The 72,089-nt window shown below is 42.3% G+C and overlaps 1 protein-coding gene across 1 annotated transcript; it reads left to right on the forward strand.

Annotated features, from left to right (window-relative positions):
* Positions 1-4,747: 4,747 nt before the first annotated feature.
* LOC126234533 (brachyurin-like) lies at positions 4,748-53,506 on the forward strand. The gene is made up of 7 exons (XM_049943229.1): positions 4,748-4,795; positions 10,761-10,866; positions 25,346-25,511; positions 41,201-41,373; positions 48,077-48,175; positions 48,310-48,449; positions 53,260-53,506. Exons 1-7 carry the CDS (start codon positions 4,748-4,750, stop codon positions 53,431-53,433), a joined length of 906 nt encoding a protein of 301 aa, XP_049799186.1. The 3' UTR covers positions 53,434-53,506.
* Positions 53,507-72,089: the final 18,583 nt, after the last annotated feature.

Below are 72,089 nucleotides of genomic sequence, written 5' to 3' on the forward strand. Positions count from 1 at the left end.
ATATCAGTTCTTGGGATTAACTTAAAACAGATTGATTCCAAAAGACGACTTCAGTTTACACAGAATGTTCGGAAATTACCGTTACAGACTTCTAGGACTTGTAGAGGGATGTGAGTACATAACATTTTAAATAGGAATCCACGTCCGGAAACGTACTGTTTCTGTCCTAGGACAGTTTCAATTCAGATGTTTAACTCAACCACTTCTGCTTAAGAAGTTGAATTAGGTGTGACGCAGTACAGTTATTAGGTAACAATTCCACATAAACATAACGAAATATCCATTTATCACATAAGCAGATTTGTTTGTATTAACGCTTAATCATTACGTGTTTACATTATTCCTATACAAAAAAGAGTATGTACAGAACAGTGGTGGCGCATTACAACACTGTACCTACGTAGTGTGTTCTGGTACACACTCTGCACCCTACATATGGTTCTTCAGTTTCTAGGGCAAAGGCCAGAACTTGTCCCAGCAGATCAACGTCTCTCTCTGCATGAGTCTCGTAAATTAAACTTTGCATACGACCCCATGTCACCCTGTCTACCACACTGCATACCAGGACAAGCAACTCTGAGACTTTTCTCTTTCCGTCAGCAGTTGTATTGAAACCGGCGTAGAATACAAACGGTACGTTTCACGACATGGGTTCCAATTCAAAGTATTGTGTACTCACTCCCATCTAAAGTCCAAAAAGTTTGTAACGGGAATTTCAGAAGACACTGAATATAACGTGCACTACTGGCCATTAATTGCTACACCAAGAAGAAATGCAAATGATAAACGGGTATTCATTGGACAAATATATTATACTAGAACTGACATGTGATTACATTTTCATGCAATTTGGGTGCATAAATCCTGAGAAACCAGTACCCAGAACAACCACCTCTGGCCGTAATAACGGCCTTGAAACGCCTGGGCATTGAGTCAAACAGAGCTTGGATGGCGTGTACAGGTACAGCTGCCCGCGCAGCTTCAACACGATACCACAGTTCATCAAGAGTAGTGACTGGCGTATTGTGACAGCCAGTTGCTCGGCCACCATTGACCAGACGTTTCCAGTTGGTGACAGATCTGGAGAACGTGCTGGCCAGGGCAGCAGACGAACATTTTCTGTATCCAGAAAGGCCCGTACAGGACCTGCAACATGCGGTCGTGCATTATCCTACTGAAATGTAGGGTTTCGCGGGGATCGATGAAGGGTAGAGCCACAGGTCGTAACACATCTTAAATGTAACGTCCACTGTTCAAAGTGCCCTCAATGCGAACAAGAGGTGACCGAGACGTGTAACCAATGGCGCCCCATACCCCCACGCCGGGTGATACGCCAGAATGGGAATGACGAATACACGCTTCCAATGTGCGTTCACCGCGATGTTGCCAAACACGGATGCGACCATCATGATGCTGTAATCAGAACCTGGATTCATCCGAAAAATTGACGTTTTGCCATTCGTACACCCAGGTTCGTCGTTGAGTACACCATCGCAGGCGCTCCTGTCTGTGATTCAACGTCAAGGGTAACCGCAGCCATGGTCTCCGAGCTGATAGTCCATGCTGCTGCAAACGTCGTCGAACTGTTTGTGCAGATGGCTGTTGTCTTGCAAACGTCCCCAGGGATCGAGACGTGGCTGCACCATCCGTTCCAGCCATGCGGATAAGATGTCTGTCATCTCGACTGCTAGTGATACGAGGCCGTTGGGATCCAGCACGGCGTTCCGTATTACCCTACTGAACGCACCGATTCCATATTCTGCTAACAGTCATTGGATCTCGACCAACGTGAGCAGCAATGTCGCGATACGATAAATCGCAATCGCGATAGGCTACAATCCGACCTTTATCAATGTCGGAAAAGTGATGGTACGCATTTCGTCTCCTTACACGAGGCATCACAACAACGTTTCACCAGGCAACGGTGGTCAACTGCCGTTTGTGTATGAGAAATCGGTTGGAAACTTTCCTCATGTCAACACGTTGTAGGTGTCGCCACGGGCGCCAACCTTGTGTGAATGCTCTGAAAAGCTAATCATTTGCATATCACAGCATCTTCTTCCTGTCGGTAAAATTTCGCGTATGTAGCACGTCATCTTCGTGGTGTAGCAATTTTAATGGCCAGTAGTGTATGTACAGTGAAGGCAATTCGTATAAAGTATTGTGAATAGCTTCAGTTTTCCATCTAATTATTCATACGTATTGAGATACCTAAGTTTATTTTTTGAGACGTTAAAAACCTGTTCATATAGAGTAGTACTGCTTTAAATCAACAATTCTTTAAGCCGATACCGAGATGGTAAGCGTAGCTCCTTTTTACTTCTTATCAGTAATAACAACATTTAATATGTCGAAGTTTTAACTGATATATATTTATTCACAGTTTAGTAATATACAACGTAACGGTGAGCAGTTGGGCAGTAACTACACCGTCCACTTGCGCTAATAATATTACTAGTTTTTATTAACACTCGTGATATGATCTGTCTCTACGGCATAATTTTAAATATTAGAGCAATCCTAACGATTGCGAAGTTTATTTTACTTACAGTTATTCCTAATAGGCGCAATAACCGCAGATCTTCCTTGCTTTGTCGTATTTTGCTAAGCAAAGATCAGACATACTGCCGAGTCAGATATATGATTTTAGTCTCCTCTCTGTTTTTTATCAATTACAAACACATATGTTTCCTTACTTCTTTCCGTATTATTGAATAACCATCGAATATTTCTTTTCTATTGCCTTCACTGATTAACTACTTTAAGTTTTTATCTCTTTTTATGAAATAGAGTTTAACTGTTTATACCATCGACTTCTCAATCAAGTAACTCCTCAATTGGCCTCACAATGGCTGAATATGCGCTGCTGGCCAACAGCGCTCGGCAGATTAGGACGGTTACCCATCCAAGTAGTAACCAGGTTCAAAAATGGTTCAAATGGCTCTGAGCACTATGCGACTTAAATTCTGAGGTCATCAGTCGCCTAGAACTTAGAACTAATTAAACCTGACTAATCTAAGGACATCACACACATCCATGCCCGAGGCAGGATTCGATCCTGCGACCGTAGCGGTCACGCGGTTCCAGACTGAAGCGCCTAGAACCGCACGGCCACACCGGCCGGTAGTAACCAGGTCCTACAGCGCATAAGTTCGGTGAGCCGAAGGGAACTGCCGTTATCACTGTGGCAAGCTCGTTGGGTAGTTTTAAGACAGCTTTTCTTTTTCATTTGGGCGGGGGGGGGGGGGGGGGGAGGCGACCTTAAGATTAATTAATGTCAAATTCTATTTTCCTTCATAATCAGAAGTCGGAAACGCTGTTTTCAATGTTCAGTAATCAAAGTTTTATTTGCTTTTTACTTTCTTACAGCAGGTTATCGTCAGCTACGGACGAGTGGCAGCGAAGCTAATTCCCAAATAACAAAGGTAGTGAATCACAAAAAAATACAAACAAAAACCTACACACCACCGCCAATTGAGTCCCTGAATTTAAACAAATAAACAAAATTCTGCCTCTTTAAGTGTTGGCTTAAGCTTCCCAGTAGCCTTACTTAAATGAATAGTCACTCGTCACAATAACTCTGCAAGTAATGATACTTCTGCACAAGGCCCGCACTAATGGTTGCGATAGAGTGCAGCTGTTAAATTATTCAGGTAAAGATCTTTGTTGTTCAAGGATTTCGTGGAAGTTGAAAGCCTGGAAAGAGTAACGGTCAATGCAAAATTTACATAGATAATAATGGGATGAATTATGGTATTTTATGCATAGATGAAGGCCGGGGGATGGTCTCCACGTTTTGCTGGTAAGTAGTATCAGTCGATATTATTTTGAATGGTTAGGATGCGGGATTCCAAGTTAGTTTTTTATCGGGTGTTAGGCTGAGTGTTTAGTATTTTAACGCGGTGAATTTTGTGGTTTTAGATTACTAGATAGTGATTGGTGACTCCATGTTGTCTTGTGCACTACGACCAGATAACAGGTACACTTGAAAAAAGAGACAGCATTGGTCGTATATTTTTTACTATAGCAAAATCGATTTTCTGTCACTGAGTGACCATCTTCAGTGCTATATTGTATAACTTAAATTGGAATGCACTGTTGTCACTAAGCTTACGGCAATCACATAGATTCTATGTGATTGCCGTAAGCTTAGTAACAACAGTGCATTCCAATTTAAGTTATACAATATAGCACTGAAGATGGTCACTCAGTGACAGAAAATCGATTTTGCAATAGTAAAAAATATACGACCAATGCTGTCTCTTTTTTCAAGTATTACTAGATAGTTCTCTGAAATACAATGCATGCGTGGTTTTTCGTACAGTTATTGCCTGGATTTACATAGGATTGATCGTGAAGTACCATTTGTTCCGTCAGGTGAAGAAGTTGTTGACATTGAGTTGAAAGACTCTTTGGGATGAATGCCGAATGAAATGGACGTCAAGGAATGTAGTGTTCCCAGTATACTGAAGTAGGTACACAGGATGGGATATCACTTGTTTACTGACAAAGGTTATATGATCACTATCGTGAAGTCCTACACTGATGAGTAAGAGAATCATCCCTTATCAGGATTCACCTATGGCCAGCTGACTGACACGTGTCTATTTCGGCGTAGATACGATACTGATCTTCAGTACTTGAAGCTTCGTAAACACTTCACGTCTGTTCCCAAGATCTTCTATCTAAGTGATTTGGGGAGACCATATATATGTCCACGGGTGTGGGGCAGTGTGTCCATCCCAAAATGAAAGTCCTGCTCGTGTGTCTGATGTTCGTAGCGGCAGCCGTCCAGGTGAGATCGCCTGTAGAAGTACAGATTCCACTGTACGCTAAAAGCGCTTATTACTTCTCTAAAAAATGTTCAAACAAACGCACACATATGATGGTAGTACTCATAGTCTGTTCTACTCTTAACTGTTTTGCGCTTCCTTCTCAGCCCCAGTTAAACTGCAAGCGATCGGGTGCATGTGGTTTCTCGCATTTATTTACACTATAGATAATATTACATCAATCATTACATCAGAAAAATTTCTTTCAAAATTTCTCATGTAGTAAAAGCATCGATTTTCCTCTCAAGTTCGATGTTTCTTGCCAGCACAATAGTTAGTTTAGAGGTTTAACACTTAACTATGACCGAGCGAGGTGGCGCAGTGGTTAGACACTGGACTCGCATTCGGGAGGACGACGGTTCAATCCCGCGTCCGGCCATCCTGATTTAGGTTTTCCGTGATTTCCCTAAATCGCTCCAGGCAAATGCCGGGATGGTTCCTTTCAAAGGGCACGGCCGACTTCCTTCCCTAATCCGATGAGACCGATGACCTCGCTGTCTGGTCTCCTTCCCCAACACAACCAACCAACTTAACTATGGACTAGTAGCATGGTCAGTCTTTCCTTAGGCTCTGTCTTTGCCAACAATTGTACCGTGAAAACCGTTAGAAATGGTAAACGACTCATATTTCATTTTATACACTCCAACATAAAAAACGCACCACGAAGGGACTGTCGGAATGGGACGGAAATCGATATATGTATAGACAAACAAACCACTACAATTTCATCGAGCGAGGTGGCGCAGTGGTTAGCACACTGGTCTCGCATTCGGGAGGACGACGGTTCAATCCCGTCTCCGGCCATCCTGATTTAGGTTTTCCGTGATTTCCCTAAATCGCTTCAGGCAAATGCCGGGATGGTTCCTTTGAAAGGGCACGGCCGATTTCCTTCCCCATCCTTCCCTCCCCCGAGCCTGCGCTCCGTCTCTAATGACCTCGTTGTCGACGGGACGTTAAACACTAATCTCCTCCTCCTCCACTACAATTTCGGAGAAGTTGAATGATTTGTTCAAGAGAGAGCTCCAGAAATTGAGCAAGTCAATAACGCATTGGTCCACCTTTGACCCTAGTGCAAACAGTTATTCGGCTTGGGACTGATTCAGTAATTGGTAGAGTTGTCGGATGTCCTCCTGAAGTATATCGTGCCAAATTCTGTCCAACTCGTGCGTAAGATTATCAAAATCCAGAGCTCGTTGCCCGTAATGCTCCAGACATTGAAGAATAATCTGGACAATTCGAGCCGCGCGGTATTAGGCGAGCGGTCTAAGGCGCTGCAGTCATGGACTGTGCGACTGGTCCCGGCGCCTTAGGATAATGTAGGTTAAGTAGAGTGTAAGCTTAGGGACTGATGACCTTAGCAGTTAAGTCCCATAAGATTTCACACACATTTGAACATTTTTTTGGACAATTCGAGCTAATGATTCGGCCACTCATCGAACGTTAATGGGACGTAATAGACAGGTCATTTCGTGCACAAAATCCTGCATCGGCAACACTTTCGCAGCTATGGACGGTTATAGAGGCAGCATGGCTCAATATTTCTACAGTGTACATGCAATGACTTGTCGAATCCATGTCACGTCGAGTTGCTGCACTACACCGGGCACGTTATTAGGAGGTATCCAAATACTTTTGTCACCTCGCTTTGTAGATCTGAACTATGATTCTGAACTCTGTTGCACCCCGGGTTGTTTAAAATAATTCTGACTTTTTCATCCATATTTCTTTGAGATCATGCCACTTGCAGTCGTAACGTTTGCAATATACTGAGTTTCCGGGCGTCGACCTAAAGTCGATCTCTGTATGTTAACACTTCGTGGTTAGAGGCGGTGACCTGCCTAGTTTATGTCAGGTTACGAAACAAGGCTTTTGTTGTGTATTTAAGGTGTAAAACTAAATAGGAGCTATAGTGGTACGGTATCAATGAACATCAGTATTGCTATGCTATCTGAATATCAATGGATGATGTTGAGCTGCGGTAGTCTACGACTAGCATTTCCGTGCGATAAGTGTTACTTCAATTCATGTACGTTTTCCACAGGTTTGTTTCCTACGTAAAATCTTTGAAATTACCACGGGTAACAGAAAGCTGAATTAATGGTTCACGGTAATGAAAGGGCAGAAAAATTTCTGGTTCTGCGATAGGACTCAGATAGTTATAAACACACCTTCGGCAGATCCCACGAAAATGTGGTCTACTTGAAAAGACTGGGACGAACGGTGACATCACTTCCTTGGGTTAAGAAGCCAGATGCTAGATTACAAAGCCGAAGGAAGAGTGAATCTCATTTCGGGTCACAAATTAGTAGATATGTAGAGTAAATTGATATTATATTGCGTAGTTAGAACATTGAAGCAGTAGATGTGTAATAGAGACATATTAAGAATTAGGCTGCTCCGAAATTCCTTAATGCTATGAACAATGGACTGAACAAAACAATTTAGCAGAGAAATGCAGTATGTAAATAATCAAGGGCTGGAAGACGAAAATAATTGCATTCGCGTCCGAAGCGAATAACCGTTCATAAAAGATTAAGTATCCACCTCAATAGTCGAGGTCGCTGACGCACGCCGTTGCTGAGGCAATCGACTCAGAATTATCCGGTTCGAAATTCGTGTTGCGGGAGAAATTTTTGTCGCCAGCAAGGGGAGGAGCGGTGGTGTCGTAAAGTTCCTCATCGCCAGGCTTTGTTTCACGCCAACGTCCTGCATTAAGTTCCAAACCTCTCCGCACTGTCTCATGGACTGAAGGCATCTTACACTGTATGATGGTGATCCACTCTTCAGGTGGAAACGCTAAGCCCAGCGATCCATTTAGTGCTAGTCGAGAATAGTTGCCTATGTCAGGACTGCCCAACCCGCAAAAAGCAGGCCTCATGCGGCCGAAAGGAAATATCAGTGCGGTCCAAGAAGTGAGCATCTAGCCTGGAACCGATAAAAGAAAAAAAGAAAACTAAAACGAGATCGATGAAATTACTTTTAGGTAAAGTTAGGAAAACTGATTATTTTCAACCTGAAACTAACGCCACACGATGCTGTTCTCTCACTGGTCCACCCAATTCTTAATGCTGCCGCCCATGCTATACTTCAACCCCCGGAGTCTCGTTTTTATAACCGGCCAATCCGTCAGACGCTCTGGTCTGTTATCTTACTGATACTTCAGTTGCAACTGCGAAACTAGAGATTCAGACACTCGTAATGAATTAATTTATGGAAATACAAGGGAACAATTCTGGTAAAGAAATTTTTTCACAGTAGTTCTGATCACGACAAGTCGTGTAAGTTAAAAATCTTCCTGTGGATTGCAATTACTGCGAATGTTTGCTATCTAACAGTAGACCTAGCGTAATTCTGTAATTACCGTAAGTTAAATGTGACATACTTCTAGGATTTGTAATTACTTATGTATAAAATTATTAACGAACTCTCATATATAAATAGTGAAATTAATTGCATCTTCCTTTTCTTTTTCTTTAGAATTAAGAATCATAAAGTAACATTCTTTTCCCCCGTACTCTAATGTGGATCAGGTAAGCTAAAGGGTTGCACACCCCTTGGCTGTTTATTGGCAGAGGTTTCACCTTCTCCCTTGTCTGATCATCATACAACTCAGACGTGATATACGCAGATTGCGTCATCTGTATTCAACAGACACACTTAAAACTTTCTTAAGCTGCGTGGAAAGTGATCATTGTGCGTAGAAGGGAAAAAGTTTCCGTTTTGGCGGCTGAATAATCACAAATAAATCCAAACGATTAATGCCAGTTTGGATCAAAAATAAATCGACGGAACTGAAAAGCAATAACAGCAGGAAAATATGACGCCGAGTAAAATAAGATCAAAAGTAAAAATGTTTTTTGACTGGAAACATCTTTTTAACGCTATTAAATATAATAATCACAACTGAAGTTGAAGGCGTTTGAGTGAGAAGGTCAGAACTGTTCTCCTATTCAAGTATGATGAAGATTAGTTCAGCATCTTAATTTGTCAGGAACTCCATTATGTCCGCTGCACGCCACTTCATCGTACTTATGGAAACTTTACAAGGGAAGCTGTGACTTCACCTCGTATGTTTTTGAGACATTACTTTATATCAGGCAGCGCTCGTCTCATCTTTGGTTTGTTTCGTTTCATGTACATCGACGGAAGAAGTGGCGTCAAATGGGAAGTTAGTTAGTCTCGTGTTGTAATGATGTGGAATGAGTCCGTTTACAGGCAAGTATACGTGGTTAGTGTTAACATTAATGAACACATTATTATTTTAGTCCTGCTCATGCAACAACACTTACACTACTGGCCATTAAAATCGCTACATCATGAAGATGACGTGCTACAGACGCGAAATTTAACCGACAGGAAGAAGATGCTGTGATGTGCAAATGATTAGCTTTTCAGAGCATTCACGCAAGGTTGGAGCCGGTGGCGACACCTACAACGTGCTGACATGAGGAAACTTTCCAACCGATTTCTCATACACAAACACCAGTTGACGGCCGTTGCCTGCTGAAACGTTGTTGTAATGCCTCGTGTAAGGAGGAGAAATGCGCACCATCACGTTTCCGACTTTGATAAAGGTCGGATTGTAGACTATCGCGATTGCGATTTATCGTATCGTGACATTGCTGCTCGCGTTGATCGAGACCCAATGACTGTTAGCAGAATATGGAATCGGTGGGTTCAGGAGGGTAATACGGAACGCCGTGCTGGATCCCAACGGCCTCGTATCACTAGCAGCCGAGATGTCAGGCATCTTATCCGCATGGCTGTAACGGATCGTGCAGCCACGTCTCGATCCCTGTGTCAACAGATGGGGACGTTTGCAAGACAACAACCATCTGCACAAACAGTTCGACGACGTTTGCAGCAGCATGGACTATCAGCTCGGAGGCCATGGCTGCGGTTACCCTTGACGTTGAATCACAGACACGAGCGCCTGCGATGGTGTACTCAACGACGAATCTGGGTACACGAATGGCAAAACTTCATTTTTTCGGATGAATCCAGTTTCTGTTTACAGCATCATGAAGGTCACAGCCGTGTTTGACGACATCGCGGTGAACGCACATTGGAAGCGTGTATTCGTCATCGCCATACTGGCGTATCACCCGGCGTGATGATACGGGGTGCCATTGGTTACACGTCTCGGTCACCTCTTGTTCGCATTGACGGCACTTTGAACAGTGGACGTTACATTTAAGATGTGTTACGACCTGTGGCTCTACCCTTCATTCAATCCCTGCGAAACCCTTCATTTCAGCGGGATAATGCACGACCGCATGTTGCAGGTCCTGTACGGGCCTTTCTGGATACAGAAAATGCTCGACTGCTGCCCTGGCCAGCACATTCTTCACATCTCTCATCAATTGAAAACGTCTGGTCAATGGTGGCCGAGCAACTGGCTCGTCACAATACGCCAGTCACTACTCTTGATGAACTGTGGTATCGTGTTGAAGCTGCGCGGGCAGCTGTACCTGTACACGCCATCCAAGCTCTGTTTGACTCAATGCCCAGGCGTATCAAGGCCGTTATTACGGCCAGAGGTGGTTGTTCTGGGTACTGATTTCTCAGGATCTATGCACCCAAATTGCGTGAAAATGTAATCACACGTCAGTTCCAGTATAATATACTTGTCCCATGAATACCCGTTTATCATCTTCATTTCTTCTTGCTGTAGCAATTTTAAAGGCCAGTAGTGTAGAACATATAAACGATTCTTGTATTGTAATGATGTGGAATGAGTCAGTTTACAGGACATGTATACATGATTAGTGTTAACATTAATGAACACATTATTATTTTAGTCCGGCTCATGCAACTAGACTTAATTTTTTAGCACGAGGCGGCCGAACAACACTAGACTGGAACTGGCGGCCATTAATGCTACACGGTCCATTGAGTTTTGTGTGTGTGGATGTGTGTGTTGTACAGGCAGTGCCAGCCCGCGGCCTGCCGCGACTGCCGGAGAGGCGCTCTGACGTAAGGGCGCTGAAGCCAAAGGGCGCGCTGCTCCAGCCAAGACAGCACAGCGAGAAAGGTTAGTTGCAGCTCTTTACCGCTTATCTTAGAACCTTTGTACAGTTTCCGTGAAAATCGATAGCAAATCTGCACGTCCACGGTACAGAAATGTTCTGGTTAGCAGCATTGCTGGCTGTGTAAAGCTATTCGTTATCGATGACGCAGTTGTTTACAGGGATTGTTTACAGGGGCGTTGTCGGTCATTAGAATCACTAAATCTTCATTTTCATCTAATCTGTACTCCAGAAGCCACCTTATAGGGTACAGCAGAGATTGCGTCTAGTGCCACTACCATTCCACCCTCCATTCTCGAATGATGCGAGGGAAGAACGACTGTTGTTAAACTTCCGTATCACCTCCAATTTCGCGGATTTTCTGGTCGTGGTCCTTTGCAAGATGTACTTGGGACAAACTAATATGTGGCCACACACGTCATGGAACGAAAGCTCTTGGAAAGTCATTACCAACTGTCTCCCTGATGCACAACATCTCTGTTGTAGTGTCTGCCATTAGAGTTGGTTGCGCTCTCGCGCTTACTAAACGATCTCGTGACGAAACGCGTCGCTCTTCTTTGGATCTCTCTTTTATTAAGACCTCTTCTGTTAATATAAACTGTGAGGGTCCCTTACTGAGGACCAACGCTCTTAAATCGGTGTAACGAGCGTTTTGTAAACCCCTTCTTCTGTAGATTCCTCCAATGTGCTATTCTTACTACTACACAAATCCGGATTGTTATTCCCAGATACATTACGGTTGTTGCTACTTCCGTGGCCGGCCGGAGTGGCCGAGCGTTTCTAGGCGCTACAGTCTGGAACCGCGCTACCGCTACGGTCGCAGGTTCGAATCCTGCCTCGGGCATGGATGTGTGTGATGTCCTTAGGTTAGTTAGGTTTAGGTAGTTCTAAGTTCTAGGGGACTGATGACCTCAGAAGTTAAGTCCCATAGTGCTCAGAGCCCTTTGAACCATTTTACTACTTCCGGTGTTTTATCGACAATAGTGCAACTGAACATTAATCTATCGTTTCCTCGACTTATGCGCTATTTGTTAGATTTATTCCCGTTCGGGATCAATTCCAGTCTCTGCACCAATTACTGATCCTATGAATGTCTTCCTGCATTTCGCCAGTCTTGTAACTTTGTAACTTCCCTACAGGCAACAGCATCGTCCTCTAAAAGCCTCACGGACCTTTCGATCTTATTCACTTGACATTTCACACACAGGGTGTACCAAAAAACTACCGACAAGCTTTAGGGACAGGTTCCCTACAGTAAAACAACAAAAAATTTGCGATCTGAAATGCATACCTTAAGGGCTATGAGCATTTGTTCATCATCCATACTATGAAACAGATCTCTTCTACTGCAAGGACTTTACTTTCCACATTATTAGAGGAGGTAGTATGAAGCAAACGAAGAAAAAAAAGTCCAGTAAACGTTGGTCTAAAATGCATGCTTTTAAGAGTTCTGAGCACTTGTTCATCTTCGCTAGTGTGATACAGTGGTGTGTGTACTGCAAGACCTTCGGTACACATACCATCAGATTATTTGACTTGTCGCTCTAACGAAGTAGGCGAGTGTCAGCAATATGTCTCGTGGTCTTATTGTGGCGTGTTTATCTTCTGCCGTTAGATCAGACGATAGAAATGCCACTTGCACGTTTAGAGTAGCAGATTGACGGTGACCAACTTTAAACAGAACTTGATTAATTTTCACACACATTTATTAAAATAATAAAAAAACATAGACGTTACGTAACTTGATTCTGGATGCTGTTTACAATTGACAATCTGAAGTTCCTTTGGTCTTGGTACGTTAATCTTATTCTCACATATCTCTGATACTTGACAAAGTGTCTATACATGTCTCTTCATGGCTATGTACAGGAATATGATAATCTTATTAGGCGCAGACTGAAACTTGACTGCAGACTAATGCAGACTGATGCAGATTGACTAATCGGAGGTCTGTACACTCGTTATAATACCTCGAGCGTTCATGTATCACTGCGCGAGTGTGATCCGCGAAGAGAAAAGGTTCTACGTTAGCAGCAATATCATTGGCTGCGTTACACATTAATACGCGGATCGGCGGAAGCAGAATTTGGTCCGTTTTTATGGCAGCGCCATCTCGTAGAGCGGAGACGGACGAGCGCTGCGCCTGCGCTGTTGTGCTTAGCGGGGCGCGCTCTAGTGGGAAAGTTGTGTACTACGCGGAACTATGTACACAACAGATACACATCTCTTCTTCTCAACAAGTGCTCCCAGCTCTTAAGGTGTGCACTTTAGAGGTCATGTTCACTTGCCTTTTTTTCTCGTTTTCGTGTCCCTAAAGCTTGGGACATCCTGTATATATCATAAACAGTAAAGGTGTAATAACAGTTCGTTGGGGTAACCCCTCAATTAACTTTATATACCCCCTTTTCATCTCCTGAAGAACAACATGCTGAGTTCTGTCGACAAGGAAGTCCTGAATCCAATTACAAACTTGGTATAACATTCTATAAGGTCGTACTTTTTTCATTAAACGAAGGTGCGACATTATATCGAAATCCACCTTCATGTCAAAGAGCTCTGCATCAACTTACGTATCATTGTCTACGGTGCTATGAATCTCATGGACGAACAGGGGGAGGTACGCTTCGAAAGATCTCTGATAGCTGAAACCATCAATCGACAGAGAAGATTTTTATTTCACAGAAACGTCATAATGGATAAATATAAAAAATGTTCCATCATTCCATAACTGATGTCAGTGTTTATGCGAATCCGTCTGACCGACTTATCAGAAAACGAAGGTGATTTGCCTGTTTTTAAATCGCTTCGTAACGTTCACTGATACTAGGAATGTTTAAATCGCGACCTTTAATACAACAAGTGCTCCCTGCCGCCGTTGGATACGCAGCTGCTAGCAGCAAGTCGTATACTCTTAGCTCACTTATTTGTTACATAGTTTAATTCTTAATTTCTTTGCGTGTTTTTGCGTACTTGCATAGTTTAATTCATAAATTTCGGGCGTATTATAATATTTGAGGGTTGTAGCATCGCGTTTTAGTACCTGAATAGTGTAAAATCGCGTAGTCTCCTTCTGCCGCCGAGCAGTGTGTCAGCAGTGCGCAAGTAGCATCATTACTACATTTACTAGGCAATCTTGTATTTTAATATCCTTTTAAATTTTGTGTCGAACTGTTCGTGCTCTCTGTAGATTAGTTCAGACGTTCTTTGCACAACAGTATTTAGCATGGATAGGGACTGTGACTGCTGTGTTCAGATGCGGGCTGAGTTGGCATCCCTTCACTCCCAGCTTCAGGCAGTGTTGGCTTCGGTCACACAGCTTGAGGCAGTTGCCAATGGGCATCACTGTGGGGGTCCGGACGGGGGATTGTCGGGGACGGCCAGCTCGTCCCACACAGCCCCCGATCGGACTCCGGTTGTGGCTGCCCGGGATACTGCCCACATTGAGGCTGACCCCTCACCCGTGGTAGAGTGGGAGGTCGTCTAGAGGTGTGAAATGGGGCGAAAGACATTCCGGAGGGCTGAACGGAAGGCCTCTCCAGTTTGTCTGACGAACCGATTTCAGGCTCTGTCTCAGGCTTATACTGATCTTCGGCCTGACATGGCTGCTTGTCCTGTTCCAGAGGTTGCCCCTCAGTAGGCAAGATCTGGGTGGTCGCAGAGGGTGGGCTTACTGGTAGTTGGGAGCTCCAACGTTGCACCCATCTGCAGGTGGTCGCTCATGTCGGCACCAATGATGTGTGTCGCTACGGATGCGAGGAAATCCTCTCTGGCTTCCAGCGGCTATCTGATTTGGTGAAGACTGCCTGTCTCGTTAGTGGGATGAAAGCTGAGCTCACCATCTGCAGCATCGACGACAGGACTGACTGCGGACCTTTGGTACAGAGCCAAGTGGAGGGTCTGAATTAGAGGCTGAGACAGTTCTGCGACCGTGTGGGCTGCAGATTCCTCGACTTGCGCCATAGGGTGGTGGGGTTTCGGGTTCCACTGGATAGGTCAGGAGTCCATTACACACAGCAGGCGGCTACACGGGCAGCAGGGGTTGTGTGGTTTTTTAGGTTAGATGGCCTCAGGCAAGTACAGAAAGGGCAACAGCCTCAAAGGGTGCAGGGCAAAGTATGGACATGCGGGGACCAAGCAAAAACGGTATTGTAATTGTAGTGGACTGTTAAGGCAGCCAGTCCACAGTGAAGTAGCCGAAAGGGCACGCGTCAACTCACGCCGTCTGGCGTTAAGTCTGGAACAGGATTCGTAATGAATGTGATAAAGAAAAGAACGTAGCTACTAGAACACTTAACTTTTATATTGTCCTTTGGTATACAGCATTCTGGATGATACAAGTGAGACTCTATCTTGAGGTACATGCAATGGTACAAATGGCGCCTTGCTAGGTCGTAGCCATTAACTTAGCTGAAGGCTATTCTGTCTCTCGGCAAATGAGAGAAAGGCTTCGTCAGTGTAGTCGCTAGCAACGTCGTCGTACAACTGGGGCGAGTGCTAGTACGTCTCTCGAGACCTGTCTTGTGGTGGCGCTCGGTCTGCGATCCTGACAGTGGCGACACGCGGGTCCGACATGTACTAATGGACCGCGGCCGATTTGAAGCTACCACCTAGCAAGTGTGGTGTCTGGCTGTGACACCACAGTAATTGTAATCTGTCGAATCTGCGTTGGTAAAGTACCGGAACTTCAAGCGCTGATAGAAAGCACCAAAGCTGAAACCGTTATAGGTACGGAAAACTGGCTGAAGCCAGAGATAAATTCTGCCGAAATTTTTACAAAGGCACAGACGGTGTTTAGAAAGGATAGATTGCATGCAACCGGTGGTGACGTGTTTGTCGCTGTTAGTAGTAGTTTATCCTGTAGAGAAATAAAAGTGGATAGTTCCTGTGAATAATTACGGGTGGAGGTTACACTCAACAACCGAGCTAGGTTAATAATTGGCTCCTTTTACCGACCTCCCGACTCAGCAGCATTAGTGACAGAACAACTGAGATAATTTCCTCAGCATGTTATAGTCTTAGGTGGAGATTTCAATTTACCAGATATAGATTGGGACACTCAGATGTTTAGGACGGGTGGTAGGGACAGAGCATCGAGTGAAATTATACTGAGGGCACTATCCGAAAATTACCTCGAGCAATTAAACAGAGAACCGACTCGTCGAGATAACATCTTGGACCTACTGATAACAAACAGACCCGAACTTTTCGACTCTGTAAGCGCAGAACAGGGAATCAGTGATCATAAGGCCGTTGCAGCATCCCTAAATGTGGAAGTAAATAGTATTATAAAAAAAGGGAGGCAAGTTTATCTGTTTAGCAAGAGTAATAGAAGGCAGATTTCAGACTACCTAACAGATCAAAACGAAAATTTCTGTTCCGACACTGACAATGTTGAGTGTTTATGGAAAAAGTTCAAGGCAATCGTAAAATGCGTTTTAGACAGGCACGTGCCGAGTAAAACTGTGAGGGACGGGAAAAACCCACCGTGCTTCAGCAACAAAGTTAGGAAACTACTGCGAAAGCAATGAGAGCTTCACTGCAAGTTTAAACGCAGCCAAAACCTCTCAGACAAACAGAAGCTAACGATGTCAAAGTTAGCGTAAAGAGGGCTATATGTGAAGCGTTCAGTGAATTCGAAAGTAAAATCCTATGTACCGACTTGCCAGAAAATCCTAGGAAGTTCTGGTCTTACGTTAAATCAGTAAGTGGATCGAAACAGCATATCCAGACACTCTGGGATGATGATGGCATTGAAACAGACGATGACACCTTTTTCAAAAGCTGTTTCCCAGAGGAAGACCGCACTGCAGTTCCTTCTCTAAATCACCGCACAAACGAAAAAAAAAAGGCTGACATCGAAATAAGTGTCCAAGGAATAGAGAAGCAACTGGAATCACTCAACAGAGAAAGTCCACTGGACCTGACGGGATACCAATTCGATTCTACACAGAGTACGCGAAAGAACTTGCCCCCCTTCTAACTGCCGTGTACCGCAAGTCTCTAAAGGAACGGAAGGTTCCAAATTATTGGAAAAGAGCACAGGTAGTCCCAGTTTTCAAGAAGTGTCGTCGAGCAGTTGCGCAAAACTATAGGCCTATATCTCTAACATCGATCTGTTGTAGAATTTTAGAACATGTTTTTTGCTCGCGTATCATGTCATTTCTGGAAACCCAGAATCAACTCTGTAGGAATCAACATGGATTCCGGAAACAGCAATCGTGTGAGACCCAACTCGCTTTACTTGTTCATGAGACCCAGAAAATATTAGATACAGGCTCCCAGGTAGATGCCATTTTTCTTGAGTTCCGGAAGGCGTTCGATACAGTTCCGCACTGTCGCCTGATAAACAAATTAAGAGCCTACGGAATATCAGACCAGCTGTGTGGCTGGATTGAAGAGTTTTTAGCAAACAGAACACAGCATGTTGTTCTCAATGGAGAGACGTCTACAGACGTTAAAGTAACCTCGGGCGTGCCACAGGGGAGTGTTATGGGACCATTGCTTTTCACAATATATATAAATGCCCTGGTAGATAGTGTCGGAAGTTCCATGCAGCTTTTCGCGGATGATGCTGTAGTAAACAGAGAAGTTGCAGCATTAGAAAATTGCAGCGAAATGCAGGAAGATCTGCAGCGGATAGGCACTTGGTGCAGGGAGTGGCAACTGACCCTTAACATAGACAAATGTAATGTAGTGCGAATAAATAGAAAGCAGGATCCTTTATTATATGATTATATGATAGCGGAACAAACACTAGTAGCAGTTACTTCTATAAAATATCTGGTAGTATGGGTACGGAACGATTTGAAGTGGAATGATCATATAAAATTTTTGGTAAGGCGGGTGCCAGGTTGAGATTCATTGGGAGAGTCCTTAGAAAATGTAGTCCATCAACAAAGAAGGTGGCTTACAAAACACTCGTTTGACCTATACTTGAGTATTGCTCATCAGTGTGGAATCCGTACCAGGTCGGGTTGACAGAGGAGATAGAGAAGATCCAAAGAAGAGCGGCGCGTTTCGTCACAGGGTTATTTGGTAAGCGTGATAACGTTACGGAGATGTTTAGCAAACTCAAGTGGCAGACTCTGCAAGAGAGGCGCTCTGCATCGCGGTGTAGCTTGCTATCCAGGTTTCAAGAGGGTGCGTTTCTGGATGAGGTATCGAATATATTGCTTCCTCCTATTTATACCTCCCGAGGAGATCACGAATGTAAAATTAGAGAGATTCGAGCGCACACGGAGGCTTTCCGGCAGTCGTTCTTCCCGCAAACCATACGCGAGTGGAACAGAAAATGGAGGTAATGACAGTGGCACGTAAAGTGCCCTCCGCCACACACAGTTGGGTGGCTTGAGGAGTATAAATGTAGATGTAGATGTATCACAAAACTGCCCTTTGCTTCGGGTCGCAACAATTTTTCGTCTATCGGACTCCGCTTTAGTTACGGTGTCGAGTGAGATTCAATATTGTAATGCCTGCATGTTCGAAACAAACATTATTTGAAGTGTCTTCTATACAGTCAGCTGACACTCGCTGTTCCCGCTGAGCTAGGATTGTAAAACCTGTTTAAAAAATTCTCTTTCCCTTGCAGCAGGCCGGGGCACAACCTCCTCCATCTGTACTCTGTCCAACCACCTCCACTCTCCCTTATATCTCACATTTTGTGGTAACGGCCTCGTTGCAAAGTAAAACTTGCCACAACCAAACCAGTATTCCAAATTAGCCTGAGCTGTGAACACAAAGCTTTGGCCAACAACGCTGAACGGCGACTCTCAACGTTATGGAAGAAGCCAAGTCCAAACGTAAACGAATGCGATTAAAAATAAAAGTTCCTTATTAATTATACTACTGAAATATTTCTGAAAGAAAATAGTAATTGATGTTTCGGTATCAAGCCATAACAATGACAGAATTAATCAATGGAAAGGTATTTCAGGCAGTTAAGTGTATTGTCTGGAATTACGCTGATCACAGTTACAGGTAGCTGGAAACTCCGCACAGTACTGGTCTCAGCGAGGAGATGCGAGGCTCCCTACCTGCTCTTATATTGTTTATCACTAAATTTTCAGGGAGAAACTGTCGAATGGGCACACGCAGTAATTTACAGTTATTTGAAGAGATAAAAGCAGCACTGGTTCAGATATTTTTTATAAATGATGCATTCCCAGCAAACATGGTAGATGGTGTAAAGAGAATTCTGAACCATCACCGCAGCGTTAAGATCAGTTAATAAAACGCCATTCCAGCAAGTCTTTGAAGCTGCACAGGTCGTTTCACGATGGCAGTCTCTCTTTTATGCGCGCAGCAAATGCCAGCCATCTTTACTTTCGACCGTCTAATACACGAAGCCTTGGTGTTATCACTTAATTAGCCCATAATTCTGGATTTCTCGCCTACGAGGACAGTGTCAAAGGTGCCCCGTCCTACTTCGCCCGACCGCGCCCAGTAAAGCATGCTAGCTGCAACTACTGTCCCATACCTCGTCCACACATAGTGTTTTGTAAAGCCTCCGCATCTGGCAAGATTCTGCCATCTTCTGTCTCCTAAACGACCCACTACTGCGTCTCTCCCACCACTCGTTGCCCCATCCAAGAGACACTCTCATTGGTTGCTTTTGACCCTACTTATTTACGTTAATATATTACATCTTGCATGGTTCATAACAGTGAGGAAGTTTAGCGCAAAACAGTCATTAACTATCGCCGCACTGTAGGTGAACGGAAGACACAAATCTTGGTGACAGGACCACCCTCCCGGATTTCCTGTCAAGAAGGATGTTTCACGTGCAGTATATTTTCATCCACAGTCTGCACGTGCTGCAACAATACACCACCACAGCGCGTGCGGTACCTAAACTCTTCACGCGGGCACTACACGAAAATATACTGCCAATTCGCCGCGCCGAAGGATCAGACGGTCAGCAGGGTCCACATCCGAGTACACGTAGCCGCTGCTTTTCACTTTCCTACCTCCGCACTCGGTCAGATAAATCACTCTTAGCCAGACAGGTCGCAAACACAGCCCGGAGGAAGTATGGCCAACCTAGGCGCCCATTGCCAACATAGGATCATAGCGCCGTACACAGCACAATGCTGTAACAGCCATAACGAACTTCATTATGTAACACAAAGCTTAATTTGAGTCTGGAAAAAGTCAAAGAGCGATTGCTAAACTAAACAAGCAATTTAAAACGTTTATCTAGACAAACAAGTAATTGTATTCTGTGGAATAATTTTTATTCGAGCTCGCAGCTTGTTGTTGTTGTTGTGGTCGTGGTGTTCAGTCCAAAGACTGGTTTGGTGCAGCTCTCCATGCTAGCCTAGCTTGTGAATGCCTCTTCGCCTCTGTATAATAACTACAACCTACGCCCAGTTAAACACGCTTACTGTATTCAAGCCTACGTCTCCCTCAACAACTTAACCGCACACACTTCTTTCTCAGTTAACAAATTAATTCACGCCTCAGGTAGTATCGTACCAGCCAACACTTTCTTATTGTCAGACTGTGTCACAATTATTTTCCGCTATTCGATTCAGTACCTTTTCATTAGTTATTCGATGGTTCAAATGGCTCTGAGCACTATGGGACTTAACATCTGAGGTCATCACTCCCCTAGAAATCAGAACTGCTTAAACCTAACAAACCTAAGGACATCACACACATCCATGCCCGAGGCAGGATTCGAACCTGCGACCGTAGCGGTCGCGCAGTTCCAGACTGAAGCGCCTAGAACCGCTCAGCCACATCGGCCGGCCAGTTATTCGATCTACACATTCAGTTTCATAGATTTGTCTGTAGGATCACCTTTAAAAAGCTTCTGCTCTCTTCTTGTCTGAAGTGCTTACTGTCCACGTTTAAATTCCGTACAAGACTAATGCCTTAAGAACAAAAGTCATTACTTTTGATTTTATATTGTATGTTAACAAATTTATCTCTTTCACAAACAATTTTCTTGATATTGACAGTCTGCATTTTATATCATCTCTGATTCGGCCAGCGCCAGCTATTTTGCTGAACAAGTAGCAAACTCGACTACTTTTAGTCTCTTATTTCCTAATGTAATTCTATCACCATCATTTGATTTAACTTCACTGCACTGTATCATCCTTTTTTTAAATTTTGTTTACATTGTTCCTATAAACTCTTTCCAAGATGCTATCAGTTTCAATCAACGTTATTGCAAGTCTCTGACAGAATTATGTCGTAGACAAACGGCAAAGATCTTATTTCTTCCCCTCACTTTTATTCCCTTTCCAAATTTTTCCGTGGTTACTTTCGCTGCCTGCTGAATACAGCGATTGAGTAACATTGGGGAGAGGCTACATCACTGTCTCACTCCCTTCTCAGCCACTGCTTTCATTTCATGGCGTTCGACTCTTCTAACCGTAGTCTGGTATGACCTCGCGGGTTACATTTCTGTGGAACTCAAACTGATCTTCCCGAGTTATGCTTCAACCAATTACACCATTCATTTGTTAATAAATAGGTCGAGTATTTTGCAAGTATGACTTATTGAACTGATATTCACACCTGTCAGCGCCTCTCTTCTTTAGAATTGAAATTATTACATTGTTCCTAATGTCTGGAGGTATTTCACCTGTCTCATAAGTATTGCCCACCAGGCGGATCAGTTTTGTCATGACTAGCTCCCCTGAGGTTGTCTATAATTCTGAAGGAATAGCGTCTACTACAGGGAACTTTTTTCAAGTTAGGCCTTTCAGAGCTGTGTCAAATTCTTCTCGGAATATCATATACAGGGTGAGTCACCTAACGTTACCGCTGGATATATTTCGTAAACCACATCAAATACTGACGAATCGATTCCACAGACAGAACGTGAGGAGAGGGGCTAGTGTAATTGGTTAATACAAACCATAAAAAAATGCACGGAAGTATGTTTCTTAACACAAACCTACGTTTTTTTAAATGGAACCCCGTTAGTTTTGTCAGCACATCTGAACATATAAACAAATACGTAATCAGTGCCGTTTGTTGCATTGTAAAATGTTAATTACATCCGGAGATATTGTAACCTAAAGTTGACGCTTGAGTACCACTCCTCCGCTGTTCGATCGTCTGTATCGGAGAGCACCGAATTACGTAGGGATCCAAAGGGAACGGTGATGGACCTTAGGTACAGAAGAGACTGGAACAGCACATTACGTCCGCATGCTAACACTTTTTTATTGGTCTTTTTCACTGACGCACATGAGGGGTGAGGTACACGTACACAAGTAGTTTCCGTTTTCAATTACGGAGTGGAATAGAGTGTGTCCCGTCATGTCAGGCCAATAGATGTTCAATGTGGTGGCCATCTTTTGCTGCACACAATTGCAATCTCTGGCGTGATGAATGTCGTACACGCCGCAGTACATCTGGTGTAATGTCGCCGCAGGCTGCCACAATACGTTGTTTCATATCCTCTGGGGTTGGCACATCACGGTACGCATTCTCCTTTAACGTACCCCACAGAAAGAAGTCCAGAGGTGTAAGATCAGGAGAACGGGCTGGCCAATTTATGCGTCCTCCACGTCCTATGAAACGCCCGTCGAACGTGTACCTCACCCCTCATGGTAATGTACATGTGCGTCAGTGAAAAAGACCAATAATAAGGTGTTAGCATGTGGACGTAATGTGCTGTTCCAGTCTCTTCTGTACCTAAGGTCCATCACCGTTCCCTTTGGATCCCTACGTAATTCGGTGCTCTCCGATAGACACGATCGAACAGCGTCAACTTTAGGTTACAATATCTCCGGATGTAATTAACATTTTACGATGCAACAAACGGCACTGATTACGTATTTGTTTATATGTTCAGATGTGCTAACAAAACTAACGGGTTTCCATTTAAAAAAGCGTAGCTTTGTGTTAAAAAACATACATCCGTGCATTTTTTTATGGTTCGTATTAACCAATTACACTAGCCCCTCTCCCCACGTTCGGTCTGTGGAATCGATTCGTCAGTATTTGATGTGGTTTACGAAATATATCCAGCGGTAATGTTAGGTGACTCACCCTGTATACCATCTCAGCTTCATTTACTTCCTCCAATCTTTCTGTATTATAGTCCTCAAGTTCAATTACATTGAAATTCTATGTTCGAGAGACATATTAAGTCTCAGTATTCTATTATGATAACGAATACAAGTCAAAGCAATGAACTAAAATTTGTACGAAGCCTGGGGATACGAACCGAATCCTCTGCTCACCATGCAGATGCGCTAAGTACTGCACCACTCTGGCAGTGTTGCTAACACAGCATTGTGGACTACCTTAGTATATAATACGAACTCCAACTCAAGAGTGGAGAAGTGAACCATCAATATGGGCTGAGTCGTGAACTGGAGGGAAGCATACTAGTTAAACCCGCGAAGCGATATTAGCTACAGTGGCAGTGGTGCAATGGTCAGTGCATCTGCCTAGTGAGCAAGACACCCACGCTCGAACCTTGGCCCAGATATAAATTGCTTTGGCCTGTATTCATTCTCATAAATCTTCAAGTTTGTTTCCATTGTATAGACCCGCTACGTGTTCACATCTCAGCCTTTCCTTCTTTATTTAGTATGGGCTGCAGTCTGAACTCTCATTACTGAAACATGTGCTTCTCTTTTCTCCAAGCGTCTGTTTAATTTCCCTACACGTCGTATCTGGCTTTCACATAGTCGTGAATGCTTCTACAGCGTTGTATTTCTCGTCCAGCCATTCCTGCTTTGCTAGTTGCGTTTCCTGTCAGACTCACTTTTTACAACGGCGTTGCATGTGCTCGGGAAATATAACGCCTGTAGTTTTACCTCCCTCTCAGCCGCTTGCTGTACCAAGACAGCACGATTAAGTTGACTAATGTTACCATGCCAGATCAGTTACTCATTCATGCTGACCGGCGCCCCTGCATCTACTGTAAGACTGCTGCACCTTTTCCGGGTTCACATGTTTGTCAGGACTCTTCATAGATAATCACCCGTCCGCCCCGATAGCTGAGTAGTCAGCGTGACGGATTGCCATCCTACGGACCCGGGTTCGATTTCCGGCTTGGTCGGGGATTTTCTCCGCTCAGGGACTGGGTGTCTACATCTACATCCACATCCATACTCCGCAAGCCACCTGACGGTGTGTGGCGGAGGGTACCTTGAGTATATCGGTTCTCCCTTCCATTCCAGTCTCGTATTGTTAGTGGAAACAAAGATTGTCGGTATGCCTCTGCGTGGGCTCTAATATCTCTAATTTTATCCTCAAGATCTCTTAGCGAGATACACGTAGGAGGGAGTAATATACTGCTTGACTCCTCGGTGAAGGTATGTTCTCGAAACTTTAACAAAAGCCCGTACCGAGCTACTGAGCATCTCTCCTGCAGAGTCTTCCACTGGAGTTTATCTATCATCTCCGTAACGCTTTCGCGATTACTAAATGATCCTGTAACGAAGCCCGCTGCTCTCCGTTGGATCTTCTCTATCTCTTCTATCAACCCTATCTGGTACGGATCCCACACTGCTGGGCAGTATTCAAGCAGTGGGCGAACAAGCGTACTGTAACCTACTTCCTTTGTTTTCAGATTGCATTTCCTTAGGATTCTTCCAATGAATCTCAGTCTGGCATCTGCTTTACCGACGATCAACTTTATATGATCATTCCATTTTAAATCACTCCTAATGCGTACTCCCAGATAATTTATGGAATTAACTGCTTCCATTTGCTGACCTGCTATTTTGTAGGTAAATGATAAGGGATCTATCTTTCTATGTATTCGCAGCACATTACACTTGTCTACATTGAGATTCAATTGCCATTCCCTGCACCATGCGTCAATTCGCTGCAGATCCTCCTGCATTTCAGTACAATTTTCCATTGTTACAACCTCTCGATGTACCACAGTATCATCCGCAAAAAGCCTCAGTGAACTTCCGATGTCATCCACAAGGTCATTTATGTATATTGTGAATAGCAACGGTCCTACGACACCCCCGTGCGGGACACCTGAAATCACTCTCATTTCGGAAGCCTTCTCTCCATTGAGAATGACATGTTGTGCTGTCTTCATCATTATTTCATCCCCATCCGGCGCGCAGGTTGCCCAATGTGGCGTGGAATGTAGTAAGACCTGCACCAAGGCGGCCCGACCTACCCCGCAAGGGGCCCCCCGGCCAATGACGCCAAACGCTCATTTTCATAGATATTCCTCCGATGTGGTTGCACCTAATGTCTGGCTCATTGTATCGTGGGAACTTGTCTTTTATTTAATGTACAAAATTACTTATCTATATCTGTTCCTGAATTAAATGTTATACCCTTCATGCAAGCTCGTCTCTAAATTGCCTTGATGACCACATATTTAAGAAAGAAATACAATAATGCGCCTCTAATGTGACTCGTTCCAATCGTTACGGTGAGCCGTGAAACACTTTTCTGACATACTAGCTGCGGTAGAGAATTCGTCCTAACGTGAGATCGGAACTGGTGTGGAGCGCTGACAGCTACTTTTGTGTACCGCAGGTGAGGCCGACTCGGCGGGGAAGCAGCCGCGCATCATCTACGGCAAGCAGGCGGAGGAGGGCCAGTTCCCGTGGATGGCGGCCGTGCGGCTCGACTACGTCTCCTTCTGCGGCGGCTCGCTCATCACCCAGCAGTGCGTCCTCACAGCGGGCCACTGCGCCGACGGGTCAGTACCACGTCTGCACCTGCACCTTCAGCCCTACCTGTGTTCGGATCCCCTTCAGCAGTCTCTCACATCCACAGCTCCGGAAGACATACTCGCGTTTTTATAACCCTTTTCTCCAGGTTTGCAAGTCCTCGGTTTCATAGAAGGTAATCTGAATGGTTCCAATAACGAACTGAAATTTAGCGTCGTATTGGTGTGTTACCGTTGATCTTCAAAACAAAATAAAAGCATGTTGCTCCACTTCTATATACATCTACAGGGTGTTACAAAAAGGTCCCGCGAAATGTTCAGGAAACATTCCTCACACACAAATAAAGAAAAGATGTTGTGTGGACATGTGTCCAGAAACGCTTAATTTCCATATTAGAGCTTATTTTAGTTTCGTCAGTATGTACTGTACTTCCTCGATTCACCGCCAGTTGGTCCAATTGAAGGAAGGTAATGTCGACTTCGGTGCTTGTGTTGACATGCGACTCATTGCTCTACAGTTCTAGCATCAAGCACATCAGTATGTAGCATCAACAGGTTAGTGTTCATCACGAACGTGGTTTTGCAGTCAGTGCAATGTTTACAAATGTGGAGTTGGCATATGCCCATTTGATGTATGGATTAGCACGGGGCAATAGCCGTGGCGAAGTTGTCCCGACAGGAAGACGTTGGAAGCAATTGATCGGCGTCTTAGGGAGCACGGAACATTCCAGCCTATGACTCGCGACTGGGGAAGACCTTGAACGACGAGGACACATGCAATGGACGAGGCAATTCTTCGTGCAGTTGACGATAACCCTAATGTCAGCGTCAGAGAAGTTGCTGCTGTGCAAGATAACGTTGACCACGTCACTGTATGGAGAGTGCTACGAGAGAACCAGTTGTTTTCGTACCATGTACAGCTTGTGCAGGCACTATCAGCAGCTGATCGGCCTCCACGGGTACACTTCTGCGAATGGTTCATCCAACAATGTGTCAATCCTCATTTCAGTGCAAATGTTCTCTTTACGGATGAGGCTGCATTCCAACGTGATCAAATTGTAAATTTTCACAATCAACATGTGTGAGCTGACGAGAATCCGCACGCAATTGTGCAATCACGTCATCAACACAGATTTTCTGTGAACGTTTGGGCAGGTATTGTTGGTGATGTCTTGATTGGGCCCCATGTCCTTCCACCTACGCTCAATGGAGCACGTCATCATGATTTCATACGAGATACTCTACCTGTGCTGCTAGAACATGTGCCTTTACAAGTACGACACAACATGTAGTTCATGCACGATGGAGCTCTTGCACATTTCAGTCGAAGTGTTCGTACGCTTCTCAACAACAGATTCGCTGACCGATGGATTGGCAGAGGCGGACCAATTCCATGGCCTCTACGCTCTCCTGACCTCAACCCTCTTGACTTTCATTTATGGGGCATTTGAAAGCTCTTGTCTACGCAACCCCGGTACCAAATGTAGAGACTTTTCGTGCTCGTATTGTGGACGGCTGTGATACAATACGCCATTCCCCAGGGCTGCATCAGCGCATCAGGGATTCCATGCGACGGAGGGTGGATGCATGTATCCTCGCTAACGGAGGACATTTTGAACATTTCCTGTAACAAAGTGTTTGAAGTCACGCTGGTACGTTCTGTTGCTGTGTGTTTCCATTCCATGATTAATGTTATTTGAAGAGAAGTTATAAAATGAGCTCTAACATGGAAATTAAGCGTTTCCGGACACATGTCCACATAACATATTTTCTTTCTTTGTGTGTGAAGAATGTTCCCTGAAAGTTTGGCCGTACCTTTTTGTAACACCCTGTATATCTACATCCATAGTTTGACGTGCGTGACAGAGGGTACTTTCCATTGCAGATAGTGTCTCCTCCCGTTCCATTCAACATACGATGCGCGACAAGAATGTTTCCTTAAACGCCTCTGCGCGTGCTGTAGTTAGTCTAATCTTGCACTCGCGATCCCTACAGGAGTCATACGTAAGCGATTCTAGTACATTTCTAGAGACCCGGCAATGATGGCCGAGCGGTTATAAGCGCTACAGGCTGGAACCGCGCAACCGCTACGGTCGCAGGTTCGAATCATGCCTCGGGCGTGGATGTGTGTGATGTCGTTAGGTTTAAGTAGTTCTAAGTTCTAGGGGACTGATGACCTCGGAAGTTAAGTCCCATAATGCTCAGAGCCATTTGAACCATTTTTTTTTCTAGAGACTTCTCTTAAACTATATATGAAGGTAGTATCTGTTCCCGAAAGAACAGATACCATTGATGACCGTGCAGCTTCTCTAGAATGAAATAACAATTAAATCGACACCCTAGCTGCAATCAGTCGTTGATATACATCATTGGGGACATGTTGAAAATGTGTGCCCCGGCCGGGACTCGAACTGTATATCAACGCCTGTTTGCAGCTAGGGTGTCGATTTAATTATCATTTCACTCTAGAGAAGCTGCACGGTCATCAATGGTATCTGTTCTTTCGGAAACAGACACTACCTTCATATATAGTTAAAATATGGCTACCTAGCCTTTGACCTTCTTGTGCGAACGCACACGCTATGCCCCAACTCGTACGGGACTTGCTACATTAATCTGCCACGAGTAATGAGTGTGACGGGCAAACACGTATTAGGCGCACTACGAATGTAGTCGTGTGGACATGTTGGGGATGTGGGTCTCACGGGGAGCGTGCAAGGGATAAGTCCCTGCAGGCGTACCATCCTCTGTGCCCTCGGTGGCTCAGATGGATAGAGCGTCTGCTATGTAAGCAGGAGATCCCGCGTTCCAGTCCCGGTCGGAGCACGCATTTTCAACATGTCCCCAATGATGTGTATCAACGACTGTTTGCAGCTAGGGAGTCAATTTAATTATCATTACTTCTCTTAAAGCGGGTTCTTGAAGCTTTATAAGTAGGCTTTCCCGGCATGCTTTTCGTCTACCTCCAAGCCAATTCTGGTTATTCAGCACCATCGTGAAACTCTCCCGTCGTTCAAACAAACCTGTCAGCATTCGTGATGCTCTTCTTTGTATGCGTTCCATGTCTCCTGTGAGATCTCCTCTGGCACGAGTCCCAGACACTTGAGCAATATTCTAAGACGTGTCGCACGAATATTTTGTAAGCAATCTTCTTTGTAGTCTGAATGGATTTCCTTAGTATTCTGCCAACGAATCTTAGCCTGCAACTTGCTTTACTTACGACTTAGCCTATCCGATCATTCCAGTTTAAAGCTCTACAAATTATCACACCTAGGTATTTGCATGAGACACCGATTCCAGTTGTGATTTTTTGGTATTGTACTCATATCACACTACGTTTCTTCGTTTTCTGAAGTGCAGTTCTACAGTTTTGAGCATTTAAAGCAAGTTGTCAGTGTTTACACCACTGAACTAATATCAAGATATGACTGAATACTCGTACAGCTGTTTTCAGAAAGTGCTTTATTATAGATAATCACTTCATGTGAATAGTCTGAAGTAGTTACTGATGTTGTCTACAAGGTCATTAATATACAACGAACAATAAGGATTGTAAAACATTTCTCTGGGGCGAAAGCGAAGTTAGTTCTACGCCTTTGAATGACTCTCCATACACGAGGAAATGTTGCGCCCTTCCTATCGAACATCCTCAAGCCAATCACGAAGTTCGCTTAATGCTCCATAAGATCATACTTTCGATAGTTAGTGTACCTCTTCTACTATATCACCTCCTTTTCAGAAGTGAGCAAATACTACGTCTACGTGATTAACCTGAGCCATAACTTTCAGGATTTCATGTGAAAGAACTATGAGTGCATTTCACATTATGGATATTTTCGGAACCCATACTGGTTGGCATGAACTAGAACATCCTGTTCGACATACCTCATTGCATTTGGGCTCATATGTTCCAAGATTGTACAACAGATGTCAGGGTCATGGGACGATAGTTTTGTGGGTCGTTTCTGCTACCCTTCTTTAGGAGAGTGTGACCCGTTTTTTCTTCCAACTTTTTTCACTTTTCCACTTTTTCCCATGGACCTACGGTAGATTCCTATTAAAAGATCGCTACCACAGCCGTAATTTCTTAATAGAATTTGATAGAGATTCCATCGGACACTGGAGATTTGTTCAATTTCAGCTGTTTATCTACGGGGCGTTCCAGCAGAAATGGTCGATATTCAGGGATACGACAGAAAACATCATTAGAAGCAAAAAATTCAAATAATCGTGGGCTCTAAAATGCGTAGCTTAGGAGCTATGAAAACTTGTTCAGTAGACGAGATGTGTTTCAAACTAGCGAAGATGAACAAGTCCTCGTAGCTCTTAAGGAATGCACTTTAGTGCCGAGTTTACTGGTCATGTTTTTCTTGTTTTGATCCATATTACCTCTCAAAAGACGGAAAGCAAAGACTTTATAGTAGAAGAGATCTGTTTCACAGTATCGCAGATGAAGAACTGCTCATAATTTTTAAGGTATGCACTTCACAGCCAATGTTTAGTAGTCAATTTTTTCTTGTTTTGGTCCATACTACCTCCTCCAAAAATGTGGAAAGCAAAGAGCCTGTAGTAGGAGATATTTGTTACACAGCATCTCAGATAAAGGACTGCTCATAGCTCTTAAGGTATACGCTTTAGACCCAATGTTTACTAGACTTTTATGCTACTAGTGATCGTTCCTGTCATATTCCTGAATATTCTCCTGGAACATCCTGTATATCACTCATCTTCCGAAAGCTGAAATTTCGAATTTAGCATTTGAGAAATCTTTCACGCAGGAGGATCGTACAAACATACCGCCGTTTGAGTCTCGTAGAGATTCCCGTATGGAGGACATAGTGATAGACATCCCTGGTGTTGTGAAGCAGCTGAATGAGTTGAAAATAAATAAATCACCAGGTCCTGATGGGATTCCAATTCGGTTTTACAGAGAGTACTCTACTGCATTGGCTCCTTACGTAGCTTGCATTTATCGCTAATCCCTTGCCCAACGTAAAGTCCCGAGCGACTGGAAAAAAGCGCAGGTGACGCCTGTATATAAGAAGGGTAGAAGGACGGATCCTCAAAATTACAGACCAATATCCTTAACATCGGTTTGTTGCAGACTTCTCGAACATATTCTCAGTTCGAATATAATGAATTTCCTTGAGACAGAGAAGTTGCTGTCCATGCATCAGCACGGCTTTAGAAAACATCGCTCCGGCGAAACGCAACTCGCCCTTTTTTCACTGATATCTTGCGAACCATGGATGAAGGGTATCAGACGGATGCCATATTCCTTGACTTCCGGAAGGCGTTTGACTCAGTACCCCATTGCAGACTCCTAAGGTATGAGCATATGGGATTGGTTCTCAAGTATGTGAGTGGCTCGAAAAGTTCTTAAGTAATAGAACCCAGTACGTTGTCGTCGATGATGAGTGTTCATCGGAGGTGAGGGTATCATCTGGAGTGCCCCACGGAAGTGTGGTAGGTCCGCTGTTGTTTTCTATCTACATAAAGGATCTTTTGGATAGGGTGGATAGCAATGTGCGTCTGTTTGCTGATGATGCTGTGGTGTCCGGGAAGGTGTCGTCGTTGAGTGACTGTAGGAGGGTACAAGATGACTTGAACAGGATTTGTGATTGGTGTAAAGAATGGCAGCTAACTCTAAATATAGATAAATGTAAATTAATGCAGATGAATAGGAAAAAGAAACCTGTAATATCTGAATACTCCATTAGTAGTGTAGCGCTTAACAAAGACACGTCGATTAAATATTTGGGTGTAACATTGCAGAGCGATATGAAGTGGGACACGCATGTAATAGCAGTTGTGAAGAAGGCGGATAGTCGTCTTCGGTTCATTGGTAGAATTTTGGGAAGATGTGGTTCATCTGTAAAGGAGACCGCTTATAAAACACTAATACGACCTATTCTTGAGTACTGCTCGAGCGGTTTGGATCGAGGGAGGACATAGAAGCAATTCAGAGGCGGGCTGCTAGATTTGTTACTGGTAGGTTTGATCATCACGCGAGTGTTACGGAAATGCTTCAGGAAGTCGGGTGGAAGTCTCTAGAGGAAAGGAGGCGTTCTTTTCGTGAATCGCTACTGAGGAAATTTAGAGAACCAGCATTTGAGGCTGACTGCAGTACAGTTTTACTGCCGCCAACTTATATTTCGCGAAAAGACCACAAAGATAAGATAAGAGAGATTAGGGCTCTTACAGAGGCATATAGGCAGCCATTTTTCCCTTGTTCTGTTTGGGAGTGGAACAGTTGTGGTACGAGGTACCCTCCGCTACGCACCGTATGGTGGATTGCGGAGTATGTATGTAGATGTAGAGAGTATTCACTGGGGCAGTACTGCTGAATTTTCCTTTGTAAAGGGGCACTTAAAAAGGCAACTCAACGTATCCGATTTCGCTTTCCTACCCTCAACTTCCGTTGCTGTATCGTCCATGAGTGCCTGGACACTAACTTTTATACCACTAACAGCCTTCATACACGACCAGAATTTCTGCGAGAGAGTTCTCTATAATATTCCGCTACGGCAGTCTTTGAAGCCTTCACGCATTTCTATCTTGACAGCCAAAAGCGCTTCATTCAGTGTATGTCTATCTATAGATCTACAATCTGCTTTATAACTATTAAGCAATAGTTTCTTTAGAAGCTTTTTTATAATGACTGTGTACCATGCAGTAAAAAGCCTGAGTTTGATGCACACATAACTTATTAAAAACCGGATTCTGCCAAGGAAATGTCCTTATGGTATTTTTATCGACGTTTGAATTTAATATGAAGAAAACAAAATGTCCAGACACTCTGTGACCAAAATGGTACTGAAACAGAGGATGACAGACTAAAGGCCGAAATACTAAATGTCTTTTTTCCAAAGTTGTTTCACAGAGGAAGACTGCACTGTAGTTCCTTCTCTAGATTGTCGCACAGATGACAAAATGGTAGATATCGAAATAGACGACAGAGGGATAGAGAAACAATTCAAATCGCTCAAAAGAGGAAAGTCTGCTGGACCTGATGGGATACCAGTTCGATTTTACACAGAGTACGCGAAGGAACTTGCCCCCCTTCTTGCAGCGGTGTACCGTAGGTCTTTAGAAGAGCGTAGCGTTCCAAAGGATTGGAAAAGGGCACAGGTCATCCCCGTTTTCAAGAAGGGACGTCGAACAGATGTGCAGAACTATAGACCTATATCTCTAACGTCGATCAGTTGTAGAATTTTGGAACACGTATTATGTTCGAGTATAATGACTTTTCTGGAGACTAGAAATCTACTCTGTAGGAATCAGCATGGGTTTCGAAAAAGACGGTCATGTGAAACCCAGCTCGCGCTATTCGTCCACGAGACTCAGAGGGCCATAGACACGGGTTCACAGGTAGATGTCGTGTTTCCTGACTTCCGCAAGGCGTTCGATACAGTTCCCCACAGTCGTTTAATGAACAAAGTAAGAGCATATGGACTATCAGACCAATTGTGTGATTGGATTGAGGAGTTCCTAGATAACAGAACGCAGCATGTCATTCTCAATGGAGAGAAGTCTTCCGAAGCAAGATTGATTTCAGGTGTGCCGCAGGGGAGTGTCATAGGACCGTTGCTATTCACAATGTACATAAATGACCTGGTGGATGACATCGGAAGTTCACTGAGGATTTTTGCAGATGATGCTGTGGTGTATCGAGAGGTTGTAACAATGGAAAATTGTACTGAAATGCAGGAGGATCTGCAGCGAATTGACGCATGGTGCAGGGAATGGCAATTGAATCTCAATGTAGACAAGTGTAATGTGCTGCGAATACATAGAAAGATAGATCCCTTATCATTTACCTACAAAATAGCAGGTCAGCAACTGGAAGCAGTTAATTCCATAAATTATCTGGGAGTACGCATTAGGAGTGATTTAAAATGGAATGATCATATGAAGTTGATCGTCGGTAAAGCAGATGCCAGACTGAGATTCATTGGAAGAATTCTAAGGAAATGCAATCTGAAAACAAAGGAAGTAGGTTACAGTACGCTTGTTCGCCCACTGCTTGAATACTGCCCAGCAGTGTGGGATCCGTACCAGATAGGGTTGATAGAAGAGATAGAGAAGATCCAACGGAGAGCAGCGCGCTTCGTTACAGGATCATTTAGTAATCGCGAAAGCGTTACGGAGATGATAGATAAACTCCAGTGGAAGACTCTGCGGGAGAGACGCTCAGTAGCTCGGTACGGGCTTTTGTTAAAGTTTCGAGAACATACCTTCACCGAAGAGTCAAGCAGTATATTGCTCCCTCCTACGTATATCTCGCGAAGAGACCATGAGGATAAAATCAGAGAGATTAGAGCCCACACAGAAGCATACCGACAATCCTTCTTTCCACGAACAATACGAGACTGGAATAGAAGGGAGAACCGATAGAGGTACTCAGGGTACCCTCCGCCACACACCGTCAGGTGGCTTGCGGAGTATGGATGTAGATATAGAAAACGTCGTGTTTTAGATAAAAGAAATTATCTATGACGTATTTTGATCTCATAGATAAACAGTGATACCTGAATTGCTTAAGAATGCTTTTTTAAAAAAGAAACAGTCTAAAAGTATGTTGTGCAGTGTTCTCATATCAGGCCTTGTGGGCTTAGTTTGTTGAAGCTGTCCTGCCACAAAAACTATTACGTCACTGCGAATAAGAGGTATTCTGTTCCAGTAAATGTTAGTAAAGTTGGACTGATAGAAAAGAGATGGATAATTTCAAGCAATTTTATGTTGCAACCAAACGTTTCGGTTAGTTTACATCAGTAACAACTGGTATAAGACAAAAATTGAATTATGATGAACATGGAACCTATTGTATGAAGAAGTCCATAGATATAGGTTGGGTGATTGTAATCGATCTTAGCTTTGCATAGCCTAGAGGCCATAGAATTATGTCACAGTTTTTCAGCCAGTAAATATCATTTTACTCTGTTTCTGTTCAATTTCCAAAAAATGGTTCAAATGGCTCTGAGCACTATGGGACTCAACTTCTGAGGTCATTAGTCCCCTAGAACTTAGAACTAGTTAAACCTAACTAACCTACGGACATCACAAACATCCATGCCCGAGGCAGGATTCGAACCTGCGACCGTAGCGGTCTTGCGGTTCCAGACTGCAGCGCCTTTAACCGCACGGCCACTTCGGCCGGCTTCAATTTCCAAACGACACATAAAAGGAATAGTCGTCGGCAAGCGGCAGTACAATCCCGAACTTCTCTATAGTTTTGCCGTCATGGGAATGATATACGTAATTCCTTGCACAGTATACGCTGTTTTGAATATATGAAAGAAGTTGAAGTTGCGTTCCACTGTATAAACACAGACCCTGCCTTTCACAGGCAGTGTGTTGCCAATTACGCCAGCCAACTGCCTGAAAGCATCAGCTTGCCATAGACTCCTCCACTTTAGTTCCAGGTTCTGCAGAGAGTCTCCCAAAGTGGTATTTGCGACTCGGAGTCAAAGGATATCGTGCGTAGTTTGGTTCATCTAAAGCCCACAATATCGCCTATTTCTGATTTCTAAATATGATACTGGATTGTATGGTGTATCAGGGAACAGGTACACATTCATATCACAATTTATGAATGATGAAGAGTATCCTGAAGTTTGAAAGATTCGTCAGGAAGAGTCAACGTTCTAATAAGTGGGATAGTGAAGTACTGACAATAGATTATGTGCGTTCGCAATTCTCTAAGCCTGTAAATACTGCAGTACTGAATATCACAGTTGATAGTTCAGCTGAGGAAGAATAAACATCCCTAAAAAGGGTAACTGCAGAAGTGGGGCAGATAAATCTACATCTATACATACATTCTGCAAAACGCTATGAAACACATGACAGAGGGTGCTCCTCATAGTACCAGATATCAAGGTAGCTTTCATTTCGATTCGTGTATGGATTGCTGGAAGCGTTCTTGCTAAAATGCCTCGTCAGTAGTGTAATTAGCTTAACCTTGTCTTCACTGTACCGCAGAGGATGGCAAGTAGGGGGCTGACTAAATACTGTTTGTTGATAATTTGTAAGAAGCTTTTCACGCGATAATGGGCGTCTGTATTCAAGCGTTCTTCCAGTTCAGTTTTCTTCAGCATCTTAGTGATGCTCTAGCTTGGGTCAAACGAAACAAATGCTGGTGTAAGAAATAGGAGAGGAAATGGATCTCGATTCTGGGGACATAACCTTTGAAAACTTGCAATCAAACAAAGCAGGAAGGCCACATAACACTCTTCCCAAAAGACGAGCTCGTTATAATTAAACTGATGGTGTTCCGAGTGCTCCAGTGTGGGCTGTATACATTGCAAAACACTGAAACATTGTAGGTATGTTTATCAGTTGGTGTGTTGGCAGAGTACACTGAAAAATAATAGTCTCACTTTCTACCACCGGGTGAAAATATGGCGCTGTAGGCAGTCAGAACGCGAAATGCTTCCGATTCTGATGTCAATATGCTGTTTGTCACTTGGTGACAAGCGTTAAATTCTTTAATTTTATTGTTTTTAAGTCATCGTTGGTGCCAAGGGTTAAGAAGGGTGAAATTTTCCGTAGAAAACCCGATGGCTACTAACAAGGGAACCTCCCCATCGAACCCCCCTCAGATTTATAAGTTGGCACAGTGGATAGGCCTCGAAAAACTGAACACAGATCAATCGAGAAAACAGGAAGAAGTTGTGTGGAACCGTGAAAAAAATTAGTAAAATATACAAACTGAGTAGTCCATATGCTAGATATGCAACATCAAAGAGAATACGAACTCAGTAGCGCCGTGCTCCCGTGGTTAGCGTGAGTAGCTGTGGAACGAGAGGTCCTCAGTTCAAGTCTTCCCTCGACTGAAAATTTTACTTTCTTTATTTTCGCAAAGTTATGATCTGTCCGTTCGTTCATTGACTTTTTGTTCAGTGCAATAAGTTTAGTGTCTGTGTTTTGCGACCGCACCGCAAAACCGTGCGATTAGTAGACGAAAGGACGGCCCTCTCCAATGGGAACCGAAAACATTTGATCGCAAGGTCGTAGGTCAACCGATTCCTCCACGGAAAAACACGTCTGATATATTCTATACGACACTGGTGACGGCATGTGCGTCACATGACAGGAATATGTTGTCGACCCACCTAACTTGTACACTTAGCGAATGGGTAAAAAGATTATTCTACCTTGCCCGATTTAAGTTTTCTTGTAGATGTGATAATCACTCCGAAAATAGTGATGAAAACATAAGAGTTTGTCACATAAAATGAAAATAAAAAATTAAACTTTTCACCCGAAGGAAGACTTGAACCTAGGACCTCTCGTTCCGTAGCTGCTCTCGCTAACCACGGGACCACGGCGCACGTTCACTGCCAGAGCCCTTGATGTTGCCTATCTTCGCGTGGACTACTCAGTTTGTATATTTTACTAATTTTTTTCATAGTTCCACACAACTTCTTCCTGTTTTCTCGATTGATCTGTGTTCAGTTTTTCAAAGTCTATCCACTGTGCCAACTTATAACTAAATCTGAGGGGGGTGTGATGGGGAGGTTCCCTTGTAAGAAAAAGATCGTCCATTACTGGTAAAGTTGTTTTATCAGAACGGCAGCAATAGCAGCGATGCATTGCGAGAATATCGCCGACAGAAACAGCTGCGAAGAAGCCTCATGTCAACAAAAGAGGTAAAGAATATAATCAAGAAATTTTAAGAAACAGGTGAATTATGTGGAGCAGCAGGGAGAGGGAGGCGTCTATTCCCATGGCAGTTGTTGATGAAGTTGCTGTAACTATAGCCAACGGCGTAGCACGTTCCGCAAATTCTGTAGCCAATGCTCGAGCTGGGTCACAGGAATTGTCTCTCCTCTGGTCAATGCTTCAAACGATTCTACGGCGTATCTTACGCTGGTAACCTTACATGTTTCAGAATGTGCACCAGATGAAGCCCCAAGATAGCTTACAATGCATTGACTTCGCCCTTCATTCTTTGGCACGCATGGAGAATATTCCTTGGACGTACGAGACACATTTTATTGTGCACGGTGCCGTGAATGCACAGAACTGTAGCACATCTTGCAGGAACATTCACGGCACTCAGCTTGTGTGACTGTGTGATGTGGTTTCACAAGCTCCTGCATTTACTGAGGGGAGATGGTACGTCGCCGGTCTGTTTAATGTATAGTGACATCCGCACATTATAAGACCCATGTTGTGCAACACTTGATTCAAGCTTTACAAGAACGCAACTGTGTGCACATCACTACTTTCATGCAAGATGAGGCCACACCACATGTCTCCTGTAAGGTGAAAAATTTGCTTCGAGAAACCTTTGGTAGCGACCGCATCGTCTCTAGGCAATATCCATGTGACTTTTGGTTGTAGGGGGTATCTGAAAGATCGTGTCTGTCAAGGATGTATCAGGACTCTTCTGATCTGAAGGATAGCATACGACGACATATCGCTCTGATTACACCGGATATGCTATGAGCAACTGTCGACTATGCCGTGTTCCAGAAGCAGAATTTTGCTGAGGCAGGAGACCATATTGGAGACATGTTGCAACTTGTAACAATATCCTAATAAACATGCCAGAACCACCGTTATCATGCATCTGATCGTCCCTCCCCTTTTCCTGCACACACACCGCATTCTGACGGTTTACAGCGCCATATTCTCGTTTGGTGGCAGAAAGTGGAACCATTAGTTTTTCAGTGTACTCGGCGAGCGCACCGATTAATGAACATACTTACGAAGTTTCACCGTCCTGCGGTGTATGCAGCCCACACTGCACCGCTCGGAACATAGTAATTTAATTATAGCCACCGTGTATATAAAATCACTGTAGTGTGTGGTAATCAAACGATTACTCACGTTAGTGAGTACAATCAATGGCACTGGAGACATGCTATCGGACTTTCAGAAGAATATCATCCACACTATTTCAAAGCCAGCAATCAAAGACGAAAGTGAGAAATAACGCACAATCCTGCAGCCATGTTACTAACCTGAATAAAAACATGAAGACAGAAAATAAATTAGAGATTCTGTTAGATGACCAAGAGATTAACTAAAGGCACCAGAGAGGCAGTTCTGGCTTTATGCTTATTAACGTAAGAAAGACTTAAAAGAAACGTCAAAATATTTCCTTAGGATCTGTCGGCCCAGAAGGGCAAAATATTTGAAACCCTCAGAAAAACTGGTATACGGTATTGGGAAAAAGGGGTATAGTAAGGGCCATCTTTCAAGTTGTCATAAAGATAATAAAACAAAAACATATTTTAGTACAGTATTCGAGTCCGCTGCTCGTGGTCGTGCGGTAGCGTTCGCGCTTCGCACGCCCGGGTTCCCGGGTTCGATTCCCGGCGGGGTCAGGGATTTTCTCTGCCTCGTGATGATTGGGTGTTGTGTGATGACCTTAGGTTAGTTAAGTTTAAGTAGTTCTAAGTTCTAGGGGACTGATGACCATAGAAGTCCCATAGTGCTCAGAGCCATTTGAACCAATCAAAGTATTCGCCTTTAGTGTTTATATACTTTTGCAAGCGTTCAAAGTTTAATCTTAAAATAGATGTTTCAGAAGATTTCAACAGCTCCTTGTAGTGATGAAATTAGCTGTTTACTAGCAATAAGCCATTAATTTGACAATTTCTTCCCTCAAATAATTAACGGTTTGACGTGCTGTGTGGCACCTGCCAATATCGTAATGAAGAATTATGCTAAATTTTCTATTGTTTTTTACTGATTCCAAAGATGGCTTGTGGGAAACAAATTTTTGTATATTATTTAGTATCAACAGCTCTTCAACCTTATAAAGCAGGGTTGTATAGACTTATTCATACCGCGGGCTGCAAACCACTCTGTAAGTGCCGCAAGAAGGAAAAAGAATTTTAAAAAAGTACGTATTTATGTAAGCCTATTTCTGTGCTCGCTTACTTTCGTTGCAAAAAGTTAGCAGCACTAATGAATCGGTTCGTGGAGCTCACTGATCCATGGCATGTACAGTAGAATACACGAAGCACTGACGACTGAACAATGTCGTTCCCTGCAGGCCCCGGTGAAGGTCATGTTGCCGCGATTGTATTGTTGCGCAAGTGCGCAAGTTCAAAAATAAAATGTTGTGACACAGGATGTTATCGGATAGGGACACCTCTTCCCTAATGCCAGCTAGACTGGCGTGACTCAAAAGAACTAAATTCACAAGGACCCGCCCTCTCCTTTCCGAGAGGCAGTAGAAACTGAGTTAAAAACATTACAAGAACGAACTGTAAGGGCCGGGCGACCGTCAGAACAACGAAAAAAATGGCTCTGAGCACTATGGGACTTAACTTCTAAGGTCATCAGTCCCCTAGAACTTAGAACTACTTAAACCTAACTAACCTAAGGACATCACACACATCCATGCCCAAGGCAGGATTCGAACCTGCGACCGTAGCGGCCGCGCGGTTCCAGACTGTAGCGCCTTTAACCGCTTGGCCACCACGGCCGGCTCAGAACAACGGCGGACCGCTTTCTGTGCATGCTTGCCCTAAAGCAGTGGTAGCACCAAGATAGCGTAACCAGAGAAAAAAGCGATCATTTTCTTGCTATCATTTCGTGAACGAACCACTGTTGGTTTCGGTGCATTTTGGAACGGCCAAATTGATTGTCGGTTAAGTTTCCGGCTGCCAGCGAATGCACCACACCTGAGTTTCGTCTGCCACGGAGTTGTTGTAATCAGATTTGGCATTTTCTCGTTCGACTGTTTTGAGCATTTCCTTACACCAATTGAAACGAGGCTGTTTGTAAGCTTTGGGGTGAATTGAGTGGAATACATTAACGACAGATCTTTCCATATCTGAATATTCATACTGGATTCTTCGACAAGCTTTAAGGATTACTGTCTCACGGTAAGTCACCTGTCACTAATCTTCAATTATGTTCCGCCCAGTATCCATTTCTTTTAACAACGACCTATTTAGTGTCGAACTCCATGGAATTGTCGCTGTCACAAGCACAACCACTACGAAATTCTGCAAAGGAACGATAATAGATTTTTCTAAAACTTATTGATTTCCAAAAGTTTAACGAAGCGATTCGAGACATTCTTGTTGGTTTACACCTTATGCAAAAATCGTAAAGAAATCATCCAACAAAAAATTTAACGTGAAATTATCATGGTTTTCGCAACAGATTAAATGATCACTGTAGACAAACTGTTCGACCAATTTCTAAGTAAACTAACGTTCCTGAGACACCGCGGTACCTATCATTATTTTTAGAGGCAGAGAACATGTTTCGGAGAGGATTTACAATGTTTTGAGTTCAGAACAGCATTTTCATAAGAACAGAATGAGATCGATGGCTTCTGTGCTGTAGCTAATACACATTCATAACATCCAGAGAGAAAGAGAGAGCGAGAATTCTTTGACATACAAATTCAGAGGCTTAGTCCTTGCCATCAATATTAAGCAGTTTCATATATATTGTTGGTGTCTGAATCCAAACGACCAAGCAAAAAATAACACGCTGCACAAGGAATTCAAAACAGTAGATCTATACTCATTAATGGCACTCATGTGATAACCAAGTTAACAAAAATCTGATATCTCTCATAGGCTATATTTTTCGTGCAGTGTTTGTCTAAGTAGGGAGTTCGTTAAGATGATGAAATTTTGGAATCCTATGAAACACTTCCCAGACGTTCCAGATACTTCTGTAATGGTTTCTGGTTTTGTCTTACGAATGGTTCATCAGGTGAGGTATCTTGTCCGCAGGGTGACGCAATTCGCGATCAACCTGGGCACTATCTCATCGGACTTATATGCTGAGGACGCGCTCTCGCTAGTATCTACAGATGCCGTCGTACATCCCGACTATTCGTCCGATGGCAGCACCACCACTTCTGACGTCGCCGTTGTGCGTCTTTCTGAAACGGTTACGCTTACAGGTAAGACAATACTCACATAACAGATTACTACAAATAATTATTTTCTCTATCATTTTTTTTAGTGGAAACACAGCTATTGCAATCATAAGAATGCAAAATATACCTTGTATGTGACCAAGTCCGAAAATTCGCTATTGTTCGATTCTCTGATTATGTGCCTCTAAATTTTCAGTATTTTGAGACTGTCTTCTACGATCCAAGTGTATAATTAACAGATCAGTTTGCTGATTAATTTCATGTTGTGAGTGATTTCTACTAATATTTTAGCCTTAATACCATTTACCCCGTAAGAAAACCCTTTGCCCTGACTGTAGCAAATGAAAGCATTTACGCTCAGGTAATTCCAGTGCTTCATGAAAGATGCAAAAATTTATCTTTATCTCTTCTGAAATGTGTGATTTCATTTTAATAATTACGGTAAAATTGCGATAGACATAACAACGTAGCACAATGTTTAAAGAAAATCGAAAATTCCCACAACTGTTGAGAGGGACAGTTTTTATTTATTGAGCAGTTTCGATCATAAACGATCATCCACAGGCAAAGGAATGGTCACCTTAATTTCCCTATGGGTTTCCAGTCATGACATTTCCTAATTAATCATCACAAGTTCTAGCCTGCATGAATAATTTCTGTCCTCGTAAATAGCATTTTTAGTTATATCAATAACTAACAAATGGTTCAAATGGCTCTGAGCACTATGGGACTTAACATCTGAGGTCATCAGTCCTCTAGAACTTAGAACTACTTAAACGTAACTAACTTAAGGACATCACACACATCCATGCCCGAGGCGGGATTCGAACCTGCGACCGTAGCAGTCGCGTGGTTCCGGACTGGAGCGCCTAGAACCGCATGGCCACCGCGGCCGGCAATAACTAACACAATTTGCTTATAGTGGAGTACCGGATTCCAAAATGTTTATTCGTGTTTACAACGATGTTGTCGAGTGAGGTAATGTTTCCAGTACACACTTTTCGTCGAGAGCGTGCAACTATACAAAATATAGATACAGTGTAAATCATTGTTCAGTTGGTATAATGCAGTTCTATGTGCACAAATAGAATTTCACCGGGCATGGAGATGCCGTGAGAAAGACAATGGACACACATTTGTGAGGAGCAAGCTTCACATCATATTCTGGTTCTCCAATTTACGTTTTCTGTGGTTTCTTCCAAATCTCCTACGGTGAAAGGACGATTTCGTTAACAAGCGCACGAAAGACCGTCTCGTTCTTGGCCTGTCCGAGTCTGTCCATTTCTGTAATGGCCTCGACATCAATGGGACGATAACCACCAACCTTCCACCCTTCCACGTTCCACGTGCAAAAGTATGACACAGGTTAAGTCATCATCGTTTGTAAGGTTTTCGTAATCAGCTGATGCAACGTATTCGTTCAGTTGACAAAGCTCCAACATCGGAATTTTGACGTTGGGCAACTACTAAACGCTAATTTAGTATCGTTATAGCTACTTTATCACACAGCCACTAACATTAGGAGCATACAGGGTGTGGTAGATAAGTAATGAGACTGGCCGCCGCGCGGCGCCCCAGTCGCTCGCAGGGCAGTCTCCACCTGTACGTCACGTGGTGGGGGATCTGAGCTAACAATAGAACCGGTTCGCAGTCGCGTCGAAGCTCTGGTGCAGTGAGGGTCGAGCTTCGCGTATTACGTTGTTTGTGTGCCCGTGGCACTTGTGAAAACGCTGAAGATGGATCGCTCGATAGAACAGCGGTATGCAATCAAATTTTGCTTTCGCTTGGGCAAAACTGCTTCGGAAACTTTTGCTATGATTACGGAGGCCTACAAAGAAGACTCCCTATCAAGAGCTCAAGTGTTCCGGTGGTTTAATGAATTTAGAAACGGGAGGGAATCCGTTGAAGACATGGAACGATCTGGACGCCCTTCAACGAGTCGTGTGGATGAAACGGTGGCCAAAGTGAAAGAACTCCTGGACTCCGACCGTCGTTTAAGTCTCAAAATGATCGTCGATGAGGTCTCCGTGAATAAATTTACGGTTCACCAAATTGTTACGCAAGATTTGATGATGAGGAAAGTTTGCGCAAAATTGGTTCCCCGAGTGCTCACCGCCGAACAAAAGCAACAACGAGTGGACGTTTGCCGTGAGATGTTGAATGATTTGGAAAATAATCCACACTTTTTAGACAACGTAGTAACAGGCGACGAATCGTGGACATTCCAGTACGACCCGGAGACGAAAGCCCAGAGCTCGGAGTGGCACACACCGGCATCCCCGCGGCCGAAGAAAACAAGAATGTCAAAGTCCCGCATCAAGACAATGCTGATTGTGTTTTTCGACAAGCGGGGGTTAATTCACAAAGAGTTTGTCCCTCAGGGGAAGACTGTCAATGCCGAATTCTACAAAGAAGTCCTTCAGCGATTGCACAGAGCCGTCAAACGGAAGCGACAGGACCTTGCTCAACGCTGGCGTCTCCACCACGACAACGCTCCGGCGCACACAGCGTTCCTCGTGACCTCCTACTTGACCCGAATTGGAGTTGAAGTTTTGCCACAGCCACCATACAGCCCTGACTTGAGTCCTCCTGATTTCTTCCTATTTCCGAAGGTCAAAAGATGCCTGAAGGGTCACCGTTTCGACGATATTCCGAACATCCAACGTGCTGTCACGAAGGCACTAACTGGGATAACTCAAACGGACTACAGTCGGGCCTATGAAGCTTGGAAAACGCGCTGACAACGTTGTGTCGACGCCCAAGGCGAGTACTTTGAAGAATATTAACGTTTTGTACAAATTGGATCAATAAATTTGTTTTTCTAGACTGAGTCTCATTACTTATCTACCACACCCTGTAATCGTCAGTAACGCGGTACGGCAGTCTGAGTCCCTCAGCAAGTTAATCTCTTCTACATACAAGGAAATATTCTGACTGATTCACGGACTCATCATCGCCCAGCGCAAACCTCTAAGGATAGAAACTTAAAATTTAAGTCTGGTGTTGATCTTATACTGTAGACGTCCTATAAAAAGAGATTTTTCAAAATTCAACCCCAAAGGGGGTGAAACAAGGGATGAAAGGTTTTTTTGAAAATATGTCGCTATTGAGGCAATTTTGAAGCTAGAACTACGAAAACTGGTATCAGGTTTGTCGTTCAGAAATAAGGAAATACATGATCCAGCATTTTCAGAAATAGTGCGTGAAAGGTTTCTTAAATAAATTACTATTAAAGAACCACTACAGCATTTTAAAGCTACATCTATGAAAATTGGTAATTGATTTCTTAGTCAAATTCACTGAAGAGCCAAAGAAACTGGTACACTTGCCTGATATCGTGTAGGGCCTCCGTGAGCACGCAGAAGTGCCACAACACGACGTGGCATGGACTCGACTAATGTCTGAAGCAGTGCTGGAGGGAATTGACACCATGAATCCTGCAGGGCTGTCAGTAAATCCGTAAGAGTACGAGGGGGTGGATGTCACTTATGAACTGCACGTTGCAAGGCATCCCATATATGCACCGTAATGTTCATGTCTGGGGAGTTTGGAGGCCAGCGGAGTGTTTAAACTCAGAAGAATGTTCCTGGAGCCACTCTGTAGCAATTCTGGACGTGTGTGGCGTCGTATTGTTCTCCTGGAATTCCCAAGTCCATCGGAATTTACAATGGACATGAATGGATGCAGGTAATTAGCCAGGATATTTACGTACGTGTCACCTGTCAGAGTAGTGTCTGGACATATCAGGGATCCCATATCACCCCAACTGCACACGCCCCACCATTACAGAGCCTCCACCAGCTTGAACAGTCCCTCGCTGACATGCAGGGTCTAGGGATTCATGAGGTTCTCTCTGAACCCGTAAACGTACATCTGCTCAATACAATTTGAAACGAGATTCGTCCGACCAGGCAACTCGTTCCAGTCATCAACAGTCCATTGTCGGTGTTGACGGGCCAAGGCGAGACGTAAAGCTTTGTGTGGTACAGTCATCAAGGGTACATGAGTGCGTTTTCGGCTCTGAAAGCCCATCTAGGAGGTTGATGACCCAGCATTCAAATCTGCAGCAATTTGCGGAAGGATTGCACTTGTGTCACGTTGAACGATTCTCTTCAGTCGTCGTTGGTCCTGGTCTTGGAGGATCTTTTTCCGGCTGCAACGATGTCGGACTCCTGATATTCACGGTACACTCGTGAAATGGTTGTACGGGAAGATCACCACTTCATCGCTACCTCGGAGATGCTGTGCCCCACGCGGCCGGAGTGGCCGAGCGGTTCTAAGCGCTACAGTCTGGAACCGCGCAACCGCTGCGGTCGCAGGTTCGAATCCTGCCTCTGGCATGGATGTTTTTGATGCCCTTAGGTTAGTTAGGTTTAAGTAGTTCTAAATTCTAGGGGACTGATGACCTCAGCAGTTAAGTCCCATAGTGCTCAGAGCCATATGAACCATTTGCTTTGCCCCACAGTTCGTGCGCCGACTGTAATACCACGTTCAAACTCACTTAAATCTTGATAACCTGCCATTGTAGCAGCAGTAATCAATCTAACATCTGCGACAGACAATTGTTGTCTTGAACAGGCGTTGCCGACCGCATCACTGTCCTCTGCCTATTTACATATCTCTGTATTGGAATGAGCATGCCTATACCAGGTTCTTTGGCGCTTCAGTGAAAATAAAAAAGGTGTTTCAGTGTTTTTGGAAATTCAACATCTAAGGGGTGAAATAAGAGATGAAAATTATAAAAATACTTCATTGTAAAAGCATTTTTAAAACCAAGTCTATGAAATTTTCTATTTGGCTGCTCGAGTGGAAATTAAAAAAATACATGTTTCAGAGTTTTTAAAAATTCAACCCCTAAAGAGGTGAAATTGGGGATGAAAGATTTTATTGTAATATTTCATTATGAAAGCACTTTTGAAGTTAAATCCCTGAAAATTTGCATTTGGCTTCTCGGTTAAAACTAAATAAATACATGTATCAGTGTTTTTGGAAAATCGGAACTTAAGGGGATAAAGAAGGAGAAAATTTTTTTATGATAATATTTCGTTATATTGCAATATTTTTAAAGCTAAATTTATTAATTCTCGTATTTGACTTCTCTGTTAGGAATAGACAAATACGTGTTAGAGGATGAAACTTTCTATGGAAGTGACACCACAAGAGCTCAAAAGACAGCATCAACAAATAATTCTGACTCCAGCTACCAGAATCGCTTTTTGGTCAGAAGTACCTATGCAAAATACCATGCATCTACGGCCTTAATTAGCGTGAAATGATTAGGACGTGTTACTATAAGTCAAAGAAAGCTGTTTAACTATTTGCACAGTGTGTAGATTTACACATGAGCAATGGGCGTAACAACATTCAAATGTGATTAAAGAAAAACAAACCAAAAAGACAGTGAAGATAATGCGGTTTAGTGAAGCGGTAGACGTTAAGTTAGTTCTATATAAACATGCACTTCAAAAGCTCATGAGGTCGAAATATAAAAACAAAATTACGTGTACATGAAGTCGTCATCTTTTTTAAAAAAATGACAACTTCCATAAAGTAAAAGCTTTGGTGGATGGGCGGTAACGTGGACAAGCTGAGAAGAGAATCTAGTATTGTCAATTCTAAAGTAAAACGGGGCTTCAAATAATTTTGATCTTGTGTGCTTTTGAGAATGCTTGTTAATGTAGAATTAACTTAGACAGCCAGATGACGGGAACTTGACTCACGAAACTCGTTGCTGGGTATTATGCTCGTAATATCAGTGGTTGTTTGCTAAAGTATTTACAACGATTATCTTAACAAGCGCTACCTGCGGTCCTTAAGGTGGACAATATTGGATCGTTAATTCCCATTTTTTGCTGATGGGAATCTCCACTTTTCACAGCATCAGTAACATCCGTAATGTATCGGACGAGTAGCCAAAACTGACATGACAAGGTAGAAACGTACTTCAGCGTCGCTTCCCATTGCGTGTCTGATTCAGTGTGATGAACCATTGGTTCATTTGAGCGTGTTGGCTAGCCAAGTCATTTTACCATACGGTTACTGCCTGTGAAATGAGCTGTCACTGCTACAAGGTTATGTTCCTTTGGTTACAAGAAATGTTCTTTTAGCCTCACGTAATACTCGACACATTCTACCCGACGTATGATGTACCATCTAAGTGTAGCATTGCCTGATCGCTGGACCAGCCGCCACCAAGATCGCCAGTTGTTATTCCAAAAAAAAAATGTATGTATAGACTGATTAAACGTAATTTTAACGAAAAAAAACAAGAAATATTGTTACTCATTTTACAAGCATCACTGTTCTTGGAGGAATTCACAATGATGTTCTCAGAAGAGCTAAAGGATCTGCAGGAGAAAAACTATTACTTTTTACGTAACGTTTCGGTGTGTCGACTACATGCCATTCCATCAACATCTCCACAGATATCTTTCCACAGGGCGAAGCAGCGGTCGCTTGTAGGCCATTCACAAAAGTATCAAAAAATATTAAGTCATCAGTAGTGAAAAAAGCAATATAACCAATAAATGAAAAGCATTGTATTTCGTATATTCAACAAGATTCATTTATCATTATGTTGTTCTACCAAGAAGCGACAGAAGAATCAATTAACATGCTATAACCAATTTCTAGCAGTTATCTCTAACATTTCAATTTAGTTTTCACAACCGTGGACTTGTGGCGGTGCTGTGGATGTAATGAAGATATGCTGATGGTTTGTTCACAGACAAAATCCGGCCTGTGCGATTGCCATCTGCATCACAAGCTAGCGAGACATTCGCTGGATGGGCTGCTGTGATCAATGGTTGGGGATATCGCTTTGACGGTAAGTGAGCCTACACCCTTCAATAGCACCTGTCGATAGCTAACTTCTGTTTGGTACTGGTATTTAATTTCTTACAAGAAAAAAGTATGATTGGAAAAGCTACGGATTCAAACAGTTGTTCCGCACTCTTGCAGGTATTCAAATGATAAGTCCCTACCTGCAGTACGCTGAGATGACAATCATCGAGAACTCCGAGTGTGAAGAGACATTCCCAGGAGCGATAAGTAATCATCACATTTGTTCCAAGGCATCCAACGATGCAAGTCCTTGTCCAGTAAGTACGAATTAAAAATCCAAGCCTCTAAAGTATCACTCATTTACTTGGGTAAACTTCTCTTAGGTTTCTTGTCTTACCAACCAACAAATCGTCTCCAATTTTTTACAGCCTTTGTAATGAACTCCTTGAACAATATTCCTGACGAAATCATTTTTACCAACAACAGGGACATAACAAAACCTTCATTAATCACACTAAAGGAAACTCAGAAGACATTCAAGCTATCAGAAACGGAATATGAAACCATATTGCCATCTACTTAACTGTAGCCGAGAAATGTTTGGTGGTTCAGCAACTTTCTGGAAAGAGATGTAGTAAACATGCCATAAAATAGGACTGATTGAAGCTATTTAAATCCCTTATTTGTCCCTGCATTCAAAATTAAGCTACACTTACAATATGCTTGGCTGTAACGCTACTATTTCCATCTGTACATATGTCGCAAACTCGTCCTGTTTAGGAACTGTTATAACTGGATGAGCAATAACTCGATAAGCCACAATTCAGTAGCACATGACGTAAACAGTTTGCGGTAGAGCTCTGGATCAACGGAACGATCGACATGATCAGGAAAAAATATCGAACAGTCGCAGTTTTTTCCACATTCAAGGAAGAGTTTCAGGATATGGGGACAATGCTACAGATGTGAAGAACGGACGTCAAATTTGTGTGGAACAATGATACATGTGTCGTACTCTAACGATGACTTACTTGGAGTTCAAACCACACATATCTATAATTATAAGCAGGGACTCAGCGAGCGCTGACTTGTGACACCCATCCCTCTTTTTAGTTCTTGGAGCTCTAGAAGGCGATATCAACACCGATATCAATCAAATAAGTTCAATTTTTGAAGCATATTCCTTCTGATATGCGACTGGGTTAAAAATTCTACTCTTATATTGAAATGTCTCATATTCGTTTTACCACATGCGGTCAGCGTTCCGTATTTTTATGACATTCCTCAGAATGAATTCAACACCTCTATAAATTAATAAATGAACCTCAGGCCGAATAAGTGCTTGCAGAGGTGGACCAATACGTTATTGACTTTCTATATCTGCGAACCTCTTTCTTTTGAATACATCAACCAATTTTTCTGAAACCATTAAATCTACCGATTTCCGTCCGATTCAGGTAACTCGTTAGTGTGTCTCGTTTCCATTCTCTCTCTCTATCTCTCTATCTCTCTCTCTCTCTCTCTATCTCTCTCTCTATCTATCTATCTTTGTCTCTCACTCTCTTTGTCTCAGAGTGTAGATTCCCAAAACAATTTAACATAGTTTTTGTGTAATACATCCAAGAGCAAAAGCTAGTTACCTTAACGAGATTATTCCTCAAGATTCCATAGGAAATGAGACACCAGACTGTAAGGGTAGCTCCTCCTTCTACACTTAACCGCCTGAGGTGTCTGTGCGCTGCCATTTGGTGACCTACTTTGAGATCGGGCGATGACTAGGTCAGGTTAATAGAATAGTTTTAACTGAAAATGTATTTGTCAATAAAGAACCTAGCTGCCTTTATCACATATATGAAAATACATTCTGATTATTACTGCACGCCACAATGGCACTCTGAAACTGATAAAGCAGAGAGAAGTTATATTTACGTCCTAACCAGGCCGTGGCTTGGGCAGAATTGTGCTTTTGGCCACTATGCTTACTGAACTTTCTGAAAGGCAATGTTGACATCAGCGATACACTTCTTTAACCTATTGACGCTGTTTGAGTATATTGCATTCATATCACGTGTAGTAACCTTTTCTCTCATAGACTACAGAAATATTATCCAATAATAATTATATGTAATGGTACTGTACCGTTGCAAGGCGATACATTCCACATCATAGCCAAGTATTGTGATTACAATGGATCGAAGATAAAAATAACTAACAGAAAATCAGGTTTAAAAATACTTTTCTTTGATACATATGCGACAGTGTTTAGACATTTACACTTAATTTTTATTTAAATTATTAATTTCAAAGTGCACATACGTCAATATTATAAGGTGCATTTTTACAAGACCAACGTCGTTGGCAATTTCACTAAAGGTAACAACATACACTACTGTTACCTACCTAGAATTTCCTGTGTAGATTTTAAGCGGGTGTCAAGTACAAAATTATTTCGTTTTGAGGTTTAAATTGTTTTTAATGAATATAAGCTTTTCGGTTGACTCGAAGGTGGTCGAATATTTTTATGGTGGTATAAACTATCCCCCGCTGCGTAAGACTAGAGTTAGCTCGTGAACAGTATAGGTAAATTGTATTGCTATTGCTATTATTATAAACGCTGTTGTCGGTTTCAAATTTATATATTGTTAACAGCAAACTACATTATGGAGTAAATGAACTCTGGGGCTGTTATAAGGTCCAGATGCGTAAACAGTTGTCTACAGGTAATCAGAGGACGTGTAGCGTCGATGGCCCCCGTTGAACATATTTATGGGATGAGTAGTTTCTGTTTAAGTGTAGAATTTCCTCAGACCTTTACTTCGTAATTATTATTGAACAAAAATACGCAAAACTGTCTACCACTTTTATTACCAAATTTAGTAATCAAAAACAGAGCAAAATTTCCTGTTTTTCAGCCTCTAAGCATTGTGAAATTTGATTTTGTAAACATGTATACACATAAATTTTTCATATTCCGGGTTAAATATCACCCAAGTCTCTGTAACGCACTAATTGGAGAAGCTGTTCCATCTTGTACAGAATTATTTGAGTTGTGTACTAAGTGACTGTCCTTTTACAGAAAGTCAGTTTTATTTTTAATGAAAATTTAGTGTATCACTCCTTTGCCTGGGGTATCTTCGATGAACCTGTGACACGCATCGTCAACAGAGAGAATTATTTCCAGTTTATTAATATATAACGCCGTGCCATTCGTGTTTAACAGGAACGACGATGGATGAAATTTCAAATTCGGGTTTACTACTGCAGAATTTCTTTCCAGTTGTTATATACTGATAGAGTTGCCTAACACACCCCTTCCAAAATGAGATAATACCCCTTCGTCAATGGAGCGCAAACACAAACAAAAATACAAAACAGTTAGACCTTAAAAGAACAGGTACTTACTGAAAAACCCTTACGAATTGCGTGTCTTAAGGGACGAGGATGTATTTAAGGACCGGGATGTATTTCGGAACTATTCAAAGTGCAAAGCAATGAGAGTCTCTTGGTTTCATATTCTTTTGTACTCCATCACCGAAGAGGATATTTGAGTGATCTCTGTTGAAGTTCACATTTCATTTTAAGCTACCAAGAGTTGCTACGAAACAGTTCTGTCGACACAGCCAGACATTTACTTCACTTGAACAGGCAGAATGTCATTATATGCTCCCACATGGTACAGTGCACTAGTTAAAGTATACAGCAGTAGTAGCAGTAATAGTAGTAGTAGTAGGAGGAGTGGTTTCATTCATCCGTAGATCACTTTTGCAAGGACGCTGAACACATCATGATATCACAGTTTAAGAACGACAACAATAACGTAATTCATATGTACGCGCGTTTACAGCCTTACTAATCTAGATTAATAACGATGGCCTTTGGTACGAACCATGCCAACATTTGCCTCAAGTGATTTAGAGAACCCGTGGAAAACCTAAATCAGGGTGGCCGAATGAATCTGGGACCTCCATCCTCCTGAATACAAGGCCAATCTGTCTAAAGCAGTGCTACCTCATTCTGGTTATCCCTGGCCTTCAACACAACTACGCAAAGAAGTTGTTTCACATGGTATAAGGCTAATGCTACACTGTTCATTCACTTCTCACTCTGTCACTGCACACACTACACACACTGACTAGTTTCATACTGTTACACACACTATCACCTAACATCAGAACCACAGTGATGCTGATAGGTTTCCATTTTGTGTAACAAATTCGCTTTCCCTATCCCAAATAACTAAGCCAGCTTCATATAATGAGCGAAATGTTGGGCTCCGAAAGACGATAAGGTATTAGTATTATACAAAGCACAGCTTTGGGAGTAAGGTTCCCAGAAAAAAACCGTAGCGTGAAAGTGTTATGTGAAATGACAGAGGTATTACGTTTATTATCGTTATTATTATTTACTTGTGTTATATACCGAGCGAGGTGGCGCAGTGGCTCGGGAGGACGACGGTTCAAACCCGTGTCCGGTCATCCAGATTTAGCTTTTGCGTGATGTCCCTAAATCGCTCCACGCAAATCCTAAGTTCCTTTGGAAAGGCAAGCCCGATTTCCTTCCCCAACCTTGATACAATCATAGCTTCTGCTCAGTCTCTAACGATCTCTACGTGTCGATGGGACGTTAAACCTAATCTTCCTTTTTGTTCTGTGTTACATTTTTGTCCAACCCTTACTCTTTGTTATCTAAGTAATCCTTAGCTGTATAGCATGTATTGCTTAACATATTCTTTATCACTGCCTTTTTAAGAAACTTCGTTTTAGTAAACGTTTTAATCTCCTCGGGCAATTTATTGTGTAGTATTATTCCTTGGTAGAAAATGCGGTGTTGGGTTTGATGTTTACTCTTCTTTCTAAATCTAAGTTCGCATCTTGTTCCGTGGCCATGGACTCAGCTGATTGTGCAACAGTTATTAATGCTACTTTTTATGTGCGCCAACTTATTGATAAATGCACTAACATGGTGTAGTTACAATCACCAGTGGTTTGAAAAGCTCTTTACAATGAGGTCGACTGCTACTTTTGGTCGATATTCTTATGTTGCTTGCGGTCAGATGTAATTTCATGCAGTATTCAAGGACTGTGTGAGTCACTCCTTTCATGTAATGAATTTGCCATGTTCCCGCAGGGCGACAGCGGCAGCCCCATGTTGGTACAGGAGGAGGATGGCGAGTGGACCGAGGTGGGTGTGACGAGCTTCGTCTCTGACGAGGGTTGCGTATTCGGATACCCGGCGGGCTATGCTCGCGTCACCACGTTTCTCGACTGGATCAACGAGAACTCCATTCCCGAAGGCCGCTGAGAACGAAATACTACCTGTATCTAACAGTTTTTCTCTTTTATATTTGTTACACTAATGTCAAATGACAAAATGTGAAATGTTCTATGCTTAAATCGCCTTTATATCATTTTATGTATACCATTATTGAATAATTACAGTGTGAACCTCATTTCAGATATACACCTTTTCTTGTTCCTAGTTTTCATGGTCGTTATTGTAATCTTCTTTCACACTGTTGTCCTGCTTACAGACCTCAGTGCCTTTTTATATATAGAGAGGAAATAAACTTTAAAACTTCAAATCTAACCATAAGGCGTACAATAAAACCTTGTAGAAGAAGGAAGAGTTAAGGTAGTGAAACGTCCTGTTGGTGTCACTGACACGGATGACTTCGATAGAGAACAGTTTCCTAAGAGTGAATAATTAACCCCTGAGGCGTGAAATGAAATTTTCTACAGGATAAAAACTAAAGATTTTGATTGTGTTTCGGTCACGATCTTAATTTTAAAATGTCATTAATATTATCACCATTTCGTAAGACTGTATTAGTGACTACATAAGTGATTAACCATTACACATTTCTAAATACTAGCTTGAGACACAACGTGGAGGATGCTACAGCTTGTAACATCTTCCTCGCATAGTCCACTCACTACACGCATGATTTGTACGTTGTACCAAGCATCTATGGCAGTAAAAATTAGACATATACATCACATATGCCCAAAGAACTCACGAAAATGCTTTCTCCGAGTAGTACATTGTTCGTTCCCGCAATGAACCGAGATTTCTTCATTATCGATTTATCAACAAGTATATGAATTAACTGTGGCACAACACGACAGCAATTGGCTAATGACTACAAGACTGCTGTAGTACTTAAATAGTATTGCAATTACCATACTTTTCCCCAGTTTTGATCGTGTATGCATTCCACACAAATAATACACGCAAATCCCCATCCACCCTCTCCATCTCCTTTTCGCACCTATCTCTCCGTCCAACTCCTCCCCCTCTCTGTCTGTTCATACCCTCCTACCCCATCTCTTCGTCTCCTCTTGGCCCCTTTCATCCCTATCCATCTCCTCCTGCACCTTCTCCCTATCTAATTCATCCTTCTCCAAACCTCTCTTTCACCATCACGCCTCACCCCATTCTCTATCCACCAATTCCTCCCATCTCTCTCCCTATCCATTGGCTCTGACCCTGTCTCTCCGTTCATCTCATCCTTCTCTCAACTGTACCCATCCACATGTGTAGCCCTGCAAAACAGGTTGATAATGCAAGCTAATAGTATTCCCACAACACACCTATTGTGGATGGCAGCATTTATGTCAGGGGCTTGAAAATAATTTTTTGCCCCTGGTATATAAGATGTCATTCAAGGCCGGTCGATAAATCAGACCAATACTTTTACAATACAACGTGCCTGTCGTGCAAGGCAACCTACATATCGACGACTGGAAAAACAATGTACTCCCCCTGACATCTGCCCTGCAGAGTAGGTCGATAAGGTGTACTACTACTATTCCCATGCAACATGCAGGCTGTACAGAGCAGTCTGTGCAGCAGGGGATGAAAGAAACACTTTTTTTCCAGTATCTCCAATCTTACTAGAGCTAAGAGGCTATAAACCTCACAGGCTGAAATCGATCCAGGGGTTTACAAGGAGATCTCGACACCCACTCTAACAGTCACTTACTTTTCCAACTGCCACCTATGTCTCTCCATCCTCCTCAGCCACCTAGACATCACTCTCCTCCCGCCTCTCTCTGTCTACCTACTCCCCTCCAGCTCTTCTATCCAACTCTCCTTACCATACGCTGCATGCATGTCTCCTCAACCCTTTCTACCCATCACCTTCTCCACATTCTCTATGTCTATGTCTTCCCACACCACCTCTCTCCCTGTCCACCTCCTCCTCCCCCTCTCTGTCGGTCCATCCCCTCATGCCTCATTCGTGTCCCTCCACTTCCTCCTTCCCATTGTCACTGCTCCTCCTCACCCCCCTCTATAATCATCTACCCTCCCCCATCTGCCTATCTCCCACCTGATCGTTTCCATTTCCTCCTCTCACTGCCCATCTTACCCTGTCCCCCTCTCACTATCCATCTCATCCTGCTCTCTCCTCTGCCCTCTTTTCTACTTTTACCTGTTTCTCTTGTCCTGCTACCTCCCTATCTAAATATTCTCGTCCTCTCTGTGTAAGCATCTGCTCCCTCATCTCTTTTCCCACCTCTACCTTCTCCCACCTCTGCCTATGTCCTCCTCCTGCCCCTCTCTGTATGTCTATAACCTCATCCCCTCCCTATCCCCATCCACTCTTGATCTCTCCTCTCTCTGCCCATCCCCCCGTATCCTCTGTCTCCCTATTCATGCCCTCCTGTCCTGCTCTCTCGGTCCATCCCCTCCTCCCCATCTATCTTGGTCCATCTCATTGTCAAATCTGTTTTCATCTCCCCTTCCCCACTCACACTGTCTGCTCATTTTCTCCTCACCTCACTTTCTGCCCATCTCCTCCTTCCCCTCTCTGTCCATCTCTTCGTCCTCTCCTCCCTTCCTATCTCCTACCGTCCCTCTCCCTGTCCATCCCACCTGCCCTTCTCTCTCTTTCCTTCCCCCCATCTATCCAACTGAACTTTCCCATGGCCATACCCACATGCAGATGTAGCCCTTGCAAAACGGGGTGATAGAGCAGGCTGATACTACTTCCCCACAATACGCCTCATGCAGAACAACCTACAAAATAGGGCTTAATACGTTTTTTCCCTTGCATCTCACCGAACGAAATGGCGCAGTGGTTAGGACACTGGACTCGCAGTCGAGAAGACGGCGTTCAAACACGCGTCTGGCCATGCTGATTTAGGTTTCCCGTGATTTCCCTAAATCGCTTCATGCAAATGCCGGGATGGTTCCTTTGAAAGGACACAGCCTATTTCCTTCCCCATTCTCGCCTAATCCGAACTTGTGCTCAGTCTCTAATGACCTCGCTGTCGACAGGACGTTAAACACTAATCTCCTACTGCTCCTGCTTGCATCTCCTCTCCCACTACACTAACCCGAACGGGGCTAAAACTCTTGAAGTGCGCTGTTTGGTGTCAAATTTGGTTGAAATCGATTAGGGAGGAGATCCCAGACGTATGCATGGAATGCATGTACATACTTGCTGTTATTATTTTTAGTGGCAGTGGTCATACACAAAGCACTGGCAGTCTGAAGTTTTTCAATTTCTGTCAGTTCTGAAGAAAGGAGTGCGTAAGTCTGTAAGTATAGCGCACATATTTTAACTTGGTTGATTTAAAATGAGGATGCAGCTTGTGGGTGAAGTAAGTGTAGCTAGCAGGATGAGTCGTTCAGAGGAAGGATATTCAATACCAAGTGTCCACCCTCAGTGTGGAGTTGTAGGAAGCAACTGCAACGCTCTGAGAATTGCTTCTTCTTTCTATTAAAAATAGATTGTTAAGAGTAAGCATTCCAAATTGTTGTATTGACTCATTAGTTCGTGATTTAATGAAACACCTACAAAACCAAATATCATTTACCAATTTAAAGTTAAAAATTTTCAAATAAAATCCCTTTCTTGTAAAGTTTAGTTAGGGGCTAATGTTGATGATTGGAGTGAGGGTGAGGTGGGGGGGGGGGGGGGGGGGGTAAAAAACTAAGGTCTGATTGCACTCAGGGGTAATGTATCAGAAACACAGGGAACGACTCATACATGAGTTGTGAGAGTAGTGCCCAAGTTAGCACGTTCACCAGATATGTAACCCAATGAAAACATCAGTCGTAGATTACAGAGAGATTGTAACGCCAGCACTGGCCAACCACTAGAATGACGATATCTGGTACAGATTTCAAGCAGTTTGGAATGACGTGTACTATCTGTCATCCAAGCTCAGTTCTACTGAATGCCCAGCTGGGTTACAGTCGTCGTTGCTGCCAGAGGTGGCATCTCAGTGTACTCAATGTCTCTCCGTATATACTCTCACATCACCTACAGATTTGCTCACATTCTTTCCACTATATTGTATGTGCACAAGAAATAGAATTTCTTTATTTACTATCCTTTCTGCTGTTGTCCTTATAACGACAAGTGGTATACACTGACGCATTGTCATTAAGAGAAGAACAATACTGCCTAAATGTTTGTATGAATCCCCGCGTTCATTTTGTCACTCTCCAAAACGAAGGGTCCGAATACACAGACCACGAAGAAAAAGCCTGAATCGCATTCAGTGTTGCCACAGTACACTCAGGTACAGACTATACGAGAAACTTCAGCAAGTTTCACGCGCGTCCATCAAGTGTCATACGTGCACTGTAATTCATCACTCAATGAAACCTCCCTCCACTGAACCGCAGACGAATGACGACGTCTCTAAACGACAACTTTTTATGCCCGTCTTCAGTAGGCAATGCGAGTTACCAGCAGTTCGTGCCAGAAGCCGACTGATGTCGCTGCCTTGTTGTTTCCGTATGTGTCCCTTCTAACTTCCCAAAAGGAGCAGAAATAAATTTAGCTACCCAGATTTCCATATACAACAAATTCTTATGTCAAGCACGCTATAATATTCAAAGATAAAGGAAAATCTCCGAAACAAGTTGTGGACCAACAGTGTACAAGACAGTTTCAGTTTCGTTTGCCCCACTCCTGACCGTAGTAAACACATTGTGAATTCCAAGTCATCAGTTACCCGTAAAGTCATCGACAACGTCTCGAGCATCTACACTGCTTCAAATAATCTTATAGAAACCTATGCATACAAATTACTTACTAGAAGAAATGTGGATCTAAAAGACAGGACACAGCACTAGGCGATTCCCTAAAAGCGTTGCGTTTTATAGTACATACACGTACATAAAACTATATAACCCAGTGCATAGAAAAAGATACTTAGGGCTTTATTTCTTCCTCCTCCCTAGTCCTCTTCCCGACTGAAGCACTGGAAAAATTATGTGTATGCACTACAGTCCTTACTTGTTGTTGCAAGATATAGTGGATACAGCAACCGTTTCACAGTATGTCTTGAACACTAGCAATTTAGTCTGCCCTACAACATTTATCGAAAAGAATGTAATCTACCGTCCACCATTTCTTACGTAACGTTACTAAGCATATCTGTAACACTCTTGACACTAAACCGTAATCTTCTTTCCTTAGTTCAGAGCTTATCTTGTAAATCACCGTGCTTTTTCTTCTTACACTTTAACGGTTTATGTATCTATCCGTATTTAAGGCATACTTCTGTTCATTATGACAACTGGATATTCTATCTACGTCAGCAGCAATGGTATAGCGACTCCAAGCCGCATCTCCACTGTGCCCTCTCCCCGACCTTGAAAAGTGACGTCGTCAGAGGTGTCATTATTATTATGCATGACGTCGTCTACAACCTTGAACTAATGAAGGTTCAAAATGGTTCAAATGGCTCTGAGCACTATGGGACTTAACATCTGTGGTCATCAGTCCCCTAGAACTTAGAACTACTTAAACCTAACTAACCTAAGGACATCACACACATCCATGCCCGAGGCAGGATTCGAACCTGCGACCGTAACGGTCACGCGGTGCCAAACTGAAGCGCTTAGAACCGCACGGCCACACCGGCCGGCGAACTAATGAAGTCATAATCCATAGAAGTGACGTCGTCATCCTTATAAGTAGGAAGGTATGCCACCACTTACATCCAGCCAATCATAGCGTAATATGAAAAATGAAACAATCAACGATAAATCCAAGACGGTGGAAATATCCCAATTGCATTTATGGAAAATTTAAAAGTCTCTCCCAAACCCCTTCCTTCCCCTATCGCCAGCCAATCATAATGTAGTATTAAAAATCTTAAGATTGGCGATGCAGCCCAACTTTATTAGTGGAAAAGTAAAAGCCCCAACCAGTCAGAGTACAGCATTAAAATGATTCATAAGAACGGTCTAAAAGTACATTATATCCGAGGCACCCATCAAGTTATACCTTCTCCCCCTCCTTATCTCTAGCGAAACCTATTGCGGCATTAAAAATGCAAGATGATGAAAACAGACCAACAGTGCTTTACGTAGACCCCTTCCACTTTCCAAGGAATAAGAGCGTGGTATCAGAAAATGGCTTTAGATGTGCTGTAAAAATTACTTTACCTCGACTTGAAAGTCAAAGATATGCATGATTTGTGTAAAATATTGCACTCGCTCGCGCGCGCGCACACACACACACACACACACACACACACACGCACACGCAAAGCTGCATAGTCATAATTAATAAAATGTTCCGGACTATTAGGCTGTGGTCGAATGGATTTCGCATTTTATCTCAACGTATCGTCCACGTCTGCGGAGGACATTTTCAAAGGGAATTGTGCCCCCGCCCATCAACATGATGTCACATGCTTTAAATAAACGAGCGCAAGTGGCCGTTGTCAGTTGTCATAGTCCGCGGTTACTGTCACTCCGTGGTTAAAGAGTGGTACACGTCTTCTTCACCATCAGGATTCAAATGTCATTCAATTTCAGAGCCTGTTCCTTCCTACCGAAATTCCTGGGATATTTTACAATCTCCTTTGCCTCTTTGTATAGCCTTTCACGGTATACGCTTGTGGCTGCAAACACTTGAGACATCAAAATGAATGTAGTGGTCTCCTGACTGCGAAGCATATTTCACAACATCTTTCAGTCTCCCGACTTCTACAATTGCCCTTTCGCTCTTCTAATCGTTTTTTGACCCAAGTACACCTCCCCACAACCATACGGAATTCCATAAATTCCTGTTTTTCCAGCAGTTTGTAAGTACCCTTGGCCAATATTAGGTGATCTTCGCGATTCGTTTCTAGATTACCGCAATGTTCCTTTTATTTTCAAAATGTTGCCTATGCAGTCAGTAAAGTCCTTAACGAAAGGTAAGAAAACTTTCGATTTCACAGGCGCTTGTGCATCGCTATGATTTCTGCGCGGCAGTCTTAACGCTCTCTCTTTACCTCAACGGATGAATAACCATTATTGAGCAATACGTTCGTGAGATGTTTTAATTGCACGTCAAGCAACTGTGGTTTGCAGATATTCCTTGCTCTGTTCGCCAACGTTTTTATAATGCCTCGTTTTTGTTGCGGGTGGTGGTTCGAATCCCGGTATAGGTAACAGACTGTGTGTGTCGGTTTTCATTTAACGGTGTGGTCTAAACAACCATTTTCGTTCTTGAAAAGTGGTAGATCAAAAAAATCTTTCGTCTCCCTTCTCCTCCAACGTAAATCAATTCTTCTGATTAATCATGTAGAAATGCTGATGAAAACGACGTAGTTTCACTCTGCCATGCCTCCACAAAACATACGTATCATCTACGTAGTGGAACCAAAGTTCGGTTTAAAACATTTCAGCAATTACAATAAGAAAGAGGAGGGCATTAAAATGGAATAACATTGGGATCCTGGTGGTGAAGAAGATGTGTACCAGATGCAAACGAAACGTTGAGTTTAAATGTGAAATCCATTCAACGACGGTATAATAGCCCAGCACATTTTATTAATGGCGACATTCCCCTCTTGAAAGTTCACATTTTGTAATCAGAATGCGTAGCGTTCCACCTCCCTCTCGTCTCCCCTGGTCAGAGCCTAGTTATAAGTGAAATAGCTAATTTCAATGACGCTCCATCTCGACTGTGGTCAAAATTACCCGAATGCCCTGAATTATTTATCGAAAGAAACATTCACTACATCCCCCCCTCCTCTCTCCTCCAGTCAGGAGCTAGTATTATTGCCCAGAAGTATGCAAACTATTTTTCAAAAAAAATGTGTCAAAGTATCTGAATTGCCTGAAATACTAAAAATGTGTTCTCAAAAACGTTTGTATTATTGAATTCGGTTCATGGACTGGCACATCAGGTCTATCGTTAAATTTCGTATGAAGCTATATACGATTCAATAAGGAGTATTAGATGGAGCATGCAACATATTTTCTATAATTAAAAAAAATTCCTCATAAAATATAAATAACCCATTAATATGAAGTAGTGAAACATGAGTTTCACCTTAAGTACTATCCGTAGACATTGAAGGCACAAAATAAGATCAACTGTTGTTTTATATCCCAGTCGCTTACTCTCTACAACAGATGGCTCCACTGTTAAAGAGCAAAAATAATCACACTGTGTACCACAAAAGTTGCTCGCACTAATCAACAGATGTCTGCACTGGTAAAAACGTTGAAAATTTGAGGTGCGGATCACACTTAGTTTAAGACACAACAGGGACTTAAATTATTTTCCGTATCTATGGTACTTGTCCAATATCACAATATTCTAAAATGTCTACAAAATACGAAGGCAATACAAAAAGTGTTGTGTTTATGTCTTTAATCACAGCGTATACATCAAGTTATTTTCCACACATATCCATCTATAAAACATGATTGTGTACTCCAAAGTATGTTTCACTAAACGGTGCCCTATACTCCGCCCCAACATCTGAATAGGGGGCGTCCGCGTCCCGTGGGCCCAAGCTACCAAGTATCTCGGAGTCTGGTTGGATAATAAACTTTTTTCCACCGCCACGCAGAATACGTCACCCATAAAGGGTTAAAGTTGGCAAAGGCCTTGTACACGCACTTCTCCACCCGAGAGCGGAAATTAGATACCAAGCTCCGGCTGTATCACTCCGTTGTCCTACCCTCACTAATATGGTTCCTCTGCGTGGGCCACGATTAGTAAGTCCCGGATGTTCACGCTCCAGCGTCTACAGAATAAGGTTCTCAGGTGGAGTCTTCACGTCCCTCCGCTCACCAGGTTAGTCACTCCGCATGAGGAGACAAATACAACCCTTCTCAAGACGACCATTTGCCGTAAGGCTCGCCGACTATACAGAAAGTGGACGCCCTCCGTGAGACGGTCGCAGGACTCCAAACCATCGGCACCACAGTTCCACGGCGCTGGCACCGACACCCCGTTCGGCTCATCATCCTGGAGGACTGGGATTCGGGCTATGACTGACGATAGGCCCAATATGACCACGTTTTTCTGTCCGTTTCGTCCACTCACTAGCAGTGGCCTGTTCTCGTCCAGCCACTTTTTTCCTGCACCATAGAGTTGGCTCATTACTGCACCCCTCGTCTCTACTTCCACCGTCGGAAGGTGGCACGCAACTTAAAGTTCCATCGCCACACCTTCAAAGTGTTATGCTCGGCTGCTTTTCAGCCGTTGCTTTGAGTCTCCCCTCACTTGTCCACCGAGACAGCTGGACCGGATCTGAACCGGTGACACTGTGTAATAGTACACCGCCACACACAAAAAAAAAAATCCAAAGTATGTGTGGGGACAGGAGAGTGAAGATAAAGTGTCATTAGAAAAATGCAGTCGATAGCAATTGTTGCAACTGATTAGGACTTTGTTGAGGTTAAGTTCAAAACGCCGTAAGGCTCAAATTAATTATTTTACCTCTCATATACTGCTTGTCAAATCCCAATATACTCTAAAATGCATCGGCGGTGCAAGAAACTATAATGTTTACTTCGCAAAAGTATTGACATACGTGAAGGTGAAGTGTATTCAGTCTGATTGTGTGTTCTGCCATCATCCAACGCTCTTTTTCTTTTTTTATTCTTTTTTATCGGCTGATAAGGGTAGCGAAGATAATGCATCACACGAAAAAATGCAATAGTGACAAGTACTACAGTAACTGCTACTGCAATTGGATCTATGGCTCGTTAAAAAACTTGTAATCAATCACACCAACATCTAATGAAGATACCGCCACACGCACAATGCGATTTTTAATGAAGCAATGACGGAAGAACGTATTCAATTTTAGGAAAGAATAAAGTTTTTTATTACAATATATCATTTAACTGCAGAACGACAGGGATTCTTTACACACACACTCTTGAGAGACGAACAAGGACCGTAACAGTGGGAGATCTAACATCTCCAAAGACAGTGACAGGGTAGATATCCCGGAACAAATCAAAATTATTTATCATTTATGGTATTACATGTTAGACTTATCACACTTTACATCGCATCTAAACTGTCTGTATTATTTCGTAAAATACTCGAGGGATAGCATGCATATTGGAACTACTGATAAAAACTGTTTGATCAAACGCAGCACTAACAGGAGATACACAAGTGCGTAATACGTAAGCCTGCTAGTATAAAAAAAGAGCGACATTCTTTTTTACAAGAGTGCTTTATTTTTCACTGCCAACAGAATACAAAAATATATACTAACACTCCATTTTATAATGTCAAAACTTCATTCTCCATCTTCTGCTTAAAAAAAAGACAATGTTTTCATCGTCTTTATCTCTTTTTTTCCGAATAGTTCTCCCAATATCTGAGAAGCTGGTCTGATGGTAAGTTGAAGTACACGCTTCCTGAACCGCACCTGTCTCTCTTCTGCGAAAATCTGAAGATATATTTTGTATCCAACGTTAGTCACAGCTGGACTACGGTCTGAAATTGAGAATAATGTCTCATTAATATTTATGTTAAGTAATGGTGCAAGACTATATAAAAATTGTTATTTTTCGTTTCTCCTCGCTGAATCTGATGAGAGATTGAAGTTCTCACACCTTCTCCTCTGATAAAACCTTATGAGACTTTTTGCATCCAACATTACACAAAGCTGGATTAGGGTCTGAAATTGAGGAAAAAAATATCTCTGTTACATAATGGTGAGAGACACTATACACATTACTTTTTTCCAGTTTTACTCACCGAGTCTGATGGGAAGTTGATTATTTAAACAAATTGTAGCTTCAGGTGTTTTGACACCGTCTGAACATTTCCTTCCAAAGCTCGAGTCGGATTCATTTCTTCTGCTTAATCTGGTTCGCAGTGCCTTAAAACGTATTTTTAAATTTTCAGCAGACTTTCTAATTCTTAAACCTTCACCAGCAGCTTTTTTTCCCAGGTTCAGACCTCTTGCAGTCCATTTTCTACGATTCGCAAACACAAAGATCAACACCACTGAGTCAATACTGGTCAATGAACAATGACAGTCAGTGATAAATGATGGTAAGCGACTATCGCTGGTTAATGATCAAAGAAAGTTAGTGATCGACAATGATCAGTGATGGTAAGGGATCAGAGTTGGTCTGTGTCCACAGATGGTCAGTAATCAGTGATGGTTAGTGATCAAAGATGGTCAGCGATCTGTGTTGCTCAGTGAGACATGTGGTCAGTTATCAACGGCAAGAACAATTATGTGATACAATGTAGGTCTTACCTTGTTGCTGTGTAATCAGTAGTATGATGCAATTAATTGTGATCTGTGTTAACTCTGTTACGCACTAGACATCAAATGACAAGATAACTCACACCGCTCGTCTTCTAAATTTTCTGTAAAAAACTTGTCTGTATGTGAGAAAATTGAATACCTTAATTTAGAAAACTTTCTCCTCACGTAGCATGTTCTTCAGATAACGTATGCAATTTCTGAGCAAAACTGACTGTTTGGTGGCTCTGTGTTGCGCATGTGCACAGTGTCGTGGTATGAAACTAAAAACTTGATGAAATTTAAAATTTGCAATAAAGAAAACGAATGTAATTAAATGCCAAAGGTAACTAATTGCGTGCTCGGTGAAAACTATATAACTAAAACCCAGTATCGAAGTAAATTTGACTTCGAATAGTCACAAAAATAAATTACTGCTCTACTCACAAGAAAATAACGGTTCGAAATTACCAGTACTGTTCACTGAAATTTGATGTACTAGCTAGCACGACACCTGGCAATCCTGACTACACACTATTTTCACAAAAACGCAAGATGAGATCTGCCCTGCAAAGAGTGACTTACCTCATGTTCAGAATGCTGCTTTTTGTGCCTGGAACATTGACGTCCTCGAAAACGAATACAAATCAGCAGATGCAGCAGCTAAAGGTAAATAATCTATTCTAAACTTTTTTTTTTTCAGAAGCAGTCTGTTGCTTCGTGTGCGTAAGATGCAATGGATACACGATAAAAATTAAAAACTTTACTATAAATCATGGAGGTGGATTTTACTTTAAAGAAAATAGTTTTTAAGAAATCAAAGTCTGATTATTGAGAAAAAGACACCACAACATAAGAAGACTAACAGTTCTCTCATTACAAAAATTATAAACATCAAAATTTCTCCAAAATCTTCTCCATTAGTATAAAGAACAATAAAGCATTATATATGTTTTCACCTCCATTATAAAATATTCTAGATAGCTTGTCCCAGATTCACTGAAAATAAATCTCCTTCTTTGAAAGCCTCAACTGCATGCTATAGTGCCTCAAATAAAAATGCCCCAGTGCTGCACAACTGACTGACAGACGAGTCAAAGATCTTATTCACTACTCCTACAGTGTTCTCATTCATCTTTCTCCCAGTATAGTAAAGGTGAATTATTTAGAATAACAGAAAACATATGCAAATCTTACACTTTTAAATACAGAAAACCACTGCACTTCGCCAACAGTATTTCCCACACCCAATAATAATATTTTTCTCTTTCATGATGTCACAACACGTGTCTTTCCAAGATGTTGAGCAATAAATGGAAGTGTTCCTCTTCGGTTCGCTATGGTTAAATTTTAATGGAGCACACCGTCTCTAAGAGCTTGCTGAAGTGGAGGTAGGGCAAGGGCACAAGGGCAAACATACTTTGGTGGAGATAAGTTCCAGAGTAGACTCCCTTCCTATCAGCACTGGCTGACTTAATTGCCAGTGCTATTAGATACGAGTATGAGTAAATGCTTATCTGTAACTGAATATAAAATACTGCATTCATCTCCCTGTTGAGCAGTACAGCACAAATCAGATCAGATTCAGAGTAAAGACACTTGGACTGTCAAAATTTTATCAGTAAACTGTAGAAGGGTTCGTAAAAGAATATATCACACTCAAATTATCTTCGGGTCCGAGGGCTTGATGTACCCCCTAATAAAAAGCTCTGAAATATTTAGCGAGTTATGGAACACGTACTGGAATGACAGTTTAGACGTCTTAGGACGGAAATGTTCATTGCAGTCGACAAAAACATTGTATCTAAAGAGGTCGATTTTGAATGTGACTATGAAGTTATCTGCATATGCGTAACAGGTCAAGATGAAATCAAGTTTATCGTCGGATGTTTTTATCGGCCAACCGATTCCGCTGTGACAGTTTTAAAGTCATACAAAGAAAGTCTACGCCCAGTAGCTCGGAATTATCCAGATAATGCAATATTAGTTGGAGGCGAATTTAACCTATGTAGATAGCATCTATAAATTCATTGAGATGGTATGACCAGGCAATCTTGTTAAGTACCTGTGATCACATTTTCCGAAAATTCTTTTGAGCAGCTAGTTCGACAGCCGACAGCAATGGAAATATTTCAGACCTCGTAGCTACGAAGAGGTCTGCCGTTATCATCGGTGTCAGTTTGGAAATTGGAATTAGAGACCATGATGGCACATAGCGACAACGGTTACTGAAGCTAATAAGTTAATCACGAAAGCTAATTTTTCCTAGAAAGAGCAGATAAGCAGTTGCTAGTGAAACGTCCCCTTTGAAAAATTGTACAGGACTGTGCTTAACCTGACACACAATGTTTTTAGCGCAACGCAATCTGACTATCAAAGATCCCTGCAAAAGAATGGCCCTGAGTAACATAAAACTATACCTTTCACAAATCCCTTACCTCACAAAAATCTTCATTACTCGAACTACTGCAATACAGCGAGCGCCACTACTGCCAGCTAAATAAAAGATTCAAACTACGGAAGGCACTAACTACTGATAGGGATAGTTAGCAAATGAAAGATATTAATATAGAACAAACAATGTATTTACCTTAATAGTTATAATATATATAGCAGTTCATGACAAATTACAAAACTCCGCCATCTCTGTCCCCACATCCACCACTGCTGGCGGCTCACCTCCAACTGCGCAACGCTACGCGCTGTTAACAGCCCAGCTGCCTAACACTACAATGGCAGACAACAATGCAAACCAGCCACAGACTGCACACAGCACAGCCAGTGATTCTCACACAGAGAGCTACGTGGCGTTACCAATAAAAAAACCTAAACAGCCTACTTACATAGCCCCCACGCTCCCCACAAAAAATTTTACAAATTGTTTTGGACAGTGGCCAGTAATGATTTGATAAAATTTTTTTATAACTACAATAACAAAGATATCAAATGCACACACTTATTGATACAATGTTGGTCAAAAGCGAAAATTTTCTCACAGTCCATAAAGACAGTCCTAATCCTTCATCACAGTAAAATAGCAGTGTTTTTCTCAAAGTCTGAGCAGTAAAAGAAAATGCACACGGAAGTAGTGGATTTCCATGCAGTCTTGAAGAAGTAGTGTTGTCCTTCCAACGGAAAGACAGTGCTGACTCTCGACATGCAGACAAGTAATGGGTCACAACAGAGCAAACCCACAGCAGAGTCATTCGAAGTTTTGAAGAATATTGGTAGGTAGGTCATCACAGAGTAGACCCACTGTAGTCCTGGTAGAGATTACGGTATTGGTGGGCCATCAAAGATGCAGACCCTCTGTAGTCCTTGTAGAGACGGCCAGCAGCCATCTGTTGCGACTGTGCAGGTGCACAATCACCATCGAAGAGTCTTGCGGAGAATATAGCAAGTCCATAAACCACCACTTGTCCACTCACAAAAAATTTGTTTGACATGTCCTTAGAACCAGCAATGCTGTTATCCAGTCCCTTGCTGAATTATTAACACACGTGCAAACACTATCAGTCCCTACTTCTCACATATTGTCCATATACTATGACCAACAGAAACATGTGCAGTGAAATGGAACTTACAAGTTACTTAATTTGATGACCTGGTGTCAATTACAATTTTATAACATAAGAATACAATTACAAAGGTACAAAATACATCATTAAAGAACATAACAATACAGAGAACATTTGTAATACAGGCTTTACAAAAGAATCGAAATAAACATGCATATCAATGTTACAAGAATTATGACATAAGTACATACATAAAGATCAGAATAAATTTCGAAACATCAACTTCACACATGAGCATTAAAACAAAACAGAATAAATAATGTCTAAACATCTTTACAAAGAAAATAACATATTATAAATGCAAATTATATTTGAGGATAACAGTATTCCTCATCATAGTGAATGTAGCTTAGTACTAGAACAGAAAAAAATTTCTATGAAACAGTACACAGAGACAGGAAGAAAAGAAATACACAAGGGTACACAAACACATAGCATAATAATACAAAAGGAAAGGACAGGGTTTGTTTTACTGCAGTATTTTGCAAACAAAACTTTCTTTACTTCTCAGAGATCTCCCTTCATTCCTCATTATCTCCAAAAGTCCTATCTATACCTGCTTTCTGTACTTTTCTCGTATAGCCTCTCAGTGCATTTCTTCAAATTCATCGCAACTCATTCCCTTATAGGCTACCCCCTCTTAAGCTAACTTAAATCTACTGAGCTCAGATGCTAAACTAAGGGACGAGGCAATGCAGCAGCACAAAACAAGTAACACAAACAGCAAGGACAAAAAAATTCAAATTTGCAAAGCAAGCTACAGTAAATCTAAATTACCAAGCAATTCAATATTACAACTAATATGAGGTAATGCGCAGCAAACAAGAAAAATAAATCGGTAGTAAACTGGCTTAGCAGAGTAACACAAATTCAAATTCAGTGACACTATACCTGGCAAACAGCAGCAGAAAATGAAATACCTAAACATGACATAGCTCAAGCAGAATAAATAGTACACTAAAGATAACAATGCCGATAAGGGAAATGTATAATCACATCTTAATGTCTAAGTAATTAAAGTGGTGCACCACAAGAAGTTATTCTACCAAAAAAGTTACCAAGTACTTGAAAAGAAAATGATATATGCAGTTACTGTTATTAGTCCCTTCTTATTGTTCTTTCCATTTCAAGAGCTCCTTTTTCGAAGAATGTGGGTCATAAAATAATTGTTTAATAGATCTGTTGACAGAAAGTGTTCACAGTAGCAAATGCATTTAATTTTATTTTATGAAACCAATGCTGCAAGACAGCTGGAAACCAGATATCAAATGAAATAAGCAACTATGTACAAAGTAAAGCATAAAATAATCATTCAGTGGAGTAATGAGACATTTCATAAGTTAGTAGAAATTCTCACAATTCTCGTAGATAGACACTTGTCCTAATCAGGTGTGCAGATGTAAGAATGTTTCCAAGTAATGAGCGTGTTGTATTTGCGGTGCTTTCTACAAAGGAATGTCAATAGCAAGGATAATGGCCTCCCTTTTTTTTCACCTGTACCTCTGAAAGGCACACGCTAATGGCTTTTTTTTTTTTTTTTTTTTAGGCGACTGTCGCCCAGCTGGGTGCCCACGACGCATTACGTGCAGGTGGTCACTTAACTTTCTTACCGAAATATTTACGACACCAGTTTCCGCTACAGTGACAGTCTCATATAAAAATATTTCATAGGTCAAGAATTTGCATTACAAATCTGTAGAAACAAAATCCTGTAAATATAACAGCGTCCAAAAAATTTTCGCCAGCATTATGATACATTCACGCATGTACACACATTTCATAATTCTTAAAGTACGATTCTTGGTTTCCAACAACCTTTTTCACAAACCAGAGTCCCTAACCACTACTCATTATTCCTTACCTTATTCATCGACACTTCTTCAATATTTCATCATAACAGATACATAGCACAATCAAATAACTCATATAGCATCAGCTTACTGATCATAAACATACCGCAACAGCATAATACACATAGTCATCGTAATAATAACATCATAACACCTCAGTCAACTCTCAAAATCGTCGTAGCTTCCTCCAATAATTTCAAAGCCTAAAAAAAATTCTCTGCTCATGCCAAAAGTGTCAGCTGCCTCAAACGTACTTTAAAAATCGTGATCCCATACCAAATATATCACTCAAAGCTCTCATAATATCACAATGGGTCCGAAAAAATATGAACAGTTCACAAAGTACAGACAAACTACAATTTCGTAAGTGTGAAGTTACCCAACTGTGTAATTGCGTAAACATGTGTCACTGATGTAGTAAAAAAAAATGTTTATCTCTCAGTTAAATGATCAGATAGCTGTGTAATTTGTGTGTTAGAGAAATATGGTACCGATGTGTAAAGTTGTATAAGCAAATACCATATTAGCTAGGGCTCCTTGTGCTTGCCAAACACATGGTACACAAAGTAAGTGTGTACCCCCCCGAGGATTAATGTAATTATACCCTCAGGTGTGACAGATTACAGCAATGGAATGAAATGTATCACTGAAAACCCTTCTATCATTGCACTTCAAATATCTTAAAAAAATAAATGTTTTAAGTGGAAAATTAATCACTCAAATACGTGTACTGTAGCGCTAAACTGTGCGTCATGTTGCAACATAATCTCTTTGGAAGTGTCGTAGTTATCATCCTCCGAAAGCTAAGTTCTGCAGAAGTCAATGTACTTACCTCATGATAAACAAAAGTGAAATGCTTTGCATATAGATATCGTAGTTATTATGCTTATTGGCGTGATGAAGAAAGTACTGTACAGTAACGTATTGTTGTGCCACGAAAAAGGCTGTCTCATTGTTGCTATGCCACAAAAGTTACTACTAAAACATGTTTTACTTTCCAGAATAAAATAGAAAACTGTGCAGATATAAAACAGAAACACTGCAAAAGCAACATTGTAAACTGTCACTCATTAGTAGCGTCGTGATAAAAATCGTGTAGCTGTCACATAAACTAACCACTGTGTCATCTGGTATCTTACAGAAAGTACTTTAAATCCAGAATGTATTTTCAAATAAACCAAAATGTTGCATTAAAATCTCATTAGCAGTACCAGGATGTGTCCTAAGTATGTAAGCCTGATAGTCGTTACGTAATCGTGCAACTAACAAGCAAGAATGTACAAATACAACACTGTGTCGTCTGTTCACTATAACAATGTATTCGTAATTTCTGTTTAAAAATGTTCCCTAGATTCTAGACTGGATATTTAACTTCAAACATTGTTGCATGTTAACAGTTTCTTAAGTCTGACAAAGCATACTTGAAATGTGAAGTGAAAAGTTTTATGGCAAAGACAAAGTTAAAAAGCAGATTATCTCTCAATAAATGGTTTTACATGTGAAGTGTGGTGCAATCCTTTACTCTACATAGTACGCAGACTTTCAACTGAAAAGCAGTTGTCATGTTTTATACGTCGGTAAGGAATGCTAAATCTTTTCTCAAGGTTAGCGTCTGTGATATTTTTCTCTGAGCCAGCCGGCGCAGGTGGCTGCTTGTGGTGCGAGTCATTGTCTGTCTCTTTGTTGGCGCGCGCCGTTATTGGGATTAGGAGACCTAACTTCTACGAATTCGCCTTGCCGAGGGGGCCCAGCTCTGTTAGAATCCCACCAGTTCTGATGAAATTCAGGTCTGTCGTTATGTCGGTAGTTTACATAGTTTCTTTTCTCTCTGTCATGTGGTGGAGAATTTCTCCTGGAATCGTAACTGCGTGGTGGACCGTTGTGTCTGAAGTTATTCTGTCTCCCTTGATAATAATTGTTTTGGTACCCACATTGTCTGTTTCTTTGGTTATCTCTGTCATATTCATTGCTACGGAAATGCGAGCTTTCTCTGTAACTGTTATTACTCTGCCAGTGGTTGTCATATGGGTGGTGTCTGTTTTGGTCACGATATG

This window comes from Schistocerca nitens, chromosome 2 (assembly GCF_023898315.1).
Source record: "Schistocerca nitens isolate TAMUIC-IGC-003100 chromosome 2, iqSchNite1.1, whole genome shotgun sequence".
NCBI lineage: Eukaryota > Metazoa > Arthropoda > Insecta > Orthoptera > Acrididae > Schistocerca > Schistocerca nitens.

What these genes read in the sequence shown, in the direction of transcription:
- LOC126234533 (XM_049943229.1), top strand. Translation starts at nt 4,748, where the DNA reads ATGAAAGTCCTGCTCGTGTGTCTGATGTTCGTAGCGGCAGCCGTCCAG. An exon ending in AAGACAGCACAGCGAGAAAG is followed by an intron (nt 10,867 to 25,345) that starts GTTAGTTGCAGC and finishes TGTGTACCGCAG; the next exon opens with GTGAGGCCGACTCGGCGGGG. An exon ending in ACGATGCAAGTCCTTGTCCA is followed by an intron (nt 48,450 to 53,259) that starts GTAAGTACGAAT and finishes ATGTTCCCGCAG; the next exon opens with GGCGACAGCGGCAGCCCCAT.